The sequence below is a fragment of the Sorex araneus genome, chromosome 3, assembly GCF_027595985.1.
Source record: "Sorex araneus isolate mSorAra2 chromosome 3, mSorAra2.pri, whole genome shotgun sequence".
In the NCBI taxonomy this organism is placed as follows: domain Eukaryota; kingdom Metazoa; phylum Chordata; class Mammalia; order Eulipotyphla; family Soricidae; genus Sorex; species Sorex araneus.
Genome location: NC_073304.1, coordinates 230,654,296 through 230,726,305, shown reverse-complemented (window position 1 = coordinate 230,726,305; position 72,010 = coordinate 230,654,296). Strand labels below are relative to the sequence as shown.

The window sequence follows — 72,010 nt, the reverse complement described above, 5'->3', positions numbered from 1 at the left end:
AGGATGATGATGAGGATGATATGTGAATAAAATGATTATTCTAATATTGTTTTGGTTATTGACTCCAAATTCTGACTTTCTGTGGCTATTAATAAATTGGTAAAATACTTACCAGCTTCCCAATGGACACAGTGCAGGGTTCTATGTCTACATGGGCAGACTGAGAGTGGTAGTTTTTTATCTTCTGAAAATGAGTCCAATTTTTATCTTCTGAATACATGGTTCAAATAGAAGTAAAGAAAAAACAAGAGTACACAGAGTCCTTACTTAGGTCAATGCCACTTATTTTTCACTTAAGACATTTTAATACTTAGATAAGGGTCATCATGTTGTGTTTAGAGAGATTATTAGTAATGTGCTCTCCGAGTTGTCCTCCCAAATATCATCCCAGGGAAATGTTAAAAAAAAAAAAAATTATAAAAACAATGGCTTGACTTCTTGGAAAAGAAAAAAAAAAGTATTCTTTCGTGACCACTAGGTGGCACAATGGTGACCGAGAATGTTCAATCTTCTCTAATGCCTAGCAATTACCAGAGAGGCCTTTACATAATTGTTTTTATTAATAATGTGGCTACTATGAACAGCGTGGTATTTCCAAAGACCAACACATCACTCTAGCTCTAGTGGAAAGATAAGCTGAACTCTTTGTTTTCATCTTCTTCGTTTGCCTGACAACTATTTTTATTTTGCTTTCCCCTTAAGGTCCAATTCCAGAAAGGATAAGGAGTCCGGAGCGACACCAGGGGCCAGGCGTGCATCCTTTGCATGAACCAGGGCACACGTGCAGTTTCTGTCACACGTGGCTCCCCAGGCACTGACAGGTGTAGCCCTGGAGCCTCCCCGGCCACTCCCTGCACTGTTGATTTTAGGCGCTGGATTGTTAGCCTAGTGGGCAGGGTAGAACCAGGAGAAATTCCTGGGCTCCCTGAGTGCTGGATAGCAGTGTCTCCCCCAACACAAAAGGAAGAAAAGGGAAGAAGGGAAAGGGGAGGGGGAGGGGAGAGGAGGGAAAGAAGGTAACTGGACGGAAGCAGAAGGAGTGCTTAGAAACTTTATTGTATCATCTAAAGCTTTAAAACAAAGACAAATACCTTAGCAGACACTTCTGGGGAAGGATGAACAAAACTATCTTCTTTATAATGTTGCACCCAGGCAAAGTTTTACCCTACTTATTTGTAATGCTGCACTGTAGCACTGTCGTCCCTTGTTCATCGATTTGCTCGAGTGAGCACCAGTAGTGTCTCCATTGTGAGACTTGTTACTGTTTTTGGCATATCAAACACGCCACGGGTAGCTTGCCAGGCTCTTGCTGTGTGGGCGGGATACTCTCAGTAGCTTGTTGGGCTCTCCAAGAGGGACCCAGGATTCTAAAACCTATTCTAGGAACCGTGGTTTACAGTAGTTCTTGATTTTCTTAAATTTGCAGACAGCTCTTTCTCAGGGATGGGTTCCAACAGGTACTGGGGAGAGCACCCAGAATATTCTAATGCTTTGTTTATTTTACTGCTGCCAGGTACTAAAGTTAGAGTACATCTCTTCCCACGTGCAATGCATGAGTGTTTGGGAATCCAGCTGCAACTGTCATAGCGATAGTTACTGGAAAGATAAGGAAAGTAATGCCGTTGTCCCCCAGGAAGAAGCGAAACAGGGTAGTCAGGGACAGTTGTTCAAGACATTCACTGCACAAGCCACCCCTCTAGAGATATGCCTGTTAATAGACACAAGAGTTAGGGCAGCTGGGCGCTCCCTCCACCGTCACATTTCACAAAATTTAAGAATTTGTTGGCTTCAGTTTATTAGGTGAAGAAATCAAGGTTGCCCTTATCAGAATCTTGGTGCTCTTAGTAACTCAACTTACAACATTACTCACGCCACTACTTGTTTCCTGTCATTGTAAGAGCAAAAGCAATATTTTATATATATATTTTTTAAAATCAGTTTTGTGTCCTTTTTAAGGCCTTCAACTTTTCTGTTTTTAAAGACAATAGAGTCAGATCTGAATGCTTGGTTGAACAAATATTATAATGAGATTATTCATTTGTTGCTAAGGGGAGTCTACAGCGCACATCATCGTCGTGATATTCCAACACAGCTCAAGTTCATGCAGTTGCCAAGGGGAATTTTCTAGAATTTGAACCCCCCCCATCTGCGATTTACAGATCACCACTGGCCCTCCTACTGTTTCCTGCATTCGATAACATAAAATTGCTCTTCCCCATTCCAAATGAGTTCCACATACCACTTTCTTTCTGACACAGGAAGGAAAACTCTCCATCTTTGGGATGGATGGTAAATTATTGAGACCTTTCATGCACAGTAGGAAATTGAAGTTTTCCAAATTCAGTCAGCAAACTTTCTTTAGGTTTTAATAAGAAGTCTGTTCCGGCATTCCAGGACACCTCTCATTTGTTGGATCATACTGAGAACTTTGCATCTAAAGCACAGTTCAATTATATAGATTACTTAAATAGTTTTGGAATAAGCTTTGATTTAATTCCCAGGAGAGAAGTTTCTGTAGGGAAGTGCCTGTCAGTGTTTCCCTTGGTTTGCTATTATTCACTGAGCCCATGTATCTCAGTAGTGTAGTAATATTTTTCCCATAGCACCATCTTCCTGAATTCTCCAATCCCTCCACAATAGAGAGGAAGTTTGGTTTATATAATCTAAAGTGCTTTGGTTAGATAATATATAAATCATTTATATTTGGAAGGAAATGACATCTTTCTTCTATCAAATGATAATTCTTTTTGAGTTTCTTTTTCTTCTTGATGTAGGTTAATATAACAAGTCAAGAAATATAGATTCTTCATTGACAAAAGAATAGAAGAGAAGAAGGGTTTGCTTCATTTGCATTCATTAGGTTCCAGTACTGTTCAAAATTCTTTGCAAATGCAAACTCAACTTTATCTGTACAGCTGTGAGGTGGGTGCTAAGATTTTCCTCTCCTCACAGTTGAGAAAATAGGGCACAGAGAGATTAGCGAAATTGCCCTAAATCACAAGATCCTGGGCAGTCTGCTTCTGAAATCCTCATTTTTGTTGATTGGTTCTGGTTTGGTTTTATATTTATTTCTTGGCAATGCCGGTGGTCAAATTGAGAGCCTCACACATGTAAGGCAAACACTCAACAGCTGAGCCACAATCCCAGTCTTAAAAGGTGCATTATTTATTTATTTATTTATTTATTTATTTATTTATTTATTTTGCTTTTGGGGTCACACCCGGGGATGCACAGGGGTTACTCCTGGCTCTGAACTCAGGAATTTCTCCTGGCAGTGCTCAGGGGACCATATGGGATTCTGGAAATCAAACTTGGGTCGGCCGAGTGCAAGGCAAACACCCTCCCCTCTGTGCTATCGCTCCAGCATCAAGGTACATTAGTTTTTAATTGGATCATAGTGATACTGTCTCCTGAGTGCTTTTCAGAAAGCCCCTCCTGGTGGTTCTTGGCCCGTGGGGGCTTCCTGGTGATGCTCAGGAGACCATTTTACTACTAGGCATTGAATTAAGCTCAGTCTTATCTCCAGCTAAAATCATCATTCTTAATCACAGTTTGCCATAGCAAGAAAAATAAGAGATAAGGATATCAAAAACAGAAATGACGTGGGCCAGAGTGAGTAGAGCGAGCAAGACATTTGCCTTGTAAGCAGCCTACCCAGGTTCAATCCCCAGCATTCCAGATGGTACCCTGAGCCCACCAGGATTGATCCCCGAGTGCAGAGCCAGGAGTAAGCCCTGAGCAGAGCCAGTTATTAGACCCCCAAATAAACAAACAACCAAAAAGTAGAAATGCGTGTTGAGGTATTTTTCTACAATTTATAAAATTTTACACAATTTATAAAATGAACAATGACTGTCAATCAGGGACTTTTGACACACACTTCCACACACCACCCTCCATCCCACCCACCTCAGATCCTTATCAAGAGCCCCCAAGAAAACACCGTGTGCAGGTCAAGAGACAAGAGCCCGCTTGAAGTGAATCACTATTGTGTTGACCCTTTCCCTAAGAAAAGTGGACAAAGACTCAACACTCCACACTTCCAAGGGAAGAGTGTGTGTGTGTGTGTGTGTGTGTGTGTGTGTGTGTATGTGTGTGTGGTGTGTTTGGGGGAGGGCACCATATCCAGCCCAGGATCAGCCTCATCCTAAAAATGTGAGGTTTGGGGGGCTGGAGCGATAGCACAGTGGGTAGGGCGTTTGCCTTGCACGCGGTCGACCCAGGTTCAATTCCCAGCATCCTATATGGTTCCCTGTGCACTGCCAGGGGTGATCCCTGAGTGCAGAGCCAGGAGTGTGCATCGCTGGGTGTGACCCAAAAAGGAAAAATAAATAAATAAATAAATAAAAATAAAAATGTGAGGTTTTAAAATTTAATCATTTCATTTAGATTGTGAAGGTTATCCTAGTTCATGGCCACTCTTTTTTTTTCCCTTTTTTTCTTTTTGGGTTACACCCAGCGATGCACAGGGGTCACTCCTGGCTCAGCACTGAGGAATTACCCCTGACAGTGCTCAGGGGACCATATGGGATGTTGGGAATCGAACTCGGGTCGACTGCATGCAAGCCAATCTCCCTCCCCGCTGTGCTATCGCTCCAGACCCCCTTCATGGCCACTCTTAACGGTTTGTTTTGTATATGTCCTCCGTGGTCCATATTCACTCAATCCTTAACGATGGATGGCTTCCGTGCTTTTCAGAAGTGCTTATAAAAGAGGGAGGAGAGAGATAGTACAGGGAATGAGGCAGATGTCTGCCTTGCATGTAGCCTGTCCTGATCCCATTCCTTAGACCACACACTTCCCTGACACCACCAGGTGTGGCCCAAACCATAACCCCCCCCCCCGACTCCCCAAACAAATAAAAATAAAGGCCAAGAAAAGAGTAGACTTTCATTAACAAAAGATCTTGGCATGCTCACTGGCTTCACATAAGAACTGCAGAATTGTAATTGTCCCTTAGCCTGGGACAGCATTGAACTTTGCAACAATTTATGGCAACTCAAAGGGCCCCCGGACTGGAAGCTGGGTGTTAGGTTGTTTGTCTTCCTAAGTGGCATCTTCCTTTGGGTGAGGACTTCACATCTTTAAACAGGAGGGTTCCTACTGAGTAAATTGCAGTCTGATTAAATAAGTTGATGGTTTCTCTCAACACATATTCACTGTGGTCTGGTGATTCTTGAATGGATCATGGCAGATGCCAGCTCTGTTTCCAACCTGACCTTCCTGTCCGTAGGTCAACTGACATGAGATAGGACGATCGATCGGGCAGCACACTGAATAATTGATCTCTGACATGTGTTTCTCATTCAGATAAAGACATTTGAACCACAGTGGGTAATGCACTGGCCTGGAGGATTGAACACTTTTGAAGGTATCTGAGAACATTTTTTTAGAAAGACAGGTTTTCACCAGGACCAAGCCTCCTGGGGCTCTTTCTGTCTCGTGTTCAAGTTCCTTAGATCGTGATTAAGGATGTTTTATAGGCCCCCGTGATAAATGATAGCACAGAGCAAAAGCATTCTCTGGGTCTGTAATTTAGGCAAGACTTAATCTGTTTGGGTTTTTAATGAACCGGACTTGCTGACAGAACTTTGAATGATTAACCTGCATCTCTGCCGCCTTTGGAGGCTCTAAACTTCCCACAGAATGCCTGAAATTAGAAATGACCCTCCCTCAGCCCAGCTACCCTATTTACACCACTCAATTTCAGGGGCCGGGGCTATAGTACAGAGGGTAGGGGACGTGCCTTACACATAGTAGAACCGGGTTCAATACCTGGCACCCTAGACAATGCCCCAAGCAGTGTCAGGAGTGATCTCTAAGTGAAGAGCCAAGAAGATGGCCAGAGCACAACCAGGGTAGCCCAGAAACCAAAAAACCAAGTAAAACAAAACAAAAAAGGAAAATGGGAGGCCAGAGTGGTAGCGCAGCGGATGAGGCATTTGTCTCGTACACTGCTAACCCGGATTCAATCCCCACAGCCGGTCTCCTGAGCCCACCAGGAGTGATCCCTGAGCAGAGAGCCAGGAGTACGCTCTGTTTACGAGCAGATGTGGCCCCAAACCCACAATCAAAAAAAAAAAAAAACTCACAAAACCCCAAACAGTGCACAGGCTTTATGTGGACTGTGATGGTCTTTCACTTGGCCATTTTGATTCCATCAAGGAAACCAAACATCACAAGGTAAAGGTAATAGTATTTAGTTAATTTTTTTTTTTTGCTTTTTGGGTCACACCCAGCAATGCTCAGGGGTCACTCCTGGCTCTGCACTCAGGAATTACCCCTGGCCATGCTCAGGGGACCATATGGGATGCTGGGAATCGAATCCGGGTTGGCCACATGCAAGGCAAACGCCCTACCCACTGTGCTGTCACTCCAGCTCCTAGTTAAATTTTTTAAAAGCAGAGTATACCCAGCTTTGCTTAGGGGTTGCTCCTAGATCAGTGCTCAGGCATGAATGCTGATAGTACTCAAGGGACCCTATGCAGTGCCAGAGATAGGGTCTAACCTATGTACTATTTCTCCAACCCCCTTATTTTTCTCTTTTTGGGTCACACCCAGCGATACTCAAGGGTTACTCCTGGCTCAGAATTCAAGAATTACTCCTGGCAGTGCTCGGGGGACCATATGGGATGCCAAGAATAGAACCCAGGTCGGGTGTGCGCAAGGCAAATGCCCTCCCCGCTAGACTATTGTTCCAGCCCTATCCCTTCATTTATTTTCTTTTTAACGTTCCCTGCTTAGTTCTTAGTTACCAAAAGTCCAATGAAGTTGGAAGACTGGGTGATGTCGATTTCAGTCCCCGCATTTTGCACAGGAGATTCTAACCCAGAGGCCCAGACATTTCCCAGGAAAAGCCTTACGGGACAGGACAGGACGAAACAGAGCCTGTCCCCAGCCAGACCTCAGGATCCCAGAGCACAGTTCTGAGAGGGTTTGCTCAGTTGCCATAGCGTGGTGAGAACCCGGAGGGAAGCACCAGGGAATTCATTCTCACTGGGACACCAGGCTTGGTTCGCTGGGTTGAAAAGCTCAGATGCTGCTGGTCATGCCGTCTCCCGGCAACAGGCAACAGCGGGTTTGGTCTCTGCAGGAAGATGACCCTGTAGGAGGCCGGGCACAGCCCGAGAGCCAACCGAGCTGAGCTTCAGTTACCAGCTTTCAGTTTCAAGTATTTCCAATCCAGGAGAGCGCTTGTGGAGAGTTAGCCAAGTGCTTATCTTCCTGGGGCGTGTGTGTGTGTGTGTGTGTGTGTGTGAGAGAGAGAGAGAGAGAGAGAGAGAGAGAGAGAGACAGAGACAGAGACAGAGACAGAGACAGAGACAGAGAGGGGGAGGGGGAGGGGGGAAAGAGAAAGGGAGAGAGAGAGGGAGAGAAAAAGGCAGGGAGAAGGACAGAGAGAGAGAGGGAGGAAGAGAAAGAGGGAAAGAGAGATAGGGAGAGATAGGTGAGATAGAGAGGGAGGGGGAGAGAGGGAGGGGGGAGAGAGAGGAAGAGGGAGAGAGAGAGGGAGGGAGAGAGATGGAGCAGGAGAGAGAGAGGAAGAGAGGGGATGAGAGAGAGGTAGCAGGAGAGAGAGAGGGAGAGGGAGAGAGAGGGGCATGAGAGAGGGGGAGAGAGAGACAGAAGGAGAGAGAGAAAGAGAGAGGTGAGGAAGAGAGAGAGGGCAAGGGAGAAAGAGGAGGGAGAGAGAGAGGGAGAAGGAGAGAGAGAGTGAGGGAGAAAAGGGAGGGAGAGGGAGAGAGGGGAGGGAGGGAGAGGGTGAGGGAGAGAGGGGAGGGAGGGAGAGAGGGTGGGGGAGAGAGGGGAGGGAGAGAGCTCTGTGCTATCCTTACTTGCATTCTACATTTGAAGGGCGAGAGGGAAATTCAGGTTATTTTTACATAACTCTCTCTAAAATGAAACTGTGTGTGAGAGAGAGACAGAGAGAGGAAGGAGAACGGAAATTTAGAACCAAGGCAGAGCTGCTTCGTGATTTATGGAGTAAATACTCAGGCTGCGAGAGGCCAAAGGCCTGCTCTCCAGAAGTCCAGCGGCAGAGTTTACCTTAGCAAAACACAGGGGCTCACACACACTCTTGTTACCAGTTTCATTTTCAAATATTTCCTATCTAGGAGAGCATTTGTGGGGAGTTAGTCAAGTGCTTACCTTCCTGCCCTGCGGGGTGTGTGTGTGTGTGTGTGTGTGTGTGTGTGAGAGAGAGAGAGAGAGAGAGAGGGGGGGGGAGGGGAGGGGGAGAAACAGAAGGAGGGAGAGAGAGAGGGAGAGAGAGAAAGGGGGAGAGAGGGGGGGGATACACTCTGGAACATTTGGGACAGGGAATTGGGCTTGAAAAGGGTAGTATAAATGTACCGTTCGAAACTGTGAGTAGAATTTACTGCCCAATCATTAAAATAGAAGTGATAAGAAGGATCCTGAGAATCAACTTTTCACAGAGCCTGGCCACTTCAGAAGTAATGACATGTGTGTATTTACAGCCAGGCTTACAGTGTGGTTGATGCATAGTTCAAGTCCACTCAAACATTCTAAATGTGTGTGCTCTCTTCCTGAGGGGATGCCTGAGATTTCAGATTAGTAAAGCTTCTGCTGTAGGGTTATACCTGCTCTACATCTCCAAGGGATCCATTCACTCCCGTGGTGAAAGTCCCACAAAAACAGGGAGTGTCTAGCCTTGGAAAGGAAGAAGGATAAAGGGTAGGCGTCGACTGGTTTCATCAAGGACACGCTGCCATTGGCCTCTCTGAGGCATTTGCAGACCCCAGAGCACTCTCTTGTGTTTATTTTTCCATTGTAGTGGCATTTCCTAGACTCCTCAGAAATATGTGGTTTCAACAGAGACTAACTCCATCAAATGTCATGGACAAGTACCAGCTGGGCCTAAACTATACATATAACATATATATTTATACACTCACACTCACTCACACACACACACACACACACACACACACACACACACCTACCTGAGCAGCCTTGTTCCCTAGATCCTGGGTAATCCCCTTTTGAGGGCACCCGCCGTGTCAGTGAGACACTATATTTATTTGTACTCCTGAAGAAGCAGAGACATATGCTCTTTCCTGCGGATCCATTCTCCACGGTGAACAGTGGTTTGGCTTCTTGTCCTCATCAGAACCTCGTGGGAGCTTCTACTACCCCTTTGGGAGCTAGGTGAGGGTGAGGGTGAATGTGGGCACAGAAAGGCGTGTGCTGCCTAAAGCAGCCGAGGAAAAAATGCTTCCTTAAACCCACATCCGGGTAGCTCTACTGATACTTCATGGGCCAGGATAGTCCCACTTAAAGGCACACACTTGCCCAGGATGCATTGGCTGTAAGGGAGACCGGAAAACAGTAGCTATGACTTTTTGCTTTGACACTCCCTTTGTTGTTGCTGCTAAGTTGTTGAGACTTGATGCCGAAGGTTCCAAGATGCCAAGGGTCCAGAAATTCCATGTTGTTTGGGGGCGCTGGGATCACAAAGGACAGTGCAGCTGGCAAAGCACTAGATGGTATGTAAGGGAGTGGGTCAGGATGCGAGGATCAATCAGCCACTCCAACACTGAACCCCAACCTGGGTTTTTGGATTTAAAGTCCAAAAAGTCTCTGGTATTGGATTTCAAGTCCTATGTACCTATGCACCAATTTGTTCCCCAAGAAAAAGCAAAGAAAGAGGACTAACACCTGGCCCCTAAAATGCCAGCAGACACCAACTTCCAGAACCCCATGAAAAGTGCAAGTACGTGGGTTCAGTGTTGGCCAACTCCAGGCCTCTAGGGATAGGGGATGGGCTGGTCCTTCTCACCTCCTCGTCCCTATGGGACTCTGGAGGTCACACCCACGAGCAGCCTTTGGCTGCTATTTAAGCTCCTTACCGACCATGATCCAGAGACACACAAAGGAATCTTGGAACCAAGCAGCTAGCTGCAGAGATTTCTCCAGACCCTAATTACCTAAAATTTCAGAATTCCAGGAGCATGGCACCACTCTGGTGCCCACACAACATCTTATGCTTTTCATGACAAGCAAGACAACAGAAATTATCTAGTATCTGCCTCTTGGCAGGTGTGAGCAGTGGCAGGAAAATTCAAAATAATGGTGGTGGGAAGGGGCAATGGTGCAGGGACTGGTGTTGAAATGTTGAATGCAACCCATTACTGTGAACAACTTTATGAAAATTTTTTTTTTTAAAAAAGAGGGCTAACAGGCACACCTTGTTTGTGGCTGACCTAGGTCCAATTCCCTAAGCACCACACAGTTTTCTAAACATTGCCGGGTATAGTTCCATAGGTCCCCAAGTTCTACCATGATGTCCCAGATAATCCCTAGCACTGCAAAATGCCAAACTGCACTGCCTCCTCCGGACTGAACATGGAACTCTCGCACAAGGTGGTTTGAGCATCTCTGGAAGGGTCCTAGTGTCTCCTGAGCATTGTTAACTCAGGAGTTAATCACCCAAAGAGTCACTGTCACTGTCATCCCATTGCTCATCGATTTGCTCGAGTGGGCACCAGTAACGACTCCATTGTGAGACTTATTGTTACTGTTTTTGGCATATCGAACACGCCAAAGGGAGCTTGCCAGGCTCTGCTGTGCAGGCAGGATACTCTCGGTAGCTTGCCGGGCTCTCTGAAAGGGACGGAGGAATGGACCCCGGGTTGGCTGCATGCAAGGCACATGCCCTACTCGCTGTGCTATCACTCCAGCTCTAAGTATTGAATAAAATTAAATATGCACTGAGAGATTTTTGTTACAGGACTGAGTGTATCTGAGCAAAGTACCTACTAGACCAGGATGAGCTTGAAAGTGTCAGAAACCACCTTTTTTCTTGTATGTTCCAACCTCCCTCCATAAGGGTAGCCTGTCTCAGACTGTCTATCCTATGTGCTCTCCATGCAGAGCGTGACAATATTTGCATGCTGTAATTTTGTCTCCTATCTAATTAACCCCACTGAATCATCTCATCTTTAGGAAGAAAATTGATGCCCAAAGAAAAATTTGACCTATTTCTCATTGACAGAACATTTAAGACTAGAGATATCACTTGCATTGTTTTATAATGCTTACAGAAGTACTTGATTATTAATTTGAATACAGTGTTAACATAAGTTAAAAAAACATAATGGAAATTTATAATTTTGTCCAGGTGCTATTTATAGGAGGCAGCAATTTAACTTTTGGCCCACTGTACTCAATATTGACCACATTTACAAAGCTTATACTACCAAGGAAAAAGGCACATACACACACTTATTATTTCAAGAGATTTATTATTGAGTATCTCAAAGTGTCTGAGTAAGTTTAAATCTAAGTAGAAAATTGTTATTTATGTGAACGTTTTTCTGTGACATAAAGAAGTAGAACATGTGGTATAAACTTGTTTCCAGCTCAGGAACAATGTAAAAATAAGACACAATTCTAAATGTAACTAATAACTCTTCCAAGCTTTACAAAGCTTAAAGTAACTTTTTATTCATTGGTGATTAGATTAGTGCTTAAATTAATCATGATTAACATCTTTTCTCACGAAAATAGAGAATACAAATATAGTTTATGCCCTAAAATTTAAACAACTCTAAAGCTCTCAGCAAATCTGCCTACTAATATACATAAAAATCACCTTAATTATATTTCACAAAATCTTCAATTTAAATTATTATTTCAAATGTACTAGAAGAGGTTCTTAAAATGCATAATTCAAATCATTTATGTTTTATAAATTATATGAGATTGGAAGCAGGCATAACTTCAGGGTGCAAATAAATACCTTGCCTACTTCCCTTGGACTGGAGTGATAACACAGCGGGTAGGGCATGTGCCTTGCACGCGGCCGACTCAGATTCGATTCCTCCGTCCCTCTCGGAGAGACCAACAAGCTACCGAGAGTGTCCCACCTGTATGGCAGAGCCTGGAAAGCTCCCCATGGCCTATTCAATATGCCAAAAACAGTAACAACAAGTCTCACCTTACTGGCACCCGCTGGAGCAAATCTATGAACAAAGGGACGACAGTGCTCCAGTGGTACTTCCCTACTTCCAATACCACAAAAGTTCCATCCTTTCTGTAGCCTAACAAAACTGGACTTTTTTTCAGAACACACACATCGTTCTCTCTCAAAGAGTCTGAGGCTGTTTAGGTCTCTATTCCCTCAACCCAACCCATCTTTTAGATCTCGTTCCTTCTGTCCTTGGAGAAGGTGGAAAGTCTTCTGGCCAAGGGAACTAGAAAAAGCATAGTTGCTTTATTTCTGCTCTCCCATACAGAGTCATTTGTTGGAGTCAACCAGGGCATTTAAGAGTGAAATATGATCTAAGCAAAAATTTCAACTCTTCTTCTGCCTGATGAGAAAAATAGCCTCTGGAGCTCCCTGATAACTTCCTAGCCAAGCAGCAAGAGAAGTTCTAACAATCACTACCTCTGCCCAAAGCTGCCAAGATACCAGGTGGGGCAAGCATTGAGCTGGCCAGTTAGCGTCACAGTTAAATATCTCAACATTATTATTTATGGAATATGTATCTTGGATAGATGGTATGACGTTTCTATGGGAATTCACTTATTCTATCCATTTTTAAACCATGGATCATTATTTACACTTCTTTATTCTTCGTTACTGACTATACCATCCCCAACAGAATCTATGAGTATATGAAACTATAGAGGAGGTAACATTTGGATCAATTAATAATCACATTGTAATGACATCTCTGATAAAAAGATTGCTCGCAAGACAGGTGAGGAGATTGAATACTACATAATTTTGAGACTATCGTTTCTGGTTTAACCAACTCTACTTTTCCCCCTTTCTCACCAAACATATAGATATTTAAAAGCCCTGTTTAAGCCATTGCCCATGATGTGATCAGTGAGAGCATTAAATACTCGAGGGGCCGTGCTTTTCTTTCTGTTAGCAACTACATTTGAGATTCTACAGAGATCCTATTCAAAGTCAGAAGAGCTTTCTGATAAGGGGCTTCCTTACACTCATCTGTGGCACAGCTGGTGGTCTCCTCTGGGTTCTCACAGCTGCTGACGATGGCCACTGCACTAAAGGACCTCCTTCTGACCTTGGTGTCAGATGTCCCAGATGCTCTCACTGGCGGGACCTCCTTTTCAATATGATGCAGCTGCTGGTCTTTCCAATCCAGCTGTTTGGCACTGCAGAAGGGCGCGTAGACTTCCACGCTTCCCTCGAACTGTAAGCAGTTCACCTTGTAGTACTTCCTCTTCACTTCCAAGACATCATTAAACCGATGGCCCCAGAGAATTTCCCGAGGTATGTAGGAACTCCTGGATTGGTGGGATGTCCCGGTGGAATCCCCGGTATAGATAAATGTCACCAAGATCTCAAAGTTATCTTTGGCCACCGCTTTCCGGTCAAGAGCGTACAGGGGGCTCTCATGATCGATTTCGTGGACAATTGTGACTGGGGTCACCAGGATGATCTGGTCATTGACTAACTTCAGGTCTTTGAAGGCCATTGTCATCCGCCCCTCACTGTCTTCCGTGTAACGCAGGAGTTGGGCTCTGACGGTCCCTTCTACCACGTGGTTGGGTCGGAAATCTCCAATGCGCCACATGAGACAAAGTTTCCCATCTCTCATGCCGATGAGCGCAAAGTAGCTGAAGCGAATGGTCTGGGCTCTCTTGCGTGCCGTTGCCATCTTGGCCAAGGCTGCGCCAATGATGAAGGTATTGATGATGCAGCTGAGAATGGACTGGAGGATCACCATCAGCACGGCCATGGAGCATTCCTCGGTGACGCAGCGGTACCCATAGCCGATGGTGGTTTGGGTCTCCAGGGAGAATAGAAACGCGCCCGTGAAGGAATGGACGTTATCCACGCAAGGAGTGATGTCCGGATCACTCAGCAGATCTCCGTGGTGGAAGGCTATCAGCCAAAAGATGGAGCCAAAGATCAGCCAGGACAGGACGTACGACAAAGAAAAGATCACAAACATATGGCGCCACTTGGTGTCCACCAGCGTGGTGAAGATGTCCACCACGTAGCTGCCCCATTCTCCAAAAATGTGCTTGAAGTACACATTGCAACTGCCGTCTTTGTGGAGCAGACGCCGCCTGGCTCTTCTCTTTTCTGCTATAACGTGCTCCGGTGGGTAACCTGGGTACTTGGAGTCCATATTCACAATGGGATAGTTGCTGCTATAATAACTCATTCTTTCTTGTGTCAAGGTCGGGAGAATCCAGGCAGTCTGGCGGTCGGAACAGTTGTAGGTGTACTGCTCTTTGTGGCCTTGGGTTTTCAGTTAAAACCTGAAAAGAAAAGAGGAAAAAAAAAAAAGAACCCCACTTTAGTCTTTCATTCCCATCATTCTAGCAATTTGCCGGATTGGAGGCAATTTCATGCCATCTGAAAGAGCTGAGACTTCATTTGAAACAGTAGAGACACTCGCTATTGATTACTCATTGCAGTGTAGAATTCAACTCAGTCATTATAGGAACAAAATATGCAATTAGAGAAAATAACATTTTTATATATGTGGGAGGCTCGAGTCAACACTGTGATTATTGCAAATGAAGCCTCACTGCCTTTTCTGACCCACCATAAGGGGGGAAAAAGAGAGAGAGAGAAAATCCTTATTTTTGTACACTTCTGGCATAAGGGCATTTAGTAAACAAACTAATGACTAATGCATAATAGAAGAAAGCAATAATTCAGATCTTTGTCCAGCAGTCTTACAAGTATGCTTGCCACTTAAGGCAGCTGATTGCGCTTAGAAGAAAGAGGCAATTTGAGATTCTACCCTCAGATAAAATGGAACTTACGTGCTGGTTGCTGTCATCATTTATCTTTAGCTCCGGCATCGAAGCTTCCCATTTCTTCCATGCAGATTTTCCTTCCTTGTGAACTTCCCCCAACAGCACAGAACTGACAGGTACCCTAGGTCTAATGAAACTCCCTTCCCATTGCCTTGAGTTTTGAGAAGGGAATCAAAAATCTTTCTTAAACCCAAAGGAGTTAAAACCACTCCCAAGTAAGCTTTCACTAAGGTATAAGATTGCTCTGTCTTTGTCTCATAGCAGCTATCTCTTTTTCTCCCCTACTCCTTTTTTTTTTTTTTTTTTGGCAGTGCAAGCTCTTCTTCCCTCTGAATAGAAGCCGAAAAGTTGCCAGAGAGTTGCCAGTCTTGCTTCTCTCTTAAAGGGAGCACACAACTATTAGAACCTAACTCTCTAGATTGCCAAGATGTGCTGCATGCTTTTCTGGGCATCTCTGGGCAAAATCATTTTTCTCTCCAACCAAAGTGTTTTTTTTTTAAATCCAGCAAATAGGCAGCCCTGATGATGACCTCTATAATAGAGGTCCATGGCCTTTCCAGCTTATGTGTGAGCTGAAATTTTACATTGCAGTATGAATTGTTTTGTCATTACTTCGATGTAAAAAAAAAAAAAAGCAAAGTAGCTGGGGCCTACTTTTAGGGTTTTGGTCATTCTCAGTCTATGCTTTTCACCTAATCTCCCTGAGTTCCAAGGGAAGAGAGTGAAGAGAAGACTTTAGAAGATCTGGCTTCTCGGATGGACAGAAAAATACAGCGGAAGTTGTATTCCTAACCTGCTTGGAGATCAACCCAGGAATCTGATCCCTAAGCACATACCCAGTACTTGCCCTACTACAGAAAAGGTAGTAAGAGTTAACTCCCCCCTCCAGTCAGAGGGAATCAGTTTCCCTCTTCCCCAGAGATCAGACCCATTTTACAATAAACACTTTGTTTGGAGGACCACTGCGAGGATGGACTCTGCTAAAAGCCGGACAGTCCTATTAAAGGTACAAGGATCTTGCCACTTGCCCACCCCCACCCCTTTTACCCACCCCTTTTACACCAGACCTCAAGATCTGTTTTGTCTCTCCCGTCTGCAAATCGGGCTGGAGCCATAGCACAGCAGGTAGGGTGTTTGCCTTCAGGCGGCCGACCAGAGTTCGATTCTTCCATCCCTCTCGGAGAGCCCGGCAAGCTTCCAAGAGTATCCCACCCACACAGCAGAGCCTGGCAAGCTCCCTGTGGCGTATTCGATATGCCAAAAACAGGAACAAGTCTCACATGGAGATGTTACTGGTGCCTGCTCAAGCAAATCAATGAGCAATGGGATGACAGTGACAGTGACAGTCTGCAAATCATGGGGGTCTTACAATATCATGAATGACAGTGTATCCTTTCAGGGAAAAATGTTTACTGGGACATTGAACGTAAGACATTTCTATAAATGTGGGTCCCCAAATATTTCTTTCAGGGACTAAAGAAATAGTAGACTATGCAAGGAACTTGCCTTGTAGGCGGCCGTCCCAGGGTTCAATCCCCAGAACCATATATGGTCCCCTGAGTCCCATCAGGAATGATCCCTGAGTGAAGAGTCAGGAGTAAACCCAGAGCACTGTTGGGAGTGGTCCATAAACAATAATAACAACAAAAATTATAAATATATATTTTTCTTTGTAGGTACCTATGTGCTTTGTTTTTGAAGGATACTTCACAAACAAGCTATACCAGGGTTCTCTCTCACCTCATAATTCTGCACATGAGAAATGACCTATTGATAACAAAAGATCTATATAATGCAAATAAAAAAGCATATTTGGAGATAAGAATCCTGCTTCCAACCCAGATCCTTTAAGGCAGTGGCAGATCCACATCGTGGGAGCCTGAGAATAAGAAAGCACAGTTCATAAATCAAGTGCTACTGTGTGACTTTGCTCTTTTCTTCTGCCAGGAGAAAAAAGAAAGGTTTTTGTATTTGAAATGGCATTTGGCTGGCAACGTTTTGAATGCTGGTGGTGCCAGCAACTGTTATAAACAAGTCGTTTTAAAAACACCTCAACAGTATGCTAATTGGGAAATGGATTTCCAATTAATGCAAGCTACAAGTGAGCAAATTCAGATTATTGCTGAATAATGGAACAATTTCAGGGAAACAAATTGCTGTGATAATTCCATCCCAATTCTACCATGTTATTACTGTAGCTCAATTCTTCTACTGGTACATTTTAACTTACCGAAAGAAAAACTCTCATTAGATGCTATTTAGGTCTTTAAACTTTATTCATCTAGTCTTTGTTTCTCAAGCCATGCAAGCGTGCATTTTCTGGAAGACAATTGTCCACATGCCAAATCATAGGTTACAATGAAATGAACCATTCTCAACCCTCAATATGAGCAAAGACACAGAGAGACCCTTTGTGCTAAAGTCTAGACAAAACAACATTCCTATCTTTTTCTTTTTTTCTGTTTTTTTTTTTTTTTTTTTTTGCTTTTTGGGTCACACCCAGCGATGCTCAGGGGTTACTGAGGAATTACTCCTGGAGGTGCTCGGGGGACCATATGAGATGCTGGGAATTCCAGGTGGGTCTCGCACACAAGGCAAATGCCCTAACCGCTGTGCTATTGCTCCAGCCCCAACATTCCTGTCGCTGTCACTGTCATCCCGTTGCTCATCCATTTGTTCGAGCGGGCACCAGTAACATCTCTCACTGTGAGACCTGTTGTTACTGTTTTTGGCATATCCAGTACGCCATGGGTAGCTTTCCAGGCTCTGCCGCGCGGGCTCGATACTCTCGGTAGCTTGCCGGGCTCTCCGAGAGGGGCGGAGGAATGGAACACAGGGCCTGAGGCGTGAAAGGCGAACGCCCTACGGCTGTGCTATCGCTCCAGCCCCCAACATTCCTATTTTGTGTAAAATATTGCACCTGAGAATTTCCTAGTTACTTGGTATTCAATCATGAAAGACAGGAATTTATTAACTGTTCATTCTCTAACCAACATTTTCTTAGGATTAAAAAACTAGCTTTTAAAGTGTCAATGTTTTCATGATCTTGAGGTCTCCACTAATTTCACTATGGAAAAGCATTTGCAATGTCCTTCTTTTCTCTGTTTTTCATCTCGAGGTCCTTGTTCTCTGTGCCATTTTTATCGATCACGAAGTTTAGGTTTTTTTTAAAAAAAATTAAAATGGAAATGAGTCAGAAAGAAAGAGACAGACATAGAAAGATTGCACTCATATGTGGAATATAATGTAACTGAGAAGTACAAGTTGGCAACGATGCAACTTCTGGCAGATATCTCTCTGGACTTAGTTGCTAAAATACTAAATTACAGAAACCCAAAACTGAGAGGCCGCTAAGTGTGGTCACTCGACCTCATACCTCTTCATCCTCAGCAATGGAAAACAAATTATCTAATGCTTCCTTTTCAGCAGGTCTGACTTTAGGGGAGAGACTCTCCAAACAATAATAGTGAGTTTTGTTGAAATATTGTATGCAATCAAAGTGAAAGTAAAGTGAAATTTATTAGTTACACAGGCGGGGGGGCTAAGGGTGGGGGGGTAGGGGCGTGGGGGGGTTAGGGGTGTGGGGGGGCGGGGTGGAGCTATACTGGGATTCTTGGTGGTGGAATATGAGCACTGGTGAAGGGATGGGTATTCGAGCATTGTATAACTGAGATTTAAACCTGAAAACTTTGTAACTTTCCACATGGTGACTCAATAAAAAAATAAATAAATAAATAAAAATTAAAATGGGCTGGAGCGATAGCACAGTGGCAGGGCATTTGCCTTGCAAGCGGCCAACCTGGATTTGATTCCTCCACCCCTCTCAGAGAGCCTGGCAAGCTACCAAGAGTATCTTGCCTGCACAGCAGAGCCTGGCAAGCTACCTGTGGCGCATTCCATATGCCAAAAAAAAAAAAAGTAACAAAATTAAAAATAGAAACATGAGGATTGAAGAGACACTACAGAAGGTGAGGCACTTGCCTTGCATCAACCTATCATGTTTCAATTTCCAGCAATATATATGGTTTTCTGAGCTCTGCCAGGGGTCATTCCTGAGCATGGAGCCAGAAATAATCTCCTGGGAACTGTGACCCATTCAACCTCCCAACCCCCTTCACACACACACACACACACACACACACACACACGAACACATATAGACACACAAAGAAATACAATCATTGTCATCTCAGAATATCAATTTTATATTAAGTATACATATATGTTTCTTTTAAGTATATATTTATATTAAGTATAAATATAGTTATATTCCATATAAATATGGAATATCAATTTTATATTAAATATAGATAGAAAATGCTGAACCAGGTAAGACTCCCTTATAGAAAAGTCTCCAACTATTTTGCTAGACACTTAAGCCCCGTTTTGCTATGTCATGGAGTTCTTTTATTGCTGTCCTTGGAGTCAGACCTGTACAGTTGGAGGAATGTGTTTTTCTGAGAACACCGTTCAAGCTCAGTACATGCCCTTATGAAAGTAACAGTCCTGGATTTACTACATCCCATAGATATCTGAGAGAGGAAAAAGTGGAAAAGACCTGCTAGCTCAATCCAGCACAGCTTTTATGGGACCTTGCTCTTTTTACTCAAGACATTTAAAAAGGTTGCAAGAGTGCCAGAGAGAGCTCTGTAGGGGAACCATTGACTCTAGCAAGTGTGAAGTGCAAATTCAATCCTCGGGGCGTCCCCCTCCCCCCATCTGCCTGAATGTCCTTGCTATTTTGGAAACCCCCAGTATCAAAACAAATTATGATTTCTGGAGTGATTCTGGCATTTGCTAGCCGTTGTGTGTGCACACTGTGGATTGTGGATTGAAGAGTGCAATCCCAGAGGCAAGACTCATCATAGGTAAGCACCACAGCCTGATGTACGACATCAGTTGATTAGGGCAGCTAAAGGCAAAATAACAACCACAATTAAGTGGTGTGTGTGTAAGAGAGAGAGAGAGAGAGAGAGAGAAGAGAGAGAGAGAGAGAGGAGAGAGGAGAGAGAGAGACTCTGCCCTTGTCCTCTGTACCACCATTATTATAGAAACAACAACAGGAAGAGGAAAGGGAAGGAGTAACAGAAATGTTTCATATTTACTTGAACTGTTTTAGGTTCTTTGTATGCAATTAAAAAAAAGTGTGCACCAACTGAGCTTATTTCGATACAGCAAAGAATATTTTCTGCAAAATAAATGTGCGTCATCAGGATCTCTCTCTTCCTCTGCCTGCCGAAAGTCTGCCAAAAGCCAGGCTCGGCGATTCTGAAAGCACCCCTTTGCTCTTTAGCCATATTCTCAAATCCAACTCTTCACCGGTCAGAAAACTCTTGACATAGAAGGTTTTCATTAGCAGGTGGAAGGCACCAGGATGCAATGGCACTCTGCCCGTTAAATCTGACCTTGTCTCTAGTATGTGCCTCATAGAACTGTATTACTATGATAGCAATTAATCTCTGTGTGATCTGAGATGTGCACCAAATCATGGTCTAAACCAACATGCCCATTATAAATGATGTTCGTAGGAAATGAGAGATGAAACAATACCTCATTTACCAGGTAAATGGCTTGCACAGAAATCTCATAATCAAGTGACTCACCGAGTAACTAGGTAACTAGCAGAGAAGATAAATTTTACTGGAAACATGAGGACTGAGTAGGAACATGGCAGAGGAGAAAATGTCACCTAAATTCCTAGTACAAGTTATTGTTTCTTTTCTTTTCTTTTCTTTTTTGGAGGGGGTCACACCCAGCAATGCACAGGGGTTGCTCCTGGCTCATGCACTCAGGAATTACTTCTAGCAGTGCTTGGGGGAACCATATGGGATGCTGGGAATTGAATCCATGTTGGCCGTGTGCAACGCAAACGTCCTACCCGCTGTGCTATCACTCCAGGCCCAGGGGATTGTTTTTCAGGAGAGACCTGTGTAGAAATGAGGTGTATGGAGAGGGACCTAGGAGGGTGTAGGTGATATATCAGGAGAGTATCTGCCAGTAGACTCTGCTTTCTGAAAAGAGATGGAAGAAGATTATCAATGAGTTAAGACAGAACCCAAGGAAAGCTTGGTTATTTTTGCTCAACCTACCCCATGACTGCTGTCTTGAAATTATGCCCGAGTTTTATCTTGCCAGGAATTCTTATAAGGTGGAGCTCTTAATTCAGATATTAAACATCTGCTTTACCTAGAATCTCCTGGGTACTGTCCTTCATGATCCAAATACTCCCTGTTTCCCTGATTTGAAACAATTTCCTCTTTGTTGACCAACTCCTGACTTTCTCACATTTCCTTTTCAGCAGGTATCATTCCTTGGTGGTAGGTTGAAGGTTGACCTAGAGCTTCTCTTACTTTGTTCTCTTCTCCCTCCTCACCTTACCCTCCAACACTGGTCCTGTTTCCCAGTGACTGAGGTGTTTAACTCTTTCCTGACTGCACTGTAGATTATCTCCTGCTGCATCAGCCAAGGAACACCCTGTGCCACTTTGGGATGCAAAAAGCACTTTATGCTGTCAGCAAACAATTCAAATGAAGGAAGGATCTGTGGGAAGGAATGGATATTCCACATCCTTGCACTGCTGGTAACTTTCTCCAGAGAACCTCTTCTAGTTCGAAGTTCCCTTAAGCAATATACACACCCTACGGATCAATCCTGCCTTACTCTAAACAACACCATTTTGTAAAAATGTAGAAAAAACTTGGAGCCTGGAATTATGTTTCCCCACTTTCCCAATGTTAAATTCATACCCAAATAATCTAAATTATGATCTTAAATGGTTTTGTCTTGAGAATCAAAAAATATGAAATAAAATGTCTGTTTGATTTCCAGAGGAAACATGAATTCCAGGTATGTGCCCAAGTAACTTTTCTCTGAACTTTCAGTATCCCAATCCACAATATGGAATCATAATGTTGATGGTGTTCATGACCACTGATGATCTTACGAATGACCAGAAGATCAGAATGACCTATTAAATTAAATTTCCCTGTCAGGTTCACATTTTGTACTTAGTAATATTTCATAGATGTAAATCCATAAGTACTTCTTTTTTTCTCAATAAATAAACATATCATTTAACTGTTTTGAAGAGCTTCTGGGCCTGGAGCGATAGCACAGCGGGTAGGGCGTTCACCTTGCACGCAGCTGACCCGTGTTCGATTCCTTCTCCTGTCTCAGAGAGCCCGGCAAGCTACCGAGAGTATCCCACCCGCATGGCACAGCCTGGCAAGCTACCTGTGGCATATTGGATATGCCAAAAACAGTAACAACAAGTCTCACAATGAGAGACGTTACTGGTGCCCGCTCAAACAAATGGATGAGCAACAGGATGACAGTGACAGTGACAGAAGAGCTTCTGATTGCAAGGTAGCAGGGCTAGCAATATGTGCTTCTCAATAGGTATTTCTATTTAACTTCAAGCTGTCACCACTGTTTCCTACTAGTATGCCATTTTTCTATCATTTCCCCAAATTCCTGGACTGGAACTGGATCATTTTCCTATTTTTTTTTTGTGGGGGGGTCACAGCTTGATCCAATGGCAAATGGGAGATTTCATATTCCTCATCTTCAACACACACATACAAATACACACAAACACACCCTTACCACATACATGCACACACACAAATAACGTTACCACATACACACACACACAACACATAGTAAGTTTACAAATTTAATTGTTATTTGCTCCGAGGTACCAACGTAAGAGAAACAAGACTTACAAGTGTGGGGGCTGGAGCAATAGCACAGCGGGTAGGGCGTTTGCCTTGCATGCGGCCGACCTGGGTTCAATTCCCAGCATCCCATATGGTCCCCTGAGCACGGCCAGGGGTAATTCCTGAGTGCAGAGCCAGGAGTAACCCCTGTGCATCGCCGGGTGTGACCCAAAAACAAACAAACAAAAAAGACTTAGAAGTGTGGTCTATTTCAGAGTTAAAGATGTTCCTCGGGTGATTATCATGCTTGTTCTTTGACATAAGTGGTCTCTACATCTGTACATGCTTTGTTAAGATGGCTGTCAGGGTTTCTCTTGCTCTTATCTAAAAATAAGCCTTCCCCTCCCTGTCTTGGTCCAATGCTAAGCCTAGACTTGACTGTGTGCTCGCTGGCTCTGGGTGGCCGCCAATGTTGGAGTTGGTGAGATATTAGTGATCCTAAGACCACATTTCCCTTATATGAAAGGAAAGTAATTCCCGTGCGGCATCTAAGATTCTCCCAGGGCGGGGATGTGCTACTGTTTTCCTTCTTGCTCTATTTATTATTCTTAAAATTCAATTTGCTAAAGAGACTCTGCCCTGAGCAGTGTTCACTCCCTTATGAATGACAGTGAATGGTTCCACGGCTAGGGAATTTGTATTTGAGGATCTAGAGCATCCATAAACAGGAGAACAATGAGAGGAGATAACCACTGCAGATAGTGTCGAGAAGAAAGCCAACTGGAACTGTACCAAGAGGGGCCTAGAGGAGGAAGGCTGCCTTTCATTCCCTAGGATGGTCTCCGTCAGAGGAAGTCAGGCAGAGGCCCTGGCAGTCCAGCCGAGACCAGCAACCACGTCTCCACTTCTGACTTCTGGTTTAGGTCTGAATTTCCTCATCTCAGGCTAAGCGTTCCTCTAGTATGTATTTGAGGCATAGTCAGCAGCTGGCTGTCACTGTTCCTAGGTGCCATTTGTCTACCTCGTGCATCCTTTGTCTAAGTTAATTTTAAATCCTGGTTCTCATAAGAGACTCTCTTTACAGGAACTCATCTACATTTTATCACTGGAATTGGAATTTTTCTGATAGGTTAAAAACCTGGTCTTACCTGAATTATGTAACCTTTCTAACTGATTTCTTGCCAGTTTTTATTCAGAGGGATTTGAGGGGACTTTTGTTCTTCTTTGGGGTAGGGGGGTGGGGAAGAGTTGAACCACACTGGCAGTGCTCAGAGGCTATTTCTGGCTCTCTGAGACCTCTCTCAGAGATCCAGGAGTTACTTGGACCACACAATATTCTGTGCCAAGAAATAAAACAAGGGGTTGGTAACATAAAAGGTAAGTGCTTTACCACCTGAATAATATCCCTGCCCCCCTCCCCCATGATTATTTTGACCATAATTAAAGTATCTCTTGGATTAGCATGTGACAGAGGCCAAGATCCACAATAAGGTTCTATAGAGGCTGATCAAAGAATTGAAATATGGAAATCAAAGACTCCAGTCAAGGAACGGCTATAGAGCATCTGACTCATCGGATGCCAACATCTTGCAAAATCTTTAGGTCAATTGTATTTGTTCAAAACACAGGGATAATAATAGACTTCTCTCAGAATGTCTTTGAAAGGATTTTTTTTTTTTTAATATTTGGATCACACTTGGTGATGCACAGGGGTGACTCCTGGTTTTGCACTCAGGAATTACTGCTGGTGGTGCTCAGGGGACCATATAGGATGCTGGGGATTGAACCCAGGTTGGCTACCTGCAAGGCAAATGCCCTCCCCACTGCTCCAGCCCCTGTAAGGATTTTTTTATGTAATAAAGTACATAGAAAATGTAATGACCAGCATGTAAGAAGCATTCCTTATATGCCTTTCTCTGACCCTTCGCTTTAAGAACCATTCTTCTGTTTCTTGTAATTGCTCTTGCAACTAGGTTATTATCTAGTATGGGACAGATGGATGACGGAACTGCAATCTGAAAGATCAATCAGAGTCATTACACAAAAATGAAAATGAATGTCTGAGAAAGAGGAGCAGCATTTACAAAGCCTCTGACTCATAGATGCACAGGGCATGTTTCCCAAAGGACTTCACTGGAAAAAAAAAAAAGGCTAGGAGAGAACGGAGAATTCTGAAGTGAAAAGAGAGATAGAAACATGACAGAAATAACCTCGCAGGTAAAGCCAACTATCACATCTTCATTAGTCGCAAAGACTGTCTCAGAGATCCATGTCTGCCCTTGCTGCATGCACTCCAACCTGCTCTCATGTCAAAATAAAATCCAAACATGCCACTCCCTTGCTTGAAACCTTGGCAGTTAATTTGCATAATCCGCATAGAGGATAGACCTAATAATCTGTCTAAATTGGGTACCTCTCTCCTCTGGAAAGTTATCTCCTGTTTTTTTTCCTCCTTGGTCTTCACTGAAGCTCTTTTTCACTAATGTAGAAGTCAGAAAACTACATGCTAAAGGACCTAATTGGCTCTTTGATGGTTTGTTTGTTTGTTTGTTTGTAAATTAAGCCTTATGGGCACTAGGGCATTGTTGATTAGCTAGAGCCTTGCTTCTATCTTGTTGGTGATGACTTTTGTGCGCCTCTTACTGCTGAATGGTTGAATCCATACAACAGAAATCACAAGATCCACTGAGCCCAAGATTTTTTTCCCTTGGTTTCTTGGCCCACACCTGGTGGTGTTCAGGACCTACTCCTGGCTCTGTGCTCCAGCATCACTCTTGGCAAGACTCTGGGGACCATATAGGGTGCTGGGGATTGAGTGCCCCACGTGCAAAGCAACCTGTGCCTGTGGCACTATCTCTCTGTCTATGAGTCCAACACTTTTATTATCTTGCTCTTTACTGAAAAAGCGTGCTCAGCTTCACATTTATGTCCAAAGAAAGAATATGTTCCTGTCACTGGGCCTTTGCACTTGCTTTTCTCTTTCAGTGTCCTCCTTTCAATGAAGGCTGCTCTGATGAAGATGTAAACTTAAACCTTCCCCCGGGGCATTGTTCTGTCTCATAAACATGCTGTGTTCATTCCCAACTTCCTCCTGACTGTTCTTTGGTCAGCTTGTCCCCCCTCCCCCCGACCCCGGCCAACAGTCTCCTTTGTCTTATTTACCACAATTTCTCTAGTGCAATTTCTAAAGTGCAAGATCACTTTGTGATCTTGGCCTCTGGGCTCAACGGTACCCAGGAGCAGAGATCCTCAGCCTGTGTCCCCCAATCTTGGGTGACCAAGAAGGAGTCACACCCATAAGCCACCTCCTGCCCTCCTGTGGACACCAGATAATCTCCTCATTGGCCACCCTCCAGAAATCACGGCTTCTCCAAAAAGGGAGCATAAAATAAGGCCCCCATAACCATGCCACTGGACTTTGCGCCTGGCTTTTTCTACTAAGGGCACTCTGCCCCAAGAGACCCAGCCCTGGCAGCCGACCGCCACTACCCAACCGCCGCCACACTCCAGGCCACTTTCCACATGCTCCAGCCGAGCCTCACACATGAGTGAACATATTCCCGGACCACGTGGCCGCAAAGCAGCCACGTGACACATCATCATAAAGGGATATATATATATATATATATATATATATATATATATATATATATATATATATATATCAGAGAGGCCCGCAAGCTACCAAGGTATCCTGCCTGCATGGCAGAGCCTGGCAAGCTCTCCGTGGCATATTCAATATGTCAAAAACAGTAACAATAACAGGTCTCATTCCCCTGACCCTGAAAGAGCCTCCAATCGTTTGGAAAGACGAGTAAGGAGAGATCTCAAGGCTGAGACGAATGGAGACGTTACTGGTGCCCGCTCCAAGTAAATTGATGAACAATGGGATAACAGTGATGACAGTGATGACCACAATTTCCCTAGAGCATTATGTGACACTGAGGCAATCAGTACTTGTACCTATGCTTTAGAAGAAGGGATCAATAAATAATTCAACAAAAAAGAATGTTTCTCCTCAAGGAAATTTCAGTCCTGAGGAAAGAGAACAATGAAAACCATCATTGTCTACAATTCTCCAAACACCCATGCTCAATTCCTTTCGTTCATTGTGCCTCTACCCTGTCCTAGCTTTCTGCCAGGAGGATGTTTTTCTTTTTGAAGTTAGATGATTTACTTGTGTTTGGCTACTTCCTTAGAGCTGTAGATCTCAGCGTGATAATTGCCTAATCATGATACAGAACTCCCTGGAAATCTGAAGTTAAAAACATGGAGGGCACTAGAAACTATTTAAAACATATAAGGCAATGATCGAGTTATTAGTGTCTCTTGTAAGACATGGAATAATCCATATTATTGCATGATCATTTTATAGATATAATCAAATACACGTAATAGAGATAAACTACCTATAAAAGGAAGATTGCATTTTAGAATTGTAGTCTATTAATTTGGGGTAGATCCTTCAGTTCTGCTTTAGTCCACTACTTATCCTAAAAAAATAACCACAGATAAGCACAGACCACTCATTTACAAAGCTATTTGTAGTAGCAAAGTTTGGCTACAGCTCAGCCATTGAATAAGTAGGGGTTTGTTTCCTCAGTATTGGTACAATCATGTCATTACTCACAACTTTTAATGCCGCTATTAAAGTGATGGAGGAGAAAAAAAGCAGGGAGAAATGAAACATGCTTTTTACTGGGAAACAATGGAATTATAAAGCACCTTTTACAATTGACTTTTTTATTAGTTTAAACGTTTTTAAATATATTATTAAAAAGAGAATGACATACTACACATGTTTACTATGCTCCTCTCTATTTGGTATTCCTTTTCTTCTATTTCTCTAATTTGTAAATTTTTAACACTCTGTAATGAACATTCTTCATTTCAAAATTAAATAAAAGAAGGTATTTTCAGATGATACTTTGAAGTGTAGCAATTGTGAGGTACCGCGAAGGGCAAACAAACCCATAGCAATCTAAAAGCATTTATTAGAACTTTTTAAAGGCAACTATAAATAGCTCAGAAAGGCAGACAGTCTTACAGACGTTTCAAGTCAGACATCGATGCTGTAATTTTTGCTGGAACAATTCACAGAAACAAATGTAGTGACATTTAATTCATCTAAGTAAAACCAGATCTCATTTAAAACAAGAAAAGGGGCGGGAGCAGAAGGGGTCAGGTCATATTTAGCCACTGGAGACCAATTGTAGAAATCATGAAAGCCGCTCGTAACAAATCAAGGGTACATAAAGCAGAGTTAGAGTTAAACAGGCATCAGATGCAGTTCCCCTCCCCGGTACCTCCTTTTCTCCCATCCCCATCCCAAAACCATATTAAATTGTAATACCTTCCCTTTTTTGGCTCGGCATAGCAAAGTCTGTTTTAGGTATCATTTATCTTAATATTTTCAATAATTTTGGAAAGAAAAAGTCAAAAAAAAATTTGCAACTTTACTAATAGAAAGCCTGTGTGAATAGACCCTTAAAGTCATTGAAATGAGTTAATATTGGAGGAGTAACTCCTTGTTTATGATAATCTGCCTAAATAGCTCACCCTAATGAATTCTTAGTTCATATTGATGAGTTTCCAGTCTCGTTCAGATGCATCCTATGAGCAATATAGCAGGCCAGTGTTTAATTTAATTTTAATTTTGTTTTGTTTTTGTTTTCATGCCACACCCAGAGTTGCTCAAGGAATGCTCCTGGTTCTGTGCTCAGGGATTACTCCTGGTTGTGTTCAGGGGACCAGCGGGATGCACTAAGGGTTGACAGCATTCAAGGCAATCACCTTTATGCCTTCACTGGCCCTTTCAATGGCCCTGAAACATGTTTCTCCACAGTCCTAGAAGAGCATGTTGTGCCACATGTTATGTCTGGGTACCACCGCAAGCGCTCTGATTCTGTTGAGTCCTAATTCATCCTTGTGAGTCTTCATGACACAGATCTGTTAGTTCAAAATTTTAAGAACTGAAACTCGAGTGGACATGTCAGAGTTGGGTTTTGGCAGACTGAGTTTCCATGCCAGCACTTTTCCTGTGTGCTTTTGCACAAATGATTTAAAGTCTTGAAGCCTCTTTTGTCCAAGTGAGAAATGCAGATCACGGGAAAGCTAGGATGAATCAATGAATGTGTATTCCCAAATGTTCTTTCACAGTACCTGGTATTTAATAAATATTTAATTGCAATGCTAATAAACTAGGACAGAAGTTCATGACATATATAGATATAGATATAGATATAGATACATATATATCACTTGTAGTCCCGTTGATCTTCGATTTGCTCTAGCAGGCACCAGTAATGTCTCCATTTGTCCCTGTCGTGTGCTAGTGCAGACCAATGATATCTGCTTGCTCCAGGAACAGGAAGAGCCTCAAATTGTTCATTCAGGGATTTGACGAAGAAATCTGACCATGTAGTTGGTGGGCGGCCACGAGGTCTTCTGACGTCCCGTGGAATCCAGTCAGTAACAGCTCTAGTCCAGCGGTCATCTCTGAATCGCATTATATGACCGGTCCATCTGATTTTTGATGCCTTGGCAAACGAGACAGCATCCCTGATTTTTGACCATCGACGGAGGTCAGAACTCTGGATTCCTTCTTTCACTTGAGTGAGACATGATATTCCTAGCATAGCTCTTTCAACTCCTCTTTGGGATATCCTAACAGCATTCTCATCTTGTTTCATTCTGTTTCATCTCATTCCTCTCCAGCCCATATATATATATGATATATATGGGCTGGAACAATAGTACAGTGGGTAGGGCATTTGCCTTGAACTCGGCCGACCCGGGTTCGATTCCTCCTCCCCTCTTGGAGAGCCTGGCAAGCTACCCATAGCATATTCGATATGCCAAAACCAGTAACAAGTCTCACAATGTGATGTTACTGATGCCTACTTGAGCAAATCGATAAACAATGGGATGATAGTGATACAGTGATACAGTGATTAAATATATGGGAATATGAAGTGATGATGGGGGACAGAGACAAAAAGAGAAATTCTTATCTGCCTTTCTTTTTTCTCACTAAAAACAGTCATTTCCAGGCCTTGTTTGAATTTTTCAAACAAGCATCTATTATTTTGCAATAACCTTTAGGGAGACATGACATAGCTTTCCCCAAAACCACAAGAATCATAGAGTGCTTTTGTATTTGTTAAACACCTTTCCCCAGCAAATGCCAGGTTACCTATAACTGACCTTTAAGTCAGTCAGACTCTTTCTGGACCCATATAGTTGGGTTTGGGAGCAGTTTTGGTTGAATCCTTTAATTCCAAAGTAAATATAATTTACAAAAATCTTATTTGTGCCATGCCTTTTGACCCTCTCAAAATTTGGTATTTATGTTATTCCAACAGAAAACCAAGTTATAGCTCTTAATTGCTATCTTCCCATTTTGTGAGAACTGTCTGCAAATTGTCCTCTTTGGCAATTTACTATAAGTCTATTTATTAGTCTATTAAGTCTGTGGGGAATCTTTGAGCTCACAGATGTGATATTCTAGTAGACAAGGAACTCCCTGGAGAGTGTCTACAATTTCTGTGACCTTTGAATGATTGAGTTTCTGTTTTAAGCTGTTAAAATGAAAACTCAGGACATCTTTATTGGGGGAGAAAAATAAAAGGACCGTTATTGACTCTTAGCTCAATTCCCTTTTTCCCTTGTGGATACAGATAAAATGAGAAGGCCTTAAAATACAAGACAAAAGATCTTTCTAGGAAGATCCAGATAGATAGCTCTTTAAGACAACACCTTAAATCCTATGTTGGCTATCAGACAAGATTAGCTTTCTATCAGCCCGAGCCTTTCAAGGGCACTTAGAAAGAATGTTTTGGCACTTACTACAGATAATACAATTTAGGTAGTAGGCAAGTCAGTGCATATGATAGACTCTTGAATTTCTATTCATTTTATTTAACTGAGCTCTCCACCAGTTATACTTCTGTTTCCAATGAATGTCAAAGAAGAATGATCAATCTTTCTACTGAGTTGAAGGGTTTAATTGCATTATCTATGAATGCCTATATACATATATCCAAGACAGTATGAAGTCTCTTGAAAAAAAGAATATTGGTCTCAGGATTTCCGAATCTAAAATATTCAGTGTGAGGGACACAGGGGAGTTGAGTTTAGGGAGGATTGGGAATATTTTTCCCTAAAATCTCATAGGAAGATGCTTAAACTTTTAATGTCATTTAGCTAAACAGATCAGTGCCTATAATGAACTGGAAAAGATCATAAAAATAGCCTTTGTGTATTCTTTAATTCAATAAAAATCTAACTAAATCTGACGCATTGTGAGGCTTTTTATTGAGAATTAGGAGGACTGCTTTTCATTTCAATTGAAATAAGTAGATTATTACAAAGGAGGCATCTGAAAGGGAAGGTAGGATGCTATTTCCACATACACGGGCATGATTTTATAGCCCTCAAAGATAGGTAAACAGGTTGAAGAAATTTCGCCAGCATTTAAGGTATAAAGAAGCTTCTCCAGAATTCTGCTTCTTTGGTTAATTTCTGATTTTCTAAGCCAACGAAGAGAGACGGTGCTATAGATAAGCCATAGAGAACAAGTGGTGAGAAATCAATTTGCATTTGACTTGGAATAAATCACATGCTTTTGAAATAATGCTCCATTTATGTACATTACAGGCTATTTAAATGATTTTCTGTTCTCTCAGTTTAAACTACCAGACAGGCAGGATGTAATCAAGGGGAACATTCTACGTAGTTGAGCAAAAAACAGTTTAAGAATTTTTATTTTTATTTCCTTTAGCTAATTCATCCAGCAGATAATCTGCCTATGGAAATTTGAGTGGTGCTTGGCTTGAGCAAATACATTTCCCACATCCAAAACAAAATTTATTCCTTGCCAAGAATGTATGCAGCATAGTTGCATGGAAAAAATATTTCCATTATAATTTGAAAATTCCACATCTTTGAGTTACTGATTTTATGAAAAATTACTCATGATATTTGTAACTATAGGCAGCATAGCTTCACTTTATTTGGGGTTGATTTGAGAAGGGAACAGAGAGGATTATTTTCTCTGGCAGTAAAATCAGCTTTTGCTTTGACTTAATCAAAACACCACACTGCATCCACATAAGGTGAATAATTGGCTGTCATCCCGTCGCTCATTGATTTGTTTGAGCGGGCACCAGTAACGTCTCTCATTAAGAGACTTATTGTTACTGTTTTATGAAAAATTCATTCCACTGATGAGCCTTGGCACTTCTTCAGAACTTCAAAAAATTTAATAGAAGGGATACCCGAGAGATAATACAGTGGGTAAGACATTTGCTTTGCATTCAGCTGACCTATGTTCAATGCACAGCTCTGCATACACAGCTCCAAGTCCCACCAGAAACAATCCGTGAGCACAGAGTCAGAAGTAATATCTGAGCACAGTCAGGTGTGACCCTCCCCTGTGCTCCCGCCCCCCATAAAACAAATATTAACAGAGAGATAAATATGCTAGGCAGAGATATAGGGGATCCTGGTCTATTCCCAAACATTATATGGCCTCTTGAACGTCACCAGATGTAACCTTGGAGGTCCTGAACACCTCCAGGTGTGGCCCTGAAGTTCCCTTGTACCCGACTGATAGGACCTTGGTGTCCATAGAACTGTTGGCCATCAGTGGCATTGCATCCTCAGGCACTTGCCTTGATCTATGGTCCAAATTGGTGGCAAATCACTAGGAGTGATCAGAGTTTACAACCATTCAGAGTTGACAACCAGAGGAAGAAATAAGTAGCTTTTTCCAGCAGAAAGTATTACACCATTGCCACTTGAACTCTCCATTCTCATATAGCTTTCCTGGTGAAAGTTAGAATATACGACTCCACTACAACAAACAAAACAGAAAATCCAATGGTGAGATCACCGAGTCCTTCCTGTCATTTGGAATTCACTTTTGGTGCCATCTTACCCTCTGTGCCTTCAGAGCTCTTCTTTCAAGATCTTCATGCTGGGTCACTTCCCTCTACTGGGAACAACTGCCCTGAGAAACGGATTCCTTTGCTTTAATCACAGACTGAAGATTAGAAAAATAAAGTCCTTCTTGCTAAGCTGTTAAATTGGGAAGTAAAAGAACTGGGATTGCACCCAAGTCCTTATGATGAGATTGTATAAGTGGTATAAAAAGGCTGATACCCTGAGCTGTGGAGTTGCCTATGTTTTCTCTAGGGAACTAAATGCAGGTTTCCTGGAACTAAAGTCATATACCAGCCCTGTAACTGCAAACACCACGGTTGTTGGGAGGTATTTTGGCATTGGTGGTTGTTTTTAAGCTTTCCTAAGCTGTTTCTACCCACTTTACTGATACTATCAGCCCCTTTATGTGCCCCAGAATCCATAAGCACAGGTAACTGCAAGTAACAACACCCCATCTGATCAAACTATTAAAAATGTAAGGAGTTGTGGGCCAGAGAGATATCATACAGCGGGTAAGACACTTCCCTTGCTGTAAAATAACACGCAACCCGCACGTGGTCCTGTGGAGGTTCTCCACACCTTGCAATGCAGCCAATCATGCTCCAGTTCTCAGCACCACACTAGGACTGATTCCCGAGCACAGAGCCAGAAGTTAGCCCAGATCACAAACAGGTATGGCTAAATACACACTAACTAAAATGTTAAGAGATGTTAGCAAGGAAAGCAGCTAAGGAATAATTCTTGCCTTAGGGCATTGCTCATTGGGTGGGGAGATATTATTAATGAGAGCTGATTGTGTGTGCTCATGTTATCAATGAGTGCTCATTTGGCGGGAGATATCCATAAGCACTAGTTTGGGAGGGAGGAATCTTATCAGTGTGAGCTAACTGGGTGAAACTCTTTACAAAGCAAATCATATCCAATGGTGAAATGATGCTGCCGATGGGTGGGCTGGAGGGAAGCCTTCTTGCATTTGCACACCCTTTGGGACCAAGCCAAAGTGTTTGAGCATAAAGAGACAAACAATGGAGTGTGGGTGATGTCACAGAGCATCCTGAGGAAAGCAGCAAGGATAATGCTTCCTACTGCTTGGATCCAAAGTACACAGACTTGCTTGGCATCAGTTCCTCCTGCAGTCAAAAACTTGACTACTGTGGGGGGTGGGGAGAATAAAAACACGGGGATGAACAGGTGTGTGTGTGTGTGTGTGAACATTCACATCCATGAATATATGTGCAGTGGGTTGGCGGAGGGAAAAGAGTTCTAATCTGTGAATGAAAGAATCAACATTCCCATAGGCTCTCTGTGCATGGTCTACTTGTTTATAAAATCTGACTTCTGGCAAGACAAACATAACATTAGCTTGTTGTCCTCCAGGACACTCTCAAACTGTGATCAAACATCTGCTTTGCCTTACAGAAATGGGTACTACTCTAGAGGAGGAGATTGGGAGAGGTGTGTAAGAGAGACCCTAAAACTAAAGAGCTTCAGGTTGATAGCGGCCCAGACCCACTGCATAGGCAGAATTTTTCCATAAAGGGAAATGCATGCCCACACAAGTGATAAAAAGGCTAGTCTGTGTGTTGGGACAAGGTTGAAACAAGAGAGATGGCTCAAACGGCTGATCACATTTTATATAAAACTTGGAAGCCCAAGTTTAATCTCTGGCACTACTTGGTCCCCTGGTCATTACTGGGAGCAGCAACTGAGAACATAGCAAGAATGAGCTCCTACACACTGCCAAGTGTGGTCCCAAAAACTAGGGAGAGAATGAAGGGGGGAAGAAAGGAAGGAAGGAAGAAGGAAGGAAGGAAGGAAGGAAGGAAGGAAGGAAGGAAGGAAGGAAGGAAGGAAGGAAGGAAGGAAGGAAGGGAGGAAGAAGGAAGGAAGGAAGGAAGGGAGGAAGAAGGAAGGAAGGAAGGAAGGAAGGGAGGAAGGAAGGAAGGAAGGAAAGAAGGAAGGAAAGAAGGAAGGGAGGAAGGTAGTGAGGAAGGAAGGGAGGGAGGAAGGAAGAAAGGGAGGAAGGGATGGAGGAAGGAAGGAAGGGAGGGAGGGAGGTAGTAAGGAAGGAAGGGAGGGAGGGAGGATGGAAGGAAGGAAGGAAGGAAGGAAGGAAGGAAGGAAGGAAGGAAGGAAGGAAGGAAGGAAGGAAGGAAGGAAGGAAGGAAGGGAGGAAGGGATGGAGGAAGGAAGGAAGGGAGGGAGGGAGGTAGTAAGGAAGGAAGGGAGGGAGGGAGGATGGAAGGAAGGAAGGAAGGAAGGAAGGAAGGAAGGAAGGAAGGAAGGAAGGAAGGAAGGAAGGAAAAGCGGGAGAGAGGGAGGGAAGGAGGAAGGAAGGAAGCAAGAAAGGAAGGAAGGAGGGAAGGAAAAGCGGGAGGGAGGGAGGGAAGGAGGAAGGAAGGAAGCAAGAAAGGAAGGAAGGAGGGAGGGAGGATGGAAGGAAGAAAGGAAGGAAGGAAGGAAGGAAGGAAGGAAGGAAGGAAGGAAGGAAGGAAGGAAGGAAGGAAGGAAGGAAGGAAGGAAGGAAAAGCGGGAGGGAGGGAGGGAGGGAGGGTGAGAGGGTAGGAGGAAGGAAGGAAGGAGAGAAGGAAGAAGGGAGGGAGGGAGGAAGGAAGGAAGGGATGGAGGAAGGGAGGGAGGGAGAAATGGAGGGAGGCAAGGAAGGAGGGAGAATAGGAAGGAGGGAGGGAAGGGAAGGAGGAAGAGATAAGCAGAAAAGGAAGAAGGAAGGAAACCTCTACTTATCAAAGTTTTTTTAAACTTTAGTGATTTGTTTTGTTTGACACCCTATAAGAAAAATACCTGCTTCTGATTAGGGACGAACTGTCCTTGAGACACAGCATAGGATGCAGCTAGCAGCATCGGTTACATTTCTCCTGGGTACCCGATATTCAGGTATGAATAGCAGCATTCCATTTTGTTAAGGATAAACCATTAAAAATTGACTAATGTATGGACTCAAAGGTAGAGATATTGGGATAAAAGAACTAAATGAAACCAAATTTCCTTCCCTAACTTAAGTCCTACACCTTCATGAGAAGAGAAGAGCTGGAGGCAGGATCAGGGAAAAGATGGCCAGTGAACCTGATTTGCGGGAAAAGGAGGACACCTAAGAACCAGGACCGAAGATACAGTCAGAGGAGCACCTGCTGCTGATGAGCCTTGGAGTCTCTTAGGTTTGCCAAGTTGACAGAACTCAAATTCAAAAACAAGAGGGTCATGCAAATGAAATTCAAAATTCTGGATTCACAGGATTGGGGAACTTTCCTGTAGGAAAATCTGACAATTGGTTACACTTGAAAAACAGCCCAGAATCTGGACAAATGGTACAGCATGCAGGACACTTGCCTTGCATGAAGCCAACCGGGGTTTAGCCCCCAAACACCCCATATAATTCGTGAAGCAACCATAAAGGTGACTCCTGAGTGCACAGCCAGGAGTGGGCAATGCCAGTTGAGGCCCCCTCAAACAAACAAAAAGCAACAACACAAAAAAAGTCCGGTCTTATGTTCAAAAATCCAGCAAAGATGTAACTATAGGAAAGGAAGGAGCAGCAAATGATATATGCATATGTATATGTGTATGCATAATATGATTTTCAGAGAACAGGACAGTGATTAAACTAACATTCCATTTTGTAGACATCTAATTTTGAGTAAGTCAGGATTATTTCATTATCAGTATTTCTGATCTTGGAGTAGAGTGTTGATCTGGAGATATGTCACATATGAAGTTTAATGTTTTATTCAGGGAATCTTATATTTATACAAAGCAGGCACTATGATGGTGAAATAGAGGAAAAGGCAAATCTTAGAGGCAATATTCTTCTGTATTCAAAGTTCAGGGGGAACCCAAAATAAGTGCTAGTAGGGATGTTTCTAAGGGGAGGGACACTTCTCAATTCTCCTGTCTTCCAGGGTGCACTAAATCTCATGGTATGCCAAGTCTTTTTATTAAGATTTTATTTTAATTGACTTTACTTTTTGACCACACCTCAGAAGATGCTCCTGGCTCTCTGCTCAAGTGCCATCCCTGATCCAGGGAGCACCTGGGATTGACAGCATACAAGGACAGAACCTTTTTTTTTTTTCTTTTTGGGTCACACCTGGCAATGCACAGGGGTTAATCCTGGCTCTGCACTCAGGAATTACTCCTGGCAGTGCTCAGGGGACCATATGGGATGCTGGGAATCACGCCCAGGTCGGCTGCATGCAAGGTAAACGCCCTACCCGCTGTGCTATCACTCCAGACCCCAAGGACAGCACCTTACTCCCCTACTAGCTCTCAGGAATTAAGTTATTTTATTGATGCATTCTTATTAGTTTATTAATACAGTTCAGGCCACATGCTTATAATAGTCTTAACATTTGTGATCTTGAAGTGCACATTTCCCATATCTCATTTTCATCAAAGCACCTGAGATCCTTCACCAATGTCCCTATGTCATTTCTAGTTTGTCTCACTATTCCCACAGTTTGGTAATCCAAATTTGGTAATCCAAGGCCAAGGGTTTTCCATCACTTGAAACTGTATATTTACTTGCGTTATTTCTCTATATGCCATAAATGAGTGAGGTCATCTGGTATTTGTCCTTAGCCCTCTGACTCACTACAGTGAACATCATAACCTTCCAGTTTCAGCCAAGTTGCAGTGAGTTGGAAGACTTCACCTTTTCTCTTTACTGTATGAGTGTCCTATGAGTATATGCCACAATGTGATTCCAGATTTATCTGCTGTTATACGTTTTAGTTGTCTTCATAGTCTGCCTATTATATTGAGAACCACATAGATATCCATATAGCTTTATAAGTTAATATGTATATGTGTGTTGGGGGTAGATGTCAAGAACTATGATGACTCTATATTTACTTGAGAAACCGCCATACTGTTTTCCATCTAGCCTATGTGTCATATCTTGAGAATGAACCAAATTAAGGCTCTGATGGTCTGGGTGTTAGGATGGGTTGTTCATGTTCTTGTCATAGCTTGTCATTCCAGATACACTTATATGGGATGCCAAGAAAATAGTGCGTTTACTGTAATCATTTGTATTTGACATTTCAGAATCGGACGATGGACTTCCTTTGATTTCCATCATGACCAGTTACCCATGTGAATTCAAACTCAGTTTATTTCCCCAATTGACATCCCTTTAAAAGATAATGGGAATTATGCAAATGAACTCAGAAGGCACTGCTGTTGTTTATTGGTAGAGAACCCACTCATGAAGATCAATAGATCAAGCACTTGGATGAAACAGGACCTTGATGCTTAGAAGTGAACATGAGGTCAATGGCAGGCAGCTATTTTGATGTGCTCCTATTTAAAAGATCAAAAAATGATGTGAAGTAAGTGTTTTGTGTTTACTGAACTAGTGTACATAGCTGTGTGTTGACAAAACTCTGTGTATACCAAAGAATGTTCTGGCCCTAACTCTCAAGTGACCCTTGTGACCCCCCTCATGCCAGCCCAGCCCAGCTCATATCATCCCTGACCTCAGTTGAATCGAGGGTTTTCAGAGGGGTGAGGCTCTGGGATGGAATGTAGATTTCTGAAAGCCATAATTGAATGTTGTTGGTTGGAAAACATTGGGTCTGGGGTAAGTTTCCAGAACTGTCTTTCAGATTGCAACAGGGTTTTAGCTTCCTCCTTACAAAATTAAAATTGGCTGATAAAGTCTAAAACCACAAAACAAGAGGTCTGTTCCTGACTGTATTAGTTATTTTTTCCCCTCCTCTCTAAAATAGAGCTAGTCCTTATTGTGTCCTCACTTAGTTGGGGTATGTTGTGTTTCAGGTGCCATATTGAATCAGATTAAAATCTGAAAAAAACAATCATCTTAAAGACTTGAAGAGAAGACAGTGGGAAGTTACTCAATGCCAGAGTCTCTACTGCTATAGATAAACAATTTGGGTTCTATTTTCAGTGTGACGTGTTTTCAGAACTTTGGGGGGATACTATCCATAGCTCGCTCTTGAATTCTCAGAATTATCTCAAGGCTTTCAGGAAGTAAGAGGGAAAAAAGTGTTAATATGCATTGGAATACTATGCAGCTGTTAGAAAAAATAAAGTCATGAAATTTGCTTGTAAATGGATGTATGTATAAAGTATCATGCTGAGTGAAATGAGTTAGGAGAGGAAACAGACATAGAATGATTGCACTCATTTGTGGGCTATAAAAAAATAAAACATAGTATGAGACTAATACCCAAGAACAATATAAACATGGTCCAGGAGGTTTGATTCACAGTTGGAAGCCCAACTCAAGTGCTGGGGTAAAAGGCAGCTGGGATGGAGAAGGAATCTCTATAACAATGGTAGTTGGGAATGATCACTCTGGATAAGAACTGTGTGCTGAAAGGGACAAGCATGATAACTTTTCAGCACCTGTATTGTAAAACATAAAGCACTAAAGGGGACAGAAAGAGGGAGAGGGAAAGAGAGAGGGAGAGAGAGAGACAAAGAGAGACAGAGAGAGACAGAGAGAGAGACAGAGAGAGAGACAGAGAGAGAGACAGAGAGAGAAGGGCCTGCCACAGAGGCAGGTTGGGGGTTGGGGTGGGGGTGGTGGGAAAAAAATTGGGGAAATGGATGGTGGGAAATGTACACTGGTGGAGAGATGGGTATTTGGACATTGTATTACTGAAACCCAGTCATAAACAGCTATGTAACTGTGTATCTCACAGTGATTCAATAAATAAATAAACAGCTTCTTGAATAAGTCATATATGTGATTAAACTCACGGCTAAGCATCTATATGGTCTTAAAGTTTCCAAGTCAACTCTATGATCTCCACCTCTGCCCCTTGTCTTCTGAAATAGAAGCATGCAAGCAGAAAGCCTAACAGATGTCTTTTACTCACATAGCAAGACTTCCCCATTGCAAATCGGAAGGCACGGAGGAGAAGGAAGGCATACAGAGTCAGAAAGCACAGTGCATTCATATCTAACCAGACTTCAGTGCCTGAGAAACTTATCACTTACGGAAGTCACCTTTCAGCTTTTATTTTCCTTGTTTTATTAATCACCTCTTTATAGTTTTCATTACAAAGTTATCATTAATTCCAAATCAAGGGCAGCGTATTTATCAAACAATTTCAAATTCTCTGTGGCACCTTGCTGTGCCCCTGCAACCATGGAAGAGTGACAGAGACATCCAAAAGGCCATTTTTTATGGATGTTTCCACAGGAAATTAAGGAGTCATCCTTGTTCACATTGTCCCACGTCAATAATATTCAGCTAAGTCATCGGGTTTTGAGCCTCTCTCTCTCTGAACGTTCCTTCCCTTAACTGGTCTATAAAGGGCTCTCCCATTCTAAGTCTGTTTGGTTCAGCACTCCCTTAAGACAATGGGAATGAAAAGAAAGATATTCTCAGCCATCCAGCAATAAGAGAAAACAAAAAGAAAACCAAAAGAAGCTCCTGGGGGTGCCAATTAGCAGATATACTCTCGCGGAAGGAGTTTCAGAGAAGAGGTGAGCAATTCGTTGAGTCTTGGACCACTTTGTCACCAGTTCCAGACCTTACCTCAGTTATAGCTGATGAAGTCCTGATCCAAACGCAGTGTTCTGGTCATCTTAGAAGCGCACGGCCAGGGGACCTTTCCGGGTTCCTTGTTCTCTGTTCCTTCATGCTTACTCTGAAGCTGCCAGCACCTAGCGTTTCTCCTAGAGATGAGAAACCTCACAGGAGAATCCGGCCCTTCTTGCCTTTCCGGACCCATTCACCACAGACAAAGGCGCCTGGGTTCTCAGCTTCACTTCAGTGAATCAATGCTTTCTTTGGTCGGTTCCCATGCCTACATGCAGTAATAGTCTTGCCCCTGGTGGCTCACACAATGTAAGACTCAAGAACAAATAAGCTCCCTCCCCACCCTCATTCCACCCTTGGACTTTTGAGAAAATATTTGTGAGCTTATTTTAACAAGGGTCTCCCATAATCGTCAGATGTCCAGATTTCCCCCTAAAGTTCTTACAGTTGCAAAAAAATAGTAGCTTATTGCACTGTACTGTACTGAACTATTTTGTTACTAAGTCTTCCAGGATTTGTACTTCTTTTCCAGTGTATTCTTGAATATAGGCACTCTATTATTGTCACAGTAAAGATTTGTCTACACAAATACACACCCTATCTATGTAATTCCACACCTCAAACAAACGGCCACTTGCCCAGTATTTTATATGGGTTCCAAGAAAGTATGAGTCTGTATAAGACCATTGGCAAGCCATTAATGGGTACAAGGCTAGATGCCAAAAGCTTTTCCCAGTAACCAGCTTTGTGTTGTGGCTTGCTTGTTTGATTTTTCTAAGTTTTCTATAGGAATTTTTTTTTCTTTTTGGGTCACACCCGGTGATGCACAGGGGTCACTCCTGGCTCTGAACTCAGGAATTACCCCTGATGGTGCTCAGGGGACCGTGTGGGATGCTGAGAATCGAACCCAGGTCGGCCGTGTGCAAGGCAAATACCCTACCCACTGTGCTAGGTTTTCTATAGGTTGAGGGAAATGCTTCTTACTTAATATCCATTCTTCCGCTGTGAAGGAATCTCATAACATAGAACAAGTATGAAATATGGACACTTTTCAAAATTGAGAGAATGTAACACCATCTACCGAAATAATGTAATTAATAAATAAAAAGTTTGAAGATTGGGACTCAGTCACTGAGATTTTCTTGTGGGGTCATTGGATTTATTTCAGACAAGTCAGTGGAGATTTCAAGTTGATGGTTATTCTCAAGTTGAGGAAAGGGGCCCAGAATGGAGGTGGAGAATTTTATGACACAAGTAGAAGGTGTTCCAAACTACAAACAAAAACAAGACCAGACCTTACTGGGGTAGAGTTAGAAAAGGGAAGTGCTTCTATGACAAAGCTCTGGGGCAACCCATTTTGAAATAGAGAAGATGAACAACAAAAACTTTTGCATGAGACAGAAGAAAAACCTTGAGGCATGGTATGAAAGCGTGACCTGAGAAATCGGGTAATCTTTTATGTCAGTGCTGAATGATAGCTCAGGATGGTGATGTGCTAGGAAAATAACCATAAGACGTGACAATGTGATGTCACTGTAACTCTGTTGAAAGATGTTTCAGTAGAATTTTAGATGCAAGTTGCTGGATTAGACTAGCAGCAAGTCAGAACAGGGAAAAAGGAAGTGGAGACCATGGGTCCCTCACTTGTTGGGAGTTCTGCTCTCAAAAGGGAGCAGGAAAACGTGATGATGAAGTGATGGGGAGGATCAATGAGGATTTATTTTTCAAGGAAAGTGGTTTTATTTGGTTTGACTTCGATCTGGTAAATGCTACCATTGTCACATTGATGCTAATTTGTTAATTTTTTCATGAAGTAAGTGGATTTTTTTTTTAACTTTTGGGTCACACCCAGTGATGCACAGGAGTTACTCCTGACTCTGCACTCAGGAATTACTCTTGGTGGTGCTCAGGAGATCATATGAGATGGTGGGAATCGAACCCGGGTCAGCCGTGTGCAAGACAAATGCCCTAGCTGCTGTGCTATCTCTCCAGCCCCGAAGTAAGTATTTTATAGCTTCACTCTTGGAAGACTTGAAGGTGTCCTCTTTGGTCCCATGGTTTCATTGCAAAATCATGGGAACAGAATGAAATATTAATGAATCAACTGTTGGGTCAGTTTTGTGCATGCTCCATTACTAACCCAGCTAATTGGGCAGAAATGTGAATAATTTAATTAAATATTTTTTTAAAGCTTTGTTCTCTCTTGTCTTACTACATTATGTACAAATAATTCACTTAATTTCATCTGAAATAAGTTACTGATTTTGTCTTTGTTTATACCAATACAAGTACATTATAGAAAACATAAAACTCATAACAAAAACTTCACTCACAATTAATTTAATCTTAATATATACATTAATAATAGTCCAATCATAAACTACTTGTTTTTCTAAAATACAGTTGTTGCTCTGTTTATGTATGCATAATACTTAACTCTTTAAAAGTAAATGAATGAGTAAAATATGTACTTCAAAGACATCTTTCATAACTGTTTGTTATTGTCTGTTTCTGAGGCCACACCTGGCGGTATGCAGGGGTTTCCATGAGGAACCAAGTGGTACCCCGGATTGAACCTATGACTCCGACATATGAAGCATGCATTCTAGCCTCCTGAGTGTCTCTCCAGACCCCAGAACAATTTTTATCATGAGTTATATGTGTCAAGATTAGATTATGGGTCTGAGTCTCTTATGAACCACTTAGATGATTAAATATAGAAATTTAAATACAAGACATACAGCTCAAGCCAGCATAATCTGACACATGCGTGTTAATAACAGGCATTGTTTTAAGTTTCTTGTGTTTGGTGCATGGTTCTTAGGTTACAAGCAGCGGTGCTTTGGGACCACATGGTGCCAGGGATCAAAGCCAAACCTCCAGCACGTAAAGCAAGTTCTTCAGTCCCTTGAACTTCATACAGATTTCAGACTGGAGCTGGTACATAAATTGATCTCAAGAGAATCGTTTCAAATGGGCTGGCGACCCTAGATCTGGATTCCTTTCATCTGACACCTAAAAATGAACCAAGCAAGTCTTTTCTGCAGAAAGATGACTAGTGCTTGGAATTTAACATCCTTCTTAAACTCCCTGCCATACTAAGCTAATACGACTTCCCCAATCCCAGTTGAAGAATAGTTAAAACGAATTCTAACACTGTTAAATTTTCCCCTTAGGAACTATATTGCCCCATGTTGAAAACGATTATCCTAATAACAAAGAACAAAGTAGATGGATCTTATTCTTGGTTAGAGAGATTCACTTAAGTATAAAGATTATTAAAATGTCAATATGTCTTTTTTTTTCACAACACAATAAATGTATATTCTTTGAATAAAAAAGATGCATATGTAAAAGGTGTATAAAAGAAATTGTCTTTGCAATACTTAAGTTTCAGATGTCTCTATAGCAAAGATTGTAAAAATAAATATTCATGATAAGAAAACTGCACTTCAGGACATTTCCGTGAAGGATTAAGAGCAAACACTGGTTTCTCAGAACCTCTGTGAAGGGCAGGAGATATCGAATATAGAACGCATTGATTTCCGGCACTACATGTGGAACTTCCCCATATCATGCCCTGTAGCATTTTGGGGGGAGACACAGGTAATCACCAGCACCACAGGCCCTAAGCAATACCGAATCTTCTGGATTCTTGAATTGAATCCCCAGTCAACTGGGCCAAGAATTGTCAGTTAGGCCCCTGGGCATCCTAATCAATGCTTGGTAAATACCATCTCTCTCTCTCTCTCTCTCTCTCTCTCTCTCTCTCTCTCTCTCTCTCTCTCTGTGTCTTTCACACACACACATTAAAAATGAGTCCATGTCCTATCTTTAAGGTGATAGGTATTGTAATTAAGAGCTGAGATTTAAAATATTGTTGATTAGAATTCTGTCTCTAGATATTATAGTTACTCTGTACTTAAATCCCCTCTATAAAAGAAAGATAATTAAACTATCAATATCTTACAATTCTTATCAGATGTAAACAATGACGTATTGGTAATGTACTTAAAACAGTATCAAATACTACTTGGCATCTTAGTGTTTGTTAAATCACAGTGTAATTGGGAGACTCTGAAAGGGAAATGCATGTACTTGGTGGATAAAGGTCATGATCTCTGGAAGGTGAAAAGCCAAACAGGAAATGGAAATCCTTACAGGAACCTGATATTGGTTGAAAGAATGGGCAGTACTAGGTAAGAGTAATTGGTGTCAATGAGAAGCATTGGTATTAAACCAAAACTGTGCAAATTCTTTTAATGACACAATATAATAATCAAACTGGCTAATTCAGCAAAGTAAGTCAGAATAGAGAAAAACTGCCTAACATTTGTGTGCCACAAGGTGGACTTTAGGTAATGGATAGAAGAGTTTTGCTTCTTTTTTTTTTTTTTTTTCAATTTTTGGTTTTTGCCACCAACCCGGCTTTAATTCCTCCATTCCTCTCCAAGAGTCTGGCAAGCTACCGAGAGTATCTCACCCACACGGCAGAGCCTGGCAAGCTACCCGTGGCGTATTCGATATGCCAAACACAGTAACAACAAATCTTACAATGGAGACGTCACTGGTGCCCGCTCGAGCAAATCAATGAGCAACGGGATGACAGTGCTACAGTGATACAGTGGATTTTTGGTTTATGGCCTACACCCAGTGTTGCTCAGGACTTATTTCTGCTCACGGATCATTCCTGGAAGTGTTCAGGGGATGGTAGGCAGTGCTGGTGGGGGGTGTGTGTGGGAGGTCCAAACTAGGGTTGGCTGCTTGCAAGGTAAGAGCCTTAACATCTGCACTATCTCTCTGGGCCCAGAACAGTTTGCTTTAACCTGATTTTTCCTACTTAATGAAGTGTTGTGCATTTTTTTTTATAGCCTATACTTGTGGAAGCCATGCCTTAGACAGATTCAGAAAAATTTCGCAGGTACCATTTTGGCTGGTTGGAGAGCTTCCTGTTTTTTAAACTATCAGAGTGCCACAGGATATGAAGGAAGTGTCTGTAGTTCTCTCTACTAAACAATGTGTTCCTCTCTTACTTATAAACGTCCCTCCCACTAGCTGATGTTATTTGAACATTGTCTGATTTATTTTTCCCATGTTACTCAAGCTGCTAAAGTAGAATGTACTATCCTAAATGATTTACAAATCTGGAATCAGAAGTAAATCCATAGTAAGTTGGTTACCATGTACATTTTCTCAAATTAATGATGGTCATTGTATTTTCAAAGGGACTAGGAGACTTAATAAGTGTTTTCGCGTGGTCATGTTAGCACCATAAATTTGAAAAAAAATTATTTTATCTCTGGTCATTGTTGTCCCAACTCTCAAATTTATAAATAACCAAACAAGAAATTTCAGAGAATTGATAAGATATCTGAATTAGGTACTATCAAAGGAGGATATGAATCCACAGAAGGACATTAACTCCTTGAAAAATGATGGTCTTATCTGTCTACCACCTACCCTCAGCTTGGCTCTTGATGTCTGCCTAAGCCATCTCATTAATAATGACCTCATTCTCTGGTCCATCAATGTCTGTTCCTATATTATGATGATTCAACTTGACTAGTGAGGAAGTCCTTCCTTAAACTCAGATAAAAATGTGCTTCCCATGGCCTTAACAAGACTTTCCTGTTCTCAGGTCATCCGTCTGCAAAACAAGTCTTGTACTACTTCCATGAGCCTGTTCTTTGATAAAAACAGAAGATCATTTTAGAGTTGCTTCTTACCTTCTTCCAGTGAAAATAATCTTTACTTCTTTCCAATCTTTACTTCTTCCAGTGAAAAATATTCAGAAAAAAATATTATTCCTGGTAGGCATAGTGGTTTGTCACCTTTGACAGTGAAATAGCTAGTAGTCACTAAGCTAACCAGTGTCTGCCAGGACCCCTGGAACATTGGTTCAAATATTTATAAGCATCATTGCACTAGCAAATTAATTTGTTGTTATGTGGTGATGAACATTTTTATTTTCTCTATGTTTTAAATGTTTGTTGAAATAATTTTGGTTTGTGACATAATTCAGGTTTCAGGTGTACAGATTTATTAACATATTTGCCATCAAAAGTCTAGTTTCATTCAATCCCTTTACAATGGACTCATTTTACCTAATTTAGCCACCCCACTCTTTCTTCCCTCTGGAACTACTCTTTAGTCTAAAAGATTATTTTTATTTTGTTTGTACTTTTGTTGCCTTATCTACCCCATAGGATGAAATCATAAGGTTGTTTTTTTTGGGGGGGGATGGTCTGACTTATTTCACTAGCATAATACACTCAAACAAATTTTAATGGGCTATCTGAGAATAAAAATGACTGATTGGTAGCATGTGCTGTGTCCTTGATCAGTCTCAAGAAATGGATGTGATGTCTCTGAAGGTGGAGTTAGAGGAAAGGATGCATAGCAGATTCGTGAGAGCCAAGGTGACTGTCCAGCAGGTGACGAAAGTTTCATTTTAGTACTTGCTGCATGCCCTGCATGTTCAAATCTAGATGTCTCATTTGATTAGTGTTACATTTTCATTCCCAATTATCAAGTCATTGTTTTACAGCCCAGAATCTGTCCAGATGCCATTTAGAATTCCACTTTAAAGATTTAATTCCAACGAAATTTGACTTCCAGGCTTGTACAGATGGGGAGGGGAGAGAGTATACAAGTCAATGCCAAAAGCTTTTAGCTTCTAATATTTGTTTCATAAAATACAAATTAGTCTTTAGTGTCTGTGCTAGAAATAAAATTGGGCAGAATTTGTACATGAAGGTACATTTTCATTAAATTATATATACCAAGAGGTGATTATTATATACTGCTCAGCCTTAATTACAGTGGTCATTGTTTTTAATGGAATGGAAAAGAAAACACTGGCTTGTTAAGAACAGTACAATAAAAGGAGTTAGTGCTTTCGATGTTTCCACATAATTCAGTAAACCCTTAATAAGTCCTTATCATACATTAAGGAGGCTCCAGACATATTCAACTTAAAACTCATGAATAAACTTGTTTTCATATTTATCCTCTTGAGTAAGATCCCACTTTCTTTTTTTTTTTTTTTTTTTTTTTAAGGTTTTCTTTTTTTTTTTTTTTTTTTTTTGCTTTTTGGGTCACACCCAGCGATGCTCAGGGGTTACTCCTGGCTTTGCACTCAGGAATTACTCCTGGCGGTGCTTGGGGGACCATATGGGATGCCGGGGATCGAACCCAGGTCGGCCACGTGCAAGGCGAACGCCCTACCCGCTGTGCTATCGCTCCGGCCCCAAGATCCCACTTTCTTAAAAAAAAAAATCCCTGGTTATGTTTGATTCTTCAGTTGAATAGACTTGTGAGTCACATTGCCCTGAGGGTATAATTTGCACCCCTACCCTTTCTATACTAAATTTAACTGGTGGAAGAAGAGATGGGAGGATGGTAAGCAGCCTCTGAAAAAAATCAGGTTAAAGAATTTCTCCAAAGGCAGGATTCAAAGGGCTTTAATCAAGGGGAAAAGCTGATCTGATTAGCATTTAAGAAAAAAGTATTCTAAGAGTGGTGGTAAGAATGGATTGGTCACACAACAGATGGGGAAGGTGATAAGGAAGAGTTTGCATAACCTGGGGAAAGAGACTGAAGAGAGACTGTAAATCTAAATCCAGAGTAATCAGAAATTCATGAGGAAGGAAGAGGAGATGGGAAAGGAATAGTTTCCGGGTGCGCACAGGGAGGATAGCAATACTGGATCCCCAAAGCAAAGACCAGCCAAGGTACAAGCATGCCTGAGAGTTGGTGGGAAGATAGCTGTGGTTTTCATTCCCTGTGAAATAAGAGGATGGTGAACAGTGGAGCCTGAGAGAGTCTGGAAACTCCTTGCAACAATCACTCTTGGAAAGTCGGAAAACACAGTATGTGGGGCCGCAGTCAGGGCTCAAACTCGTGAGCATTTTCTCAAGGATTTAGTAGGATATGAGCGTGTGGGGGGAATTGTTTTGGATTTTTCCAATAGGTCCTCCCACTTTCCTACAGTGACCTGTTCTAATTCCTAAGGGACCCTCCAAAATCAACCAACCAAACAGAACAGAAGCCATTTATTTTGACTTAAGAATTTTAACCAGGCCTGGAGTAATAGCACAGCTGGTAGGGCATTTGGCTTGCACGTGGCCAACCCAGGTTCAAGTCCCAGCATCCCATACGGTCCCCCCAACACTGCCAGGAGTAATTCCTGAGCATAGAGCCAGGAGTAACCCTTATGCATCCCCGGGTGTGACAAGGAAGGAAGGAGGGAAGGAAGGAAGGAAGGAAGGAAGGAAGGAAGGAAGGAAGGAAGGAAGGAAGGAAGGAAGGAAGGAAGGAAGGAAGGAAGGAAGGAAGGAAGGAAGGAAGGAAGGAAGGAAGGAAGGAAGGAAGGAAGGAAGGAAGGAGGGAGGGAGGGACGGAGGGAGGAAGGAAGGAAGGAAGGAAGGAAGGAAGGAAGGAAGGAAGGAAGGAAGGAAGGAAGGAAGGAAGGAAGGAAGGAAGGAAGGAAGGAAGAAAGGAAGGAAGAGAGGAAGGGAGGAAGGGAGGAAGGGAGGGAGGGAGGAAGGGAGGGAGGGAGGGAGGGAGGGAGGAGGGAAGGAGGGAGGGAGGAAGGAAGGAAGGGAGAAAAAGAAGTTTAACCAAGTCACTTCAGCCGCCATTTTAGTTTCCAGTTTGGCCAGTTAGGATCCCTCCAACAGCGAGATTCCCATGAAATTTTTTTTGTTTTTTTTTTTTGCTTTTTTTTTTGGGTCACACCTGGCGATGCACAGGGGTTACTCCTGGCTCTGCACTCAGGAATTACTCCTGGCGGTGCTCAGGGGACCATATGGGATGCTGGGATTTGAACCCGGGTCGACCGCGTGCAAGGCAAACGCCCTACCTGCTGTGCTATCTCTCCAGCCCCCGCCATGAAATTTTTGCTCCCGGAACATTTGCAGGAGACCCACCCACCCACGCCCCACCCCACTTTCCAAACGAATCCCTGATCTCAGCAAGGAGATGGGGCGACACCGGGTAGGCGGTTGACGCGGTCTTTGTGGGGACGCTGGAGTTTGGGGAAGGAACCAAACCCAGTGAGATCATGTCTCGCTGAGGATTATAATGGCTAACTGTGATTCTGTGATCTTATTAAGAAAAATGCACATAAAAATGCCCAGGAATGTTTCCTTTGTTTGATTCCGAAATTAAACTTGCGCTCGTCATGCTTGCAAACGGAGCCTTCCCCCAGCCGTTCCCCTCCACCCCCCACCCCCCTGTGCACACACCCTCCCAACATGCACAAGAAAACAGAGAATATGGTATCTTTGTCAGCAGACACGGTCATGTCTCTCCTTGACCCCTGGGGTTACATATTTTTATCTGTTGATTTGGCTACATTTTAAGTTCAGGAGCTGGGACGATGTTAAACAGGTTGGGCGTTTGCCTTGCACGTGGCCGATCCGGGTTCAAATTTTCTGCATTCCTGTGGTCCCCCCTGACCCCACCCCAAGCACCGCCAGGAGTAATTCCTAAGCGTGTAACCCCTGCGCATCCCGCCGAGTATGATCCAGAAAGCAAAAAAACTAGATAAAATTAAATTAAAGCTACCGTTCAAAATAGAGCCCAACAGCCAAGTAGGCACATGTTCTATCCCAGGTACTGAATGTTCCCTTCTGCATTGCCAAAAGAGACCCCTGAGTATGTTCTTGGGTGTAGCCCCAGAACACTGCCCGGTGAAGCCCCCCGATAAATAACAAGAACAACCACAAAGGTTAAGTTCATTTATGAAAAACCTTGACTATGTTACGGGCTGTAACCTATGCAAGCAGCGGTGACCTGCTGGGATGAGAGCATGTTCTTTATTGCCTAAAACCAAATCATCCCCAAGAGGCATCATTTTCAACAGCAAAAGGGCATGCTGACTGAATAAGGGAAATAATTGCCTTCATTCTCCACAGGAAGCAGTGAGAATATTGTCCTATAACAGCATTCATCTAATATCAACTGAAAAACTAGCAAGTCATCATTGGGGGCCGGAGCGATAGCACAGCGGGTAGGGCGTTTGCCTTGCACGCGGCCGACCCGGGTTCGATCCCCGGCATCCCATAGGGTCCCCCAAGCACTGCCAGGAGTAATTTCTGAGTGCAAACTCAGGAGTAACCCCTGAGCATCACTGGGTGTGACCCAAAAAGAAAAAAAAAAACTAGCAAGTCATCAACAATTTTCACATAATAATCTTTGAGCTATGAGCACCGATGTTGATACAGTCATAATAGCTATTACTTACTAAATGCATGCTATGTCTTAAAGCTGGCTAACAGATTAACGGAAATTGTCTTCATTTTTTGGTTTTGTTTATTTGTTTCTGGGCCATGCTCAGCAATGCTCAGTGGCTTACTTCTGGCTTTCTGCTCAGGTATCACTTCTGCACTTGGGAGACCTTTTGGGGTGTCAGGGCTCAAATACAGGTTAAACATTTACAAGGCAAGTGCCACACCAGCTGTACTACTGCTCCAGCCCTTATGTTTTCATTCTTAACACCATGATGCAAGTATCAATTTCACTAGTTTTATGAAAGGTGAGTGAGATTTTATTTGATTTAAAATGAAGGAAAGTTAAAGCACTTAAAGAAATAGTACATGTCGACCAACCCCAGGTAAATAAATTTCCCATTACACCTGAAATATTCCACAAATATAATAACAACCCAAACTGCAGAGTACTCACAACCGCAATACTTGCTGAGATACCTAATTGTGTACTTGGACCGGCAACTTATTGTAGATCTGAGTTAGAGCAAAGAAATCTTGACCAAGTTTGAACCAATTCCAACTAACTTCATGGCTTCCAAAATTACTGACACTGCTTTTACTATCTAGTGGCTCCCAACAATATTCTAAACTTGGTCAGGGTTCTTCTTGCTATTGGGAGGTATTAATATAGAAGTTATAACACATGTTGAATAAATAAATCAAGACCACCCACATGAGAACAAATCAGTTTATAATAGCAGAGGTCACCCACTGTCATTTGTGTTTGGTGCATAATAACAAGAAGAGAGAATTGGGAAGGCTTTAAGGGAACGAAATACTTCAGGTATGCTCTTATGAGGTTGCTCATGTGAAAAGCCAGAACAAGCTCAACTGGAAGTAAAGCAGATTGCATGATTGACTTAGGAGGGAAACATGGCTTCTTCTAGCTAGCTTCAAGTTAGGACCACAAGAAAAATTTATAAAAGTTGAACATCAAACGGGAAGCTTCGATTATTTGAAGCCCTTTGTTACAACGATTCTAATTTGTCTTTCTCAACACTTTGCTATGGATATTATTGTAATCTCTGTTTTTGAATATTGTCCCTTTATATATTTAGCTTCCCAAGGTAAATAAACCAATATGGAGATTGAGAGACCAGAATATTAAACAAATATGCTTCTTGAGGGGCTGGAGCCATAGCACAGTGGGTAAGGTGTTTTCCTTGCATGCGGCTGACCCGGGTTCGATTCCTCCATCCCTCTCGGAGAGCCTGGCAAGTTACCAAGAGTATCCCGCCAGCACAGCAGAGCCTGGCAAGCTCCCCATGGCGTATTCGAAAAGCCAAAAACAGTAACAACAAATCTCACGATGGAGACATTACTGGTGCCCGCTGGAGCAAATCGATGAACAATGGGACAACAGTTGCTAGAATGCTGCAGTGCTATGCTTCTTGAACCTACAGCCTTAGCATTAATACTTAGAATTGAATAATTATGAATGTTTCTCCTTCTAAGTAAATTATTCAATTCAGACCTTTCAGTGATATTAATCAAAAATGTATGTAAACATAACTTTTTAAAATTTAGGACGCCAAGGCTTTTTATAATTCTAATAATCTGTTAGCAAATATATTAAGATGGCTTGGTTTCATTGTGACCAAATTCCTCTAATTTAATACACTTTGTTATGACAAATATTCAAGGATAACAGATTTTCCCTTGTGGAGAATTTGCATGGCCTTGCAGTATGGAATCTTGAGAAAAATATTGTAACATTTGTCAAGGATGGGGAACAACAACAGATATATATCGAGTACATGGAAATCTGCATTTTACCCACTTTGCAATTCAATCATGACACTTAACAATTGAAAATTATTTTCAATCTAGCAGGGGTAGCGTTTGTTGTTTCTCTGACTTTACTAGCTTGAGAAACAAGGAAACAAAAAAGATAAGGCCCTTACTGGCTAATAGAGCAGAGAGAATGTGTGTAATTGTTTCAGTATCTTCCAGCCCATTCTATGAATATAGTTGTTGCCTGTATACTATACACATGGTGCTAATCAGAAGCCCAATTCTTTCAACAGCACAAACACCACAACAAATAATAATATTTTTCTTTTAGCATATTTTCTTTCAGTCATGTGATATTTCCAAGTTCCCACCCATCTATTCATCACTCTCCCTGCATTCACACACTGTTTGACATTACTGCAATTGCTGCATGAAAATAAGCTACCTGTGGTGTATTTGATATGCCAAAAACAGTAACAATAATGGGCTTCATTCCCCTGACCCTGAATGCAACAGGGATGAATGGAGACGTTACTGGCACCCGCTTGAACAAATCGATGAGCAACGGGACCACAGGTGATATGGCAGGTGACAGGTGAAGTTATGATTATTATTCTAAAGTACTGGCTGGAGTACTGGCTGGAGCGATAGCACAGTGGGTAGGGTATTTGTCTTGCACGTGGCAGACCCAGGTTCGATTCCTCCATCCCTCTCGGAGAGCCCAGCAAGCTACCAAGAGTATCCCACCCGCATGGCGGAGCTTGGCAAGCTACCAGTGGCATATTCGATATGCCAAAAACAATAACAAGTCTCACATTGGAGACGTTACTGGTGCCCACTCGAGCAAATTGATGAACAACAGGGTAACAGTGCTACAGACAGTGCAATTTCTGCATGAAAATAAGACAGTCTTGGCTAGACTAATTGAGTCAGTTGTTCCATGCAGAGATTTGTTGAAGGTTACTTTTATTTTCACTTTGATTTTTTCCGAAACCTTAAGTAAATGCAAATGTTACCATTGTTATTTCTCTTTAGGCTAGGCAGTCTGGAAAATATAGTGGAATCTTCAGAACACAGTGCTGCCTAGGGCACAGGAGAAGTTATGGAAGAAAATGAGTCATGAGTCACTGTGTCAACACCCGCATCTCTGTTTTCTACACATTTTTAGAATCCACGCTTTTGAGAATACCTTATGACACTTGGCTCTCCTCCATTGACAGTTGATTTCTTAATTCTCTTCTCCCTTTTCTTGTATTCTTTCCCTGTCTCTGTGTGAGCAAATTTCTCCACTTCATTTGCTCTCATTAATCAGGTTGCCTGCGTACTGGTAGCTAACTCAGTTCCAATCATTACAGCAAATTACAGAACAGTCATGCCCAGCCTCCTCCAAGTGATAAAAGGTTCAAAACAATTAGCAACGAAATCAATGGATCCATCCCCAATGATCTTACCATCCCATAACGGCCAACAAAAACAAAGCATACAAGAGTACCAAATTGTTGTTGATAATAGAAAAGTAATACTCTTCTTTATTTCATCATGTTCCTCTATTCTTCTGTGAGGGAAATGTGGTATCTCTCATTTCTTTGGAATCCTTTTCACTTATGGTTTGAACGGTTTTCAATTTCCCTGGTTGGGGGGGGGGGTTGCGGGAATAAAAGCTACTGTGAAGTCGACCTCTAGTAGCTATGAAGATGACCTTATTTGCAAATAAGATATTTGTAGATGTGATCGTGATGTTGTCATGTTTCATCAGGAAGACTATGCAGATAGAGCAAAAATTGGATGGCTTCAGCCACAAGATACAAGCTCCTAAAGAAAACTCTGAGTTACCAGAAGCTCGAAGAGGTAAGGAAGGACCATCCCCTAGAAGTATAAAGAGAGGTAAGGAATTCTTTAATCTCAGAATGTATGAATAATAACAACAATATATTTCTGTTGTTCTAAGCTATCATGTTATGGAAGCTTCAGGAGATTAATACAATGGCCCACATGAACTTGAAGATTTCTTTTAACCTTATGAGTTCATTTCTTATATATATATACATATATATATAAATTATATATATATATTGCTTTTCGGGTCACACCCAGACATACACAGGGGTTACTCCTGGCTCTGCACTCAGGAATTACTCCTGGTGGTGCTTGGGGGACCACATAGCATGCTGGGAATCGAACCTGAGTTGGCCGCGTGCAAGACAAATGCCCTACCCACTGTGCTATCGCTCCAGCCCCCACTTATTATATTTCTTCCTCTCTGAAGAGTCTTCTACTACCCCTCAACATCTGTAAATGTATGAACTAGCAAGCAATTCAGTTATTTTCCACCATACAAAAAATTGCCTTACAGAAGACAGGGTCTGAACGTTTTTAGAAGTTATGTTCTGCATTCTTACTCTGAGGTTATTATTTATCAATAACACTGTCAAAAGGTAATACAAATATTTGATATTATTCTTTAACTTGACATAGTATTAATAGATTATTAGATACACATTTACTAGAAGATAAATATTTTTATACATTGTGAAGTATGTAGCATAATTTTATGTATCTGTTGTAAGTTAAACCGTCCCTTAAGATAACATCACATTTTGCCTATTAATGTTATTCACTGCATGTGTCTGTGTATCAAAGTATTTAAAAGTAAATATGAACATGACTAGAGATGGTAAAACAAAGGAGAAGTTACTTTTCACAGAAATGAGAAGCATAGTTGAAATCAAACAAAGTACTTTCTACCTGTCTTACAAAACTAAAACTATATTTGATAGGGCTGGAGATATAACACAGGGGGTAAAGCACTTGTCTTGCAGACGCCCTACCTGGTTTGATCTCAGTCATCCCACATGGTCTCCCAAGCACTGCCAAGAGAAATTCCTGATTGCAGACAGGAGTAACCTTGAGCATTGCTGGGTATGAACCCTCAAAAAATAAACTGGAAAAAAATAGACTTGATTAAAAGCCAAAAAAACTAAAGATTTAATTGGGAAATTATAAGAACTAGCAAGGGTGTGTGTGTGTGTGTGTGTGTGTGTGTGTGTGTGTGTGTGTGTGTGTGTGTGTGTGATTAGTTTGGATATTACAATGAAGAACTCCAAATAAATGCTATATATTTCTAACTTAGGGGCTGGAGCAGTAGCACAGCAGGTAGGGCGTTTGCCTTGCAAGCGGCTGACCTGGGTTCGATTCCTCCATCTCTCTCAGAGAGCTGGGCAAGCTACCAAGAATATCTCAGCAAAGCCTGGCAAGCTACCCGTGGTGTATTCACAGTAGAGACGTTACTGGTGCCCACTCGAACAAATCGATGAGCAATGGGATGACAGTGACAGTGACAGATATTTCTAACTTGCTTGCAGCCTAGCTTCAAAAAGCCAGTCCTATTAGCTACCATTCCTCAAGCTAATTTTTATTCTTTCCCCCCAAAGAAATAAATGTGAGTGATTAGGCCTCCAAGACTTCCTTTGCTTAAGAAAGGTAATCGGTTGTTTGTAAAATTAGGACTAATGAGACTGAATGTTAGTCCACAGGAAACTAGTAAACTAGTTAGAAACTGAGATATCACAAACAGGACATGGTCTGATCATTAACATTGTCTTTTTATTTTTACTTTATTTCCAGGTCACAGTCAGATAAGCAGTGGACAGGGTAGCTGAGGAGGGGACCCAGAGAGGAAACAGGATGGATTCGAAGAGGAAAAGAAAAATGTGGATGGGCTCAGAAAGCATCATCTCAGTTAGTTTATTTCAACTGAAAAGGTTTTATGGAAAATCTTTATGGATTTGACCATAATCTTGAACTCAGATACTGGGTTAGAGTCTAAAGGCTAAGGGCTGGGGCTGGAGCAATAGCACAGCAGGTAGGGCGTTTGCCTTGCATGTGGCCGACCCAAGTTCGATTCCCAGCATCCTCTATGGTCCCCTGAGCACCGCCAGAGGTGATTCCTGAGTGCAGAGCCAGGAGTAATTCCTGTGCATCGCCAGGTGTGACCCAAAAAGAAAAAAAAATTTAAAGAGTAAGAGCTTCTGATCCCCAGGAGAGAGGCTGGTAACTGTGAAGGTCAGAGCTTCTCATTGACCTCAAATGACAGAACTTTTACCTACCTGGCCAAGGCCTTGCAATCTTATTTTCACAGCCAAAGATCTCCTACATTATATTTCCGTGTAGTGCATTTGTTACATTTCTGTCGGTGGAGCCAAAGCAAATGGCTAATATTTTCACTTCTCAGATGTTCTGTCTGACAGACGTAGCAAAAATTATATCGTCTTTTAAACATTCCTGCCCACTTAGATAGATAAATCACCCATTACTAAAGAAAAACTACAGAGACTGATCCTTCCAAACGACAGTTATATAGACTTTTATGTCTTTAGCACCTACATAGATTGAATGGACCCAGCGAAGTGGTTACTCAGTCTGTTAAGTAGGACTGTGTGTCTCAATCAGGTGCATATTTCGGCCCAGAAGAGAAAAGGTACCCGGGAAAACAATGTCCAAGTATTTTCCTTGACCTCAATTGTCCACATAATCTGTGCAATTTTACCCAGCCCAAACGTTAACAAAGATGATCTGTTTTCTACAGCCCAAGGTTTGTGACACTTGTCATGTTTTAGATCCGTTCTCCTTTTTTATCTCAAAGCTTTCAAACCCAGGGCACTTTTTTTTTTCTTTCTGAGAGAAAAGAAAAAAAAAAAGAAAAAGAAAAACAGGAACAATGATGCCATTCAATTCCAAAATGACTAAAATCAGCCTTTCGACTGGGGACACTTTGGACTGAGGCAGAAACAACAGGTTCTGCCTGGATGACGTTGCCCTAGCTTCAGCAGCACAAATACTTTGGCAGGATAAGTCAGTGATTACAGTCGAGGTGGAGCCTAAAAAAATAAATGCTTGAGCAAATGATTAAACAACTTGCTTGTCGCACAAGGAGACAGCTGAGACTGGACAGAAGTGGTCTCCCCCAGGCAAGACCTTGGCATAAGGCGTAGAATTAAGGTGCTGGGAGCAAGTCTTGCTGGGGTCATGAGTTGTCAGCAATTTCTGTTCTGCCTCTATTCCAAGCACTACTGAACCAGAGGTTTTGATTTTGTTTGTTTGGGTACTCAGGGCTTATTTTTTTTGGGGGGGGTGGTCACAGGGGTTACTCCTGGCTCTGCACTCAGGAATTACTCTTGGCAGTGCTCAAGGGACCATATGGGATACTGGGAATCGAACCTGGGTCAGCTGTGTGAAAGGCTAACGCCCTACCCACTGTACTAATGCTCCAGCCCCGGTACTCAGGGCTTACTTCTTCCACTTTGCTCGGGTATCACTCCCCGGCAGGACTCAGAGGACTGTAGGAGAAACCTGGGATTGAACTTGGGCCTACTACTGGCAAGGCAAGCACTGTACCCGCTGTACAATTGCTGAGGCCCCAAACCACACAATTTAAGCAGATGGGAGCTGTATGTTCTATAGAAACATCACCAAGCATGAATCACAAAATCTCGTTAATCGTCGATTTCTCGAGCGGGCTCAGTAACCTCTCCATTTGTCCTTTCCCTGAGATCTTAGAAGTCTCTCTCGACTCGTCCCTCCCAACGATGTTGCTCTGGAGGCTTTTTCAGGGTCAGGGAATGAGATCCAGCTTGTTACTGGCTTTAGCATATGAATACACCATGGGAAGCTTGCAAGGCTGTCCCGTGTGGGCAGAAAACTCTCAGAAGCCTGCCAGTTTCTCCCAGAGGGAGAAGTAGGCTACAAGATGTTGTGTGGCCACTTTGCGGCCGCGCTTCTGGGAGCTTGCTTTTAAGTCTCTGGATGTTGGCTGTTGATGCGATATTTTTTTTTTTTTGCTTTTTGGGTCACACCTGGCGATGCACAGGGGTTACTCCTGGCTCTGCACTCAGGAATTACTCCTGGCGGTGCTCAGGGGACCATATGGGATGCTGGGCTTTGAACCCGGGTCGGTCGCATGCAAGGCAAACGCCCTACCCGCTGTGCTATCACTCCAGCCCCTGTTGGCTGTTGATGGTATTACACACACCTGGGTTCTTCTGCTGGTACCTTCATGCGTGAGTCCTGTCCGAACTTGTGGAGATGGGCCTCTAGCATGGCTGTAGCTAGGTTCTGGTGGTCTTCGGCCACCGGGAGCTCTACTCAGGGTGGGGAGGGAAGCTAGAGCCCATCCCCTTGGAGGGGCCCCAGGGAAGACAGCCAGGAGTTCAGGCAAGAGACTCTGTTTTTTATATAAACATAGCAGTAACCAGTGTTAATCTTTTTATCTCCAGGTAGATTTGGTAAACAGTTATGGGAACCTTTGAATGAAATGTTACATGCAGTTGTCAAGTTCAGTTTATGGCTAAATATTTCTCCTTCTTCATAGTCATTAAGTCCTTAATGTTCCCTCTGGGTCTACTGATTATCAGGAGTATGGGTATCCTGTAGTTTCATACTTCACTAACATGAATTGTTGCCTTTTTATGCTTCTTTTCTTTTCCTTTCTTTACTTTTTTTCATTTCTTTTTTCTTTCAACCTCACTGCTCTGCCAAGTCAGGAACTCCAACTCTTGCAACAAATAACAAAAAAATCAGGGCTCTGGGTCATTGCTTCTCTTCAAACTCCAGAAATCTGGGGCACAGTGAGAATGAAGTGAAAGCAGGCATGAAGAGTTCAAGCTTGTGTGGATCATAGAAAGCTCGTATACATGTATGAAAATCAAAATCCTACGGGCCCCATTGACATGAGCAATAAGTCTCCCAGTTCCTTTTAGAGATGGCTGCCACACGAAACTGAGCGGGTGTTACCCCCCAGCACAGAGCAAAGTGCCTTGTTCACAGCCATTCTGAATGACTCCTCTCTACTTTTGTGGTTCTAGAAAGAAGAAGAGAATCAGACGAGTAAAGGGACTTTATTCAGGCTTCTATAATTCATCAAACTAGCTAGAGCCATTGAAGTGACTGAAGATGTGGAACTCCATTTGGTTATGGGACAAAGTCAGTGACACAAAGGGCAGAATCACATGAAAACTTAAATGCACTGGTGGTTACAACAATAACACAGACCTCCTCCCCGGTCTGGCTGAAGTTTCCAGGTTGGAAAAGATGTCACTTGGCTTGTGTTGATTTCTCTTCAATGGCAGATGTGATCTACTTCAGATGGAGCCACTGTGAGCCATCTAGTTTACCCTGAGTTAGAAATAGTCATCTCTTCCCGTTTAACACATTGCTTTGCAGCTGGAAAAGAGGATTGCTTTGATTCTGGCTTCTGTTGTCTTGGAAGTACTATGTTGGTTGAAAAATTGAATCCCCCAGAAATGACTATGTTATATACATGTTATATATATGATATATGTCCTTATATGCATATAGCACTGCACTGTAACACTGTCATTCCATTGTTCATAGATTTGCTCGAGCGGGCACCAGTAACGTCTCCATTGTGAGACTTGTTGTTACAGTACTTGGCATATCAAATATGCCACGGGTAGCTTGCCAGGCTCTGCTGTGCAGGCGGGATACTCTCGGTAGCTTGCCAGGCTCTCTGAGAGGGACAGAGGAATCAAACCCTGGTCGGTCATGTGCAAGGCAAGCACTCTACCTCCTGTGCTATTGCTCCAGTCCTATATGCATATATAATCAGAAAATCATATATACATATATAATTTATTTATTTTTATTTAACAAAGTGCAGTGATTTACAGAGTTATTGATGCATCTTAGGTATGAGATATTCCAACACCAATCTTCCTTCCGCTAGCGTTCCCATGCTCCCTTCTACAACACCACCTCGTGTCCCACACTAGGCAAATAATAGTTCCGTGGTAATACTTTTATCCCATATTTTCAGTGTGATCATGACTGTGCTTTAGTTATATAGCTGTACCACTCTCCCACGTGACTGGTCGAGTGACCCTGACCCCTTGTTTCCCTAGTACTTCTCTTGTGTCATGTATCAGTTGTTTCATGTTCTCTCTCCTTTTGAAAACTTGATATCACCGCTCCAGTGCACACCATCTAAAGAGAAAATAAGTTCTGCAGGGATGCTGTGCCTTGACCCAGAGCACTCGTTTTCAAGCCTTTGTAGCTGTCAGAAACACCTGTAGGGCTTGTTTGAAAGACCCAAAACACTGGGCTTCATCTCCAGGGTGGCTCATTCCTTGGAGTGGAGTCTGACACTTGGGTATTTCACAAGTTCTCTGTTGTGTCCAAGTCTGTAATCCTGGATCACACTTGGAGAACTGTCACTGTCACTGTCGTCCCGTTGCTCATCGATTTGCTAGAGCGGGCACCGGTAACGTCTCCATTGTGAGACTTGTTGTTACTGTATTTGGCATATAGAATATGCCACGGGTAGCTTGCCAGGCTTTGCCATGCGGGCAAGATACCCTTGGTATCTTGCTGGGCTCTCCGAGAGGGACAGAGGAATCGAACCTGGGTCAGCCGCATGCAAGGCAAATGCTCTACCAGCTGTACTATCGCTCTAGCCCATACTTGGAGAACTAGCTCCCTAAATATCCTAATTGACTCAATTATAAGTGGCAAAACCTCAGATTAAAACCCAGCTCTGTCAGGTTCTAAAATGTAAACTGATGTCTCTTTGAGAAGATCCTGGTTTTTCTTTGAAGAGTTTTCATCTGCAGAGATGGATGAGCAAAGAAAGCTCTGGGGCCATTGGTGGGGACATGATATAAGAACAGAGTGGAAACTGAAATCTTAAAGGCTAAAATCCTCTGTCTACCTAGTGCTGCAGATAACTTAGCCTTAACCTTCATATTTCTGTAATGAAGATCATTTTACTAAGGTCACTCTTATGATCAGAGTTTTCTTGAAGAGAAAAGGTGGATCATTGATGGGAAAGAATTTTTTGTGCTTTGAAGTGCTACTATAAATGTTGCTTGTTACTTTCATTCAAATCAGAAAAATTGCAATCAAATCAGAAAAATAAGAAAACCAAACAAGAGCAACAGAAGACTGCCAGTGATTGCTTTTGTTTAAAAGCTGAGACTTCGTTAAAGGAAATGTCAAGCATAATAAAGAAGTTACTAGAACCTGCAGGAGTTCACTCATCTTTCAGGTGAGTGCACTAACAGTTTTAAGGGTAGGGCAACTACCAAATATTTCCCAAGTGTTTCTTTCAATTTACAAAGTAAACATGAGGGCTGGAGTGATAGTACAGCACGTAGGGCATTTGCCTTGCACGCATCCAACCCGGGTTTGATTCCCAGCATCCCATAGGGTCCTTTGAGCACCGCCAGGGGTAATTCCTGAGTGCATGAGCCAGGAGTAACCCCTGTGCATCACCGTGTGTGTGACCCCCCCCCAAAAAAAAAGTAAACATGAGTTAATTTTTCTAAGAGGCCTTTTTCTGATGGATGTAAACCATGAATAATAGCATGTTGACATGTTTGCTTAGTGCAAATTTAATGTTAACAGCTTCTTAAGAAATTGATATATTTTCTTTTATGAGATACTGAAATATTTTATATGTAAAAAAATGTTATGGGGGATTGGAGAGATAGTACAGTGGATTGGATGCTTGCTTTGCATGTGATGGACTGGGGTTCAAGTCCTAGGACCACAGGTTTCCCCCCCAGCTGTGATTCCTGATCAAAGAATCAGGACTAAACCTTGAGGACTGCTGGATGTGGCCCAAGCCCCTGTCCCAGAAAAAAAAAATCCATGATTTTATGTGATAGAACAGTTCAAGTCCAAGCACCATAGGTCCCCTGAGCACCCCTGAGGTATCCCCTAAAATTTTTTTGAAAAAAGACAAATATTTGTTGACAGTGAGGAAAATAAAAACAAGGCATATGTTCTTGTTCTCCTGATTGTTTGGTTTACTCAGTCTCTACATAGTCTTTTGTGGCTTTAGTGGCATTGAGGACTGGAGCGATGGCACAGCAGTGAGGGTAGGGCGTTTGCCTTGCATGTGGCTGACCCAGGTTCGATTCCTCTGTCCCTCTCGGAGAACCCGGCAAGCTCCAGAGAGTATCCCGCCCACAGGGCAGCGCCTGGCAAGCTACCTGTGGTGTATTTGATACATCAAAAACAGTACCAACAAGTCTCACAGTGGAGACGTTACTGGTGCCCGCTCGAGCAAATCAATGAACAACGGGATGACAGTGCTACAGTGAAGAAAACACAAGATTTAAATCTTTTGCCTTGCCTGTGTTCAGTCCCAGTTCACGCGATTGTTCGTAGTCCTTTCGGCTCTACCAGGTGCAGCCTTGGGGGCTCCAGGGCATTGCTTCAGTGATCTGGATGATCCCCAACACTGCAGTGCCCAAGTGGAACTGCATTCTGGGGTCCTTGCAGTGAACTTTTGACCAGCTTGACTAGTCACTGGAAGGGAGCCCAAGTCACTTAAGAACCACTTTAATGGCTTCCCCAAAATTGAAAAAAAAAATTACATAATTTCTTGCTTCTGTTCTTTGTTCTTTCTGAGTGTATAAATTTATTTCACATTGAGTAGATGGTGGACCCAATTAAATGATAGATCTTCCATGCAGTGGATGGTAAGCATCTCATTATTATACATCATTGTTCTCTTCATGGGTAATGTTAATACAAGAGTGAAAACCAAGACTGCTCTACATTCTCCATTAAACTTACCATCATACATACCAATTTGCAACCAAATGCAGCAATTTTGAAGTAAGTTACTATTCACTGGCTCAATGATTCCAATTTTATATTGGGTTGATTAAGGAGACACTTTTTTACCTTAATCTGTTTTCATCTATCTTCTCCCCTCAGGCAAATGACTTATTTGGTCTTAGTTTAATATTTGGTATTAAAGCAACCTAATTCTATATGTCATTAGGAACTCAAGGAATAATTGTATTTCCCCCCTCAATGTTATTTTCTAAAGACTTGGAATTACAGGATTAGAGCCTGTGATAGGAAATCACAGGGCCAATTACACTACAGAATAGGGCACCTGCCTTGCACATGGCCAACCCGGGTTTCATCCCAGCACTATATATGCCAAGAATGACCCACAAGCACAGAGTCAGAAATAAGCTCTGAGCAGATCACTGAGTGTGGTCTTCCATTCCTTTGCAAAAAAAAAAAAAAAAGGAAAGGAAAGAAAAAGAAAAGAAAGAAAATTAAAAAGTATCACATTTCCTCAATGAACTTAAATTCTTATTAATGTATCTTGTCAAAATTCTGTTTGTGCATATCAGACTTTGCTAAAAACAGGCAAATCCCTGTGATAGTGCTTCTAAAATTTTCTCATCAGAGTGCAGTTACCTTCTTCTCTGTTTCTGATTTGCATGTTTTTATTCTTAAATATCCTGATAAAGTACAATGTAATGTCTGGTATTCAAAACAAAATACTTCAAATAGTTCAATAATTTGATATCAGAGGGCAGTTTTAAGTAGTAAGGTCAATTTTGTCCCTTATCTCAGCGACTGAGTATGTTTCAGGTCTTTGCTTTGAGTTTTGAGTTGCGTACAAATGTTTCTTGACAGTTGTGTGCACAATTCCGAGTGTGTGCCAAAATAATTTATTATGCCACATTGCTAGACTAAGGCTCTCCAAATAAAGGCTAACAGTGGGACTTTAGAAAGTCTAGATGAACACTGAAACATTAATCTGCAAGGTTAGATGCACACACCTATGTTCACAATATTATTCATAACAACCAATATTTGGAATAATCCATGTGATCAACAACAGTGCATGGATAATCAAAGTGTGATCTATATATACAATAGATTCCTACTCAGCTGTGAAAAAAAGACTAAATCATGCAGAAACTTCCACCTGAATGAAGCTGAAGGAGATTTCATTCCAAGTGAAGTGAAAAAGACAATCAGTGAATGTTATTACTCATGTGTGGAATATAAAGAAAAATTAGCAAAGAAATAATACAACCCCCAATGGAAAAAAAACCCTGAGATAGTGACCATAGAATAGCAAATTGTGTCAATGAAGAGGCAGAGAATGAAGGACTCTTGGGGAAATATTCAAGTATAAAATCATGATATAAAAACTGGTGTTTTCATGATATGAAAACTACATAACCAAATAATTAATTTTTAAAAGACCATAGATAACAACCAATAGCTCTTTCCATTAATAATGATAAGAATCTTATGGGGCCTCGCTGTGTCCCTCATCCCTTATTTACAAAAATGAAGTCAATAATGAGGCTGGAGAGATTAACAGTTGAAAAACACTCATCACCATGCACAGCATGCAGTTCATATCTTGTTCTTGGGAAATTAAAAAAAATTGAATACATAATTTCTCCTCTCTCTTTGTTAATTAAGTCGAAAAATGTCAGGTGTTTCTCCATGTGATCTTGTGTGTCCTTCAAGAAAGTTTTAATCATGGCCCACATCTTAAAAAACAAAAACAACTGGTGATGGCATGGATGTGGGGAGAAAGGGACTCTCCTTCACTGCTGGTGTGAATGCCATCTGGTTCAGCCCTTTTGAAAAACAATATGGACGATTCTCAAAAAATTAGAAATTGAGCTTCCATTTGACCCAGCAATACCACTCCTGGGAATATATCCCGGAGAGGCAAAAAGGTATAGTAGAAATGATATCTGAATTTCTATATTCATTGCAGCACTGTTTACAATAGCCACAATCTGGAAAAATAGAGTGCCCCAAAACAGAAGACTGGTTAAAGAAGCTTTGGTACATTTACCCAATGGAATACTATGCAGCTGTCAGAAAAGATGAAGTCATGAAATTTGCATATAAGTGGATCAACATGGAAAGTATCATGTTGAGTAAAATGAGTCTGAAAGAAAGAGACAGACATAGAAAGATTGCACTCATCTGTGGAATATAAAGTAGCAGAGAGGTACAAGCTTGCAGCGATGCAAGTTCTGGCAGAAATTTCTCTGGACTTAGTTACTAAAATACAGAAATCCGAAACCATGCAGCCGCTAGTGAGGCCGCTTGACCTCATAATCTCTTCATTTTCAGCAGTGGAAAACAAATTATCAAATGCTTTCTTTTCAGCAGGTCCTACTTTGGGGGGAGAAACTCTAAACAATAATAATGGGGTTTTTTTTGGTTGAAGTATTGAATGTAATCAAAGTAAAGTGAAAGTAAAGTGAAATTTACACAGGTGGGGTGGGGGGCTGGGGAGGTGGGGAGTTGGGGGAGGTATACTATGATTCTTGGTGGTGGAATATGTGCACTGGTGAAGGGATGGGTGTTCGAGCATTGTATAACTGAGACTTAAACCTGAAAGCTTTGTAACTTTCCACATGATGATTCAATAAAAAATAAATTAAAAAAATTTTAAAAAAGAAAGTTTTAATCATAAAATATCTTCTTTCCAAGACTCTGGTAACAATGGTTGGGATGTGGAAACGGGCTTTTCAAGGAGATACAGAGGTCAGCTGTCACTGTGACTCTCTGACACACACAGAGAATAGAAAGTCTTTGAAATATGTAAATCCCACCCAAGTGAACAGCATGAGATAAAGAGAAACATAGGTAGAAGATTAAGGTTAAAAGAGTTAGTCAAGCATTTTAACAAGGCAGGTAGTGGGGAAAAACTTTAAAGAGATGGTGCTGGTAAAACCATTTTCATAATTGACTTTTTGCATAACAGTTTGAAGATATTTCTCCTGTTTAAGTCTTTTTAAATGTAATGGGCAACAAATCTTAGCACAGGTTTTTTTTTGTGTCTCAGCTTTCATAATTTAAAAGAGGGATAAGTCGGACTTAGGCAGAACAAACACTGCCTTTGTGGGAAAGTTGATGACTTAAATAAACAGGCTTAGTTACAAGGGGATTATTGGTGCTAACCATTTAGCAGCGTCGCTCTGCCCTGGGAAGTATCAGAAAGATCAGGGTACAAGAACTTTTATCTGAAGATAACCTATTTCCATGCCAGTACTAATTTCCATATGTTAATTAAAATTAATATCCAATCACCAAAAATGAGACTATAAAAAGCTATTTAAAAATAAATATTGCTATTCAAATACCTTATTTGAGTGCATGGATCTCACTTTACGTTTATAAGGACACAATTATCATTTGACACATATCAGAGTGAATATATCCTGACCTATGGTTAGCTAGCTACTTGGAGAGTGGAACTATGGGAACTGTTATCTTAACTATTTGTACAGACATTGAATGACAGGATCAGAAATTAATTCATAAAAGTGGAAGTTGGAGCTAGTCTAACAGGAAACATGTCTACATGGTTTGATTCTGGCACCACATGCACCCAGAGCATCCCTGGTTGCAGCAACCCTGGGAGTCCCCAACACTGCCAAGATACTAGGTACCCAAGGCATCACAGAGCATCACATACTCAGGCCCTTGCGTTGCATTGCTGACTCACTTGACTGAGACTCACAGGTGAAACATCACTTGGGAAGACCCCTCCACATCTCTGTCGGCTCCACTTAAAGTAAAATGGAATTACATGCTTCAGAATTTCATTCTCTTCATAGGTCCAGGTTAGCTCTGGGATGCTATGGAAAACCATGGAGGAGTCTCTTCCTTCAGGTTCTATAGATCCTTGGTTACATATAAGAAAGCACATAATATTTTTGCTGGACACCCTCATTATCAAATTGGAGGCCCAAACTTCATCAGAGATAGACATGGAATCTATTTCATCCTGGTGCATTCAAATATTCTTCCCCAATTCTGTTTGTTGTCCTCTTTACTTCATGCCCATTGCCCTTTCGCCTGCCTACCTCACAGTTTCATATTTTTATAGGCTTGATTACCAGACCGTTAGTGTTTGATTAGAGAGGCTGAGTCTACTAGGAGTATCCATATTTATTTTATAGGCAAGGAAATTGGAAAACTGACACTTGAGTTTCTTGCTATTGAACAATCATAAAAGCATAATGATAGTAAGACTTCTGAAACTACATCCAGTTTCTCATCATGTCATGATGCCTCTCTTAGTCTATCTCCTTATCCATTCCTTGCTACCGAGAGCCAAGTCTATATAGGTGAGTTCCAAATACCATTTCCCGCACTCCATTCGTCTGTGAAAAGTCATCCTCAGAACCTATTTCTTGGATAGCATGGCACCAAATCAACATTCTTACAGTGTAGGATGAGAAAGCACTAAAAATGCACAGCTTCAGGAGAAAGCAGAGCACTATGAAACAGGTATCAAGCTATTTGGGTTAAATAAAAGAAAAATGGGTAGAGGCAATAGAGGGTAGTGGTGGAGGATCTTGGTCACTTTGTTCGCAGTAGAATGTAGCAATACTCTGAATTTCAACATTGTGTAACCATGTGACCCAATATATATGCATATATATTTTGTTCAGATCCCTGCTACAACACTTTTCTCTTCCATATAATCTAGTACCCCTTAGTTAGAGACAAGTGAGTGGAAGTGATATCTGAAATTCATATTCCATTGTAACAAGAAATGATTTACTATAGCTTCTCTTCTGCCCTGGATCTAAACTACAGATGAGGAAGCAAATCAAGTTGGACTTGATGAGGATAGAGCTAGAGAAACCTAGTCCCTGAACTCATTCATACAAGCCTTGTGGTCAACCTGAACCTTTCGTCTCTTGTGACTAGATAGGTAGATAGATGGATAGATAGATACAGATAGATAGATAGATAGATATGTATCTTATATATACTAAAACATCCTTCATTAGAATCTTCTATCTATGCTCTCTATATACATATATATGCTCTAACTATATATATATATACATATGTGTGTATATATCTATATGGGCTGGAGCGATAGCACAGCATTTGGGCATTAACCTTTCATGCAGCAGACCCGAGTTCGATTCCTCCGTCCCTCTCGGAGAGCTCGGCAAGCTACCGAGAGTATCGAACTGGTGCAGCAGAGCCTGGCAAGCTACCCATGTGTATTGGATATGCCAAAAACAGTAACAATAAGTCTTTAAGTGAGAGATGTTGCTGGTACCCGCTCGAACAAATCGATGAGCAACAGGATGACAGTGACAGTGACATATATCTATATATTAAAGCATCCTTCATTATAATCTTCTATCTATGCTCTGTTTTCCATCCACCTCATTAAATCTCCACCATTTTTTTTCCATTTTTTTTTTTGGTCACACCCGGTGATACACAGGGGTCACTCCTGGCTCATGCACTCAGGAATTACTCCTGGTGGTGCTCGGGAGACCATATGGGATGCTGGGAATCGAGCCCAGGTCGATCGTGTGCAAGGCAAACGCCCTACCCACTGTGCTATCGCTCCAGCCCAAATCTCCACCTTTTGATGAATTCATCTCTAGGATTAAATGCTGCTTTAGGCTTACAGAGATGTGAGTGATTTGGGGGGAGAAGATTGAACACTTTGGACACCCTTCCAGGGTAAACTAGTCCCCAGTTTCTTATTCTTTGTTCCATTTATTATCACTCTGCCTGCATCCTCATTCCAAGGACCCATACTCTAGCCCCAGGATTTTTTCAGATCCCCCCCCCCCCGCCGTGTTAGACTCGCTATAAATCAGGCAGATAACTCTTCTTTCTTCTAGCTAAAACATGGGTTTTAGTTTCACTGGAAAAATCTCCTCAATTCCCCTGACATAGTTGGTTTCTTCAGCCCTCATTCTCCTTTGCTGTACTTGGCCTTTCCCAACGATCCTGAGGAATGGACGGAATTATCTCCATTATCCCCACGTAGAGTAACATTAGAATAAAAGAAGGAGGTTTTTCACTGTTTATTGGTGTTGATTCCATGCAATTGAGCTGTAAGCTGAAAACATTTTGCCTACTGAATGAAAATGTGATTATGTGTGCTGATATAAAAAATACCAAGGTCTGGGACTGGAGAAATAGCACAGCGGGTAGGGCATTTGCCCTGCACGTGACCTGCCCAGGTTAGGTTCCCAGCATCCCCTAAGGTCCCCTGAGCACCGCCAGGGGTAATTTCTGAGTGCAGAGCCAGGAGTAACCCCTGTGTATCGCCAGGTGTGACCCAAAATGTGAAAAAAATATACCAAGGTCCCCAATACTGTTCCCCAATGCGGTCAAGATATTATTGTGGCATTAGTCTTTCATAATTAATTAGCCACTTATTCTCCTTCCCCCTCAAATGGAGCATAGTGACTAGTAAATATCTATAGGACATACTTTTCAGATTCTCTTCACCTTTTGGCTTTGCTTACTTCTTTGCTTAGCTCTTTCAAAATGTTAGCACCAAATCCCAAGCATAACTGGAAAAAGTGTGCACCTTTCACATCCACAAAGAGCAGGAATGAGGAAACACATGTAGGAGAAAAATTCACACAATTATCTGCCTCTAACAGTATAATGCATAGAAAGATTTTTCTTATTTCTACTAAATTCCTGTAGGTGTCTATTCCTATGGTCTGTGTAGTTTGCTTCTGTTTGATTTTGCTTGTGTCAGCTTATTTGCAATTTTCTTTTGTCTCTCTGGATATTTCTTAAGCTTTTAAACTTCTAATGCAAATGATATCATCTTGTCTTCAGCTCAATAGAATACTGTTAATCTTCCAGAGTTAAGAAAAATTTAGTCATGAGGAAATAAACCACATTCTTTTCCTGCAAAACCTAAATTCAAATATGTGTAAATCATAAGTCTTAACTAATGGGCTCAAATTGGCCAGACTGATTTATGCTTGAGAACTGTCTAACCATCTACAAGTTGAATCAATTCTGGTTAATCTGCACCAGCTCCTCTATCATTACTTTCTCTCATATATGAAGTATTTTCTCCTATAATTTTGGATAGTTTACTTCTTATGATTAGGAATCCTGCTTCCAAATAAATGCTGTAAGGGGTTAACTGTGTTTCAGGAGCAAAGTAAAGCTACAGAATGAATACACATGCTCTCTTAGATGTATTCATCTAATTCAATGATATGCATACAGAATAAGTGATATTAAAAATTGTAACCGATAAGCAGGAATGTAGGAACAAATCTCATTACCTAAAGCTAACCCATCTAAAGCAAAATCACAAGATGAGCATATTTTGTGCTTGGTCTAGTCCTTCCCTGGTGTTGTATTCTCAGACCTCCTGAGAATGAAGGGAGAGGGTATGGATTCTGGACTCATTTATCTTCTGTTTTTACAGGTTGCTGTTGTTGCATGTGTGAGTGTGTTTTTCATGGAAAATTTTAAGAAGTAGTCTTAAAGTATAACTTTTGTGAGGCCAAGTTCTTGGGTTAGGTTACTTCTTGATTAGTTATTTGGCTGGGCCCCAGAAAAATATCAGCTCACCCACAAACTTGGCCAGTCTGTTCACAGCTATGTACTCTTCTCATCTCCTGTGAGTTTATTCTAAACAATAGGCAATTCAGGACATTCTGTCTCTACTTGGGGAAAATAATTCCAAAGGAACCTCATAAAACATAAAACAAGGCACCTGCCATAATGGCTGGAACACAAATGTTGCTGAGCAGATCTTCAGAGGGAACATTCTACACTGAAGTCAGCCTATGTGTGCCGAGAAAGGGTAGAATGGGTCTTACCAGCTGGCACCTACCTGACCACTTCATGCCTGCTGCCATTTCTGATAAGCTACAAGGTGACGAACTGACCTTTCAGAGTATTTATATGACCAAATTCTACTTTCAGATGACACAGTAAAATTCTTCTTTATCCTGGCAACTAAAATTTGAGAAGATGCCATTATTAGTCTATGATATCTTCTTAAGAATGTCACATCAAGAAGATGGTTCCTTATGAATTTCTGGCTTTGCCTGGGTCTTCTACAATAATTCGTCTATAAATTCTTTGTCTATAAAAAGACACTTCTTCTTTGACCCAAGCCGCTTTATTAAAATACAAATGCTGTGCTAAATTAATGGATGTTTACAGATGCAAGTGTTTTAGGCAAATTCCAAGGAATTTAAAATCTGTTTAAGTACTTAAGTATGGTCAGTTCTTACATTATTTTATAAAAAGAGAAGCTGCAAGTCTGTGTTATCTAGTAACCTTGATGAAAGACAAGGGGATAGAAGCTAAAATGGCAACACAGCAGGGAAGGCATTTGCTTTGCATGCAGCTGAGCCAAATTTAATTCCTGGCACTGACTGTGGTTCTCTGAACCCACCGCCAAATGTACCACCAAAACCACAGCATAGAACCAGAAATGAGCTCTGAGCACTGTCAGGCATAGTCCCCAAACCAAAAAAAAAATACAAAAAATAACAAGGATAAAATGCTCACACTTCTTTTACCCCATTGCATCCCTTCGTGATGGATGATAATTATTTCAGCGATGATTGAAGGATTACACACACCTGGCTGCAATTCTCACATGTCCAGTTGCTATGTTCATGGGAGATCACACATTTCTTTGTGTTGCCTGGTGTCCCAACAGGAAGACCCCAGAGTTGCTATGGATCTGGGATCACATGAGTGACATAGGTTGGTGCCTGGGATGGTACAGCCCAGTTTCATCAGCCTCGTGCTTACAAGGTAGGGATTCTACTGCTGAACTATCTCCACACTCCTAGGAATGTATTTTTAATATATATGAACATAACACAAAGAGCAAGGTCTGAGGAAAGAGTGTCAGATAGAACCTGCTGATCCCTCCTTCTTTCTCTTTCTTTTTCTTCTTCGCAAAATTTTGTTTTGATAAAGCACCATAAATTACAAAGTTATGCAAAATTGGGTTTTTGACATACATTGTTTTATCACCATTTCCATCACCAATGTCAACTTCCTTATCTGTCCCATTGATTCTGGAAAATTCTGATTCTTATAGTCACCAAACAATGATGAAGAAGCTAACCATTGTAAGACAACTGTCAGTGTGAATTTCTGATAATAAAAAAGTTCATAGTAAACACAAGTCCCCTGTGTATAAAAGTAGGGTGTTTGCCTTGCATGCAGCCGACCCAAGTTCGATTCCCAGCATCCCATATGGTCCCCTGAGCACCGCCAGGGATAATTCCTGAGTGCAGAGCCAGGAGTAATCCCTGTGCATTGCCAGGTGTGACCCAAAAAGAAAAAAAAAAAGTTGTGAATACCCAAAACACACCCAGAAAACACTATGCTAGAAACTTGGTTGTCATCCCATAACTTCCTTAGAAAGAAAGAGTTCAAGTGGTTGTTGTGCAAACCATATTTTGTGTCAATATGGTCTTACATAATTGAATTGTCATTATTGTTCTATTTTCTAT

The 72,010-nt window shown here is 41.9% G+C and overlaps 1 protein-coding gene across 2 annotated transcripts; it reads right to left on the bottom strand.

Annotated features, from left to right (window-relative positions):
• Positions 1 to 12,903: 12,903 nt before the first annotated feature.
• KCNJ16 (potassium inwardly rectifying channel subfamily J member 16) lies at positions 12,904 to 40,090 on the bottom strand. Of its 2 annotated transcripts, none has more exons than XM_055131272.1 (2): positions 39,904 to 40,090; positions 12,904 to 14,265 (listed from the first exon to the last, which is right to left on the bottom strand). In XM_055131272.1, exon 2 carries the CDS (start codon positions 14,166 to 14,168, stop codon positions 12,906 to 12,908), a length of 1,263 nt encoding a protein of 420 aa, XP_054987247.1. In that variant the 5' UTR covers positions 14,169 to 14,265; positions 39,904 to 40,090; the 3' UTR covers positions 12,904 to 12,905. The 2 variants fall into 2 exon arrangements, with proteins under 2 accessions (XP_054987247.1, XP_004618083.2); XM_004618026.2 differs by lacking the exon at positions 39,904 to 40,090 and adding an exon at positions 14,779 to 15,047.
• Positions 40,091 to 72,010: the final 31,920 nt, after the last annotated feature.

Excerpts from the sequence above, each read along its gene's own strand:
- KCNJ16 (XM_055131272.1), bottom strand. The coding sequence starts at position 14,168 with ATGAGTTATTATAGCAGCAACTATCCCATTGTGAATATGGACTCCAAG.